The sequence below is a fragment of the Mya arenaria genome, chromosome 7, assembly GCF_026914265.1.
Source record: "Mya arenaria isolate MELC-2E11 chromosome 7, ASM2691426v1".
Taxonomy (NCBI): Eukaryota; Metazoa; Mollusca; class Bivalvia; order Myida; family Myidae; genus Mya; species Mya arenaria.
Genome location: NC_069128.1, coordinates 6,953,955 through 7,016,073, shown reverse-complemented (window position 1 = coordinate 7,016,073; position 62,119 = coordinate 6,953,955). Strand labels below are relative to the sequence as shown.

The 62,119-nt window shown below is 35.9% G+C and overlaps 3 protein-coding genes and 1 long non-coding RNA gene across 4 annotated transcripts; 3 read left to right on the top strand and 1 right to left on the bottom strand.

Moving 5' to 3' along the window:
• The first annotated feature begins 3,384 nt into the window (after positions 1-3,384).
• On the top strand, positions 3,385-16,134 carry LOC128239908 (uncharacterized). Its single transcript, XR_008261962.1, has 5 exons — positions 3,385-3,505; positions 9,411-9,521; positions 10,125-10,283; positions 12,043-12,126; positions 14,208-16,134. It is a non-coding gene; the product is annotated as an uncharacterized LOC128239908 (long non-coding RNA).
• Positions 16,135-19,331: 3,197 nt separating this feature from the next.
• Positions 19,332-24,658, bottom strand: LOC128240444 (uncharacterized). Its single transcript, XM_052957084.1, has 6 exons — positions 24,211-24,658; positions 22,777-22,909; positions 20,967-21,192; positions 20,008-20,223; positions 19,815-19,889; positions 19,332-19,439 (listed from the first exon to the last, which is right to left on the bottom strand). Exons 1-6 carry the CDS (start codon positions 24,317-24,319, stop codon positions 19,332-19,334), a joined length of 867 nt encoding a protein of 288 aa, XP_052813044.1. The 5' UTR covers positions 24,320-24,658.
• Positions 24,659-27,413: 2,755 nt separating this feature from the next.
• On the top strand, positions 27,414-34,107 carry LOC128241466 (uncharacterized). The gene is made up of 4 exons (XM_052958401.1): positions 27,414-27,668; positions 29,072-29,211; positions 29,435-29,506; positions 33,547-34,107. The coding sequence occupies exons 1-4, from the start codon at positions 27,583-27,585 to the stop codon at positions 34,023-34,025; spliced, it is 777 nt and encodes a 258-aa protein (XP_052814361.1). The 5' UTR covers positions 27,414-27,582; the 3' UTR covers positions 34,026-34,107.
• A 9,764-nt stretch (positions 34,108-43,871) lies between these two features.
• On the top strand, positions 43,872-48,382 carry LOC128240443 (uncharacterized). The gene is made up of 3 exons (XM_052957082.1): positions 43,872-43,891; positions 45,041-47,093; positions 47,270-48,382. Exons 1-3 carry the CDS (start codon positions 43,872-43,874, stop codon positions 48,380-48,382), a joined length of 3,186 nt encoding a protein of 1,061 aa, XP_052813042.1.
• Positions 48,383-62,119: the final 13,737 nt, after the last annotated feature.

Below are 62,119 nucleotides of genomic sequence, written 5' to 3'. Positions count from 1 at the left end.
CAAGCTCACCCCAAGATGGAAGTTATTGGGCGGTGCTAGGTGATAGCCCTGGATGTCCCCTACATGCCAGTACCCGGTCTTGGGGCGTCACATCGCCTCCTTCTGGTCGTAACAGCCACCCAAAGTAGGTCCATGTGCTTGTTTTACCCAAATAGGGGGTCCTGGACGTTGGGGGTCAATTTTGGTCAAGCTCACCCCAAGATGGAAGTTATTGGGCGGTGCTAGGTGATAGCCCTGGATGTCCCCTACATGCCAGTACCCGGTCTTGGGGCGTCACATCGCCTCCTTCTGGTCGTAACAGCCACCCAAAGTAGGTCCATGTGCTTGTTTTACCCAAATAGGGGGTCCTGGACGTTGGGGGTCAATTTTGGTCAAGCTCACCCCAAGATGGAAGTTATTGGGCGGTGCTAGGTGATAGCCCTGGATGTCCCCTACATGCCAGTACCCGGTCTTGGGGCGTCACATCGCCTCCTTCTGGTCGTAACAGCCACCCAAAGTAGGTCCATGTGCTTGTTTTACCCAAATAGGGGGTCCTGGACGTTGGGGGTCAATTTTGGTCAAGCTCACCCCAAGATGGAAGTTATTGGGCGGTGCTAGGTGATAGCCCTGGATGTCCCCTACATGCCAGTACCCGGTCTTGGGGCGTCACATCGCCTCCTTCTGGTCGTAACAGCCACCCAAAGTAGGTCCATGTGCTTGTTTTACCCAAATAGGGGGTCCTGGACGTTGGGGGTCAATTTTGGTCAAGCTCACCCCAAGATGGAAGTTATTGGGCGGTGCTAGGTGATAGCCCTGGATGTCCCCTACATGCCAGTACCCGGTCTTGGGGCGTCACATCGCCTCCTTCTGGTCGTAACAGCCACCCAAAGTAGGTCCATGTGCTTGTTTTACCCAAATAGGGGGTCCTGGACGTTGGGGGTCAATTTTGGTCAAGCTCACCCCAAGATGGAAGTTATTGGGCGGTGCTAGGTGATAGCCCTGGATGTCCCCTACATGCCAGTACCCGGTCTTGGGGCGTCACATCGCCTCCTTCTGGTCGTAACAGCCACCCAAAGTAGGTCCATGTGCTTGTTTTACCCAAATAGGGGGTCCTGGACGTTGGGGGTCAATTTTGGTCAAGCTCACCCCAAGATGGAAGTTATTGGGCGGTGCTAGGTGATAGCCCTGGATGTCCCCTACATGCCAGTACCCGGTCTTGGGGCGTCACATCGCCTCCTTCTGGTCGTAACAGCCACCCAAAGTAGGTCCATGTGCTTGTTTTACCCAAATAGGGGGTCCTGGACGTTGGGGGTCAATTTTGGTCAAGCTCACCCCAAGATGGAAGTTATTGGGCGGTGCTAGGTGATAGCCCTGGATGTCCCCTACATGCCAGTACCCGGTCTTGGGGCGTCACATCGCCTCCTTCTGGTCGTAACAGCCACCCAAAGTAGGTCCATGTGCTTGTTTTACCCAAATAGGGGGTCCTGGACGTTGGGGGTCAATTTTGGTCAAGCTCACCCCAAGATGGAAGTTATTGGGCGGTGCTAGGTGATAGCCCTGGATGTCCCCTACATGCCAGTACCCGGTCTTGGGGCGTCACATCGCCTCCTTCTGGTCGTAACAGCCACCCAAAGTAGGTCCATGTGCTTGTTTTACCCAAATAGGGGGTCCTGGACGTTGGGGGTCAATTTTGGTCAAGCTCACCCCAAGATGGAAGTTATTGGGCGGTGCTAGGTGATAGCCCTGGATGTCCCCTACATGCCAGTACCCGGTCTTGGGGCGTCACATCGCCTCCTTCTGGTCGTAACAGCCACCCAAAGTAGGTCCATGTGCTTGTTTTACCCAAATAGGGGGTCCTGGACGTTGGGGGTCAATTTTGGTCAAGCTCACCCCAAGATGGAAGTTATTGGGCGGTGCTAGGTGATAGCCCTGGATGTCCCCTACATGCCAGTACCCGGTCTTGGGGCGTCACATCGCCTCCTTCTGGTCGTAACAGCCACCCAAAGTAGGTCCATGTGCTTGTTTTACCCAAATAGGGGGTCCTGGACGTTGGGGGTCAATTTTGGTCAAGCTCACCCCAAGATGGAAGTTATTGGGCGGTGCTAGGTGATAGCCCTGGATGTCCCCTACATGCCAGTACCCGGTCTTGGGGCGTCACATCGCCTCCTTCTGGTCGTAACAGCCACCCAAAGTAGGTCCATGTGCTTGTTTTACCCAAATAGGGGGTCCTGGACGTTGGGGGTCAATTTTGGTCAAGCTCACCCCAAGATGGAAGTTATTGGGCGGTGCTAGGTGATAGCCCTGGATGTCCCCTACATGCCAGTACCCGGTCTTGGGGCGTCACATCGCCTCCTTCTGGTCGTAACAGCCACCCAAGTTCCGTGATGTTTGGTTTCAATTGGTTAGGCTGTGGTGGCCTGTACGTCAAAACAGAGATTGATCATGATTGTATGTTTATTTAATTGTTCATTAATATTCATTTAATATTACATTTATTGCATCATACAGAATGTCCAGTACTCGTTTAGTGGTTACAAATACATTTATACAGCGATCTATGTTATTGATATCAAACCAGACTTGTTGTCTTCTTTAATCGATATTCTTTCATCATTTTATTTATTGCATTAAACTGAATTACGTCCAATTATTCAGCGTTCACCAATAAATGTGTTTTATGTTTCCTTTTACTTCCACAATCTTGTGCATTTCAAGAATTTTCAGTGCAAAATTTATTACGGTTATGATTAAATTCCTTATTGGCTGCTGACTTAATGTATTTGGCAATTTTCTCTATTTCGTCGTATCTATTTCCGTAAGTCAACGCAAACACTTATTGGCTGCTAGCTATTGGCTGCTGGCTTGGCGTTAGCGAAATCAATCGAGTTTCTCCAAAATACAAGCAAAAATTACACCGGATGTTGATACTAGTGATTTAGTTTCGGATGAACAAAATCCGGATAAATCATTTGCTTTTCATCCAAAGGGTGGACGATTTATACTACTGTACAAAAGTCATAAAAATAAACGAAAAAAAACGTTGAATATGTATTTTAAACACTTGCCAAGTTACCATTCTCTTTCCGTAAGAGATGAACGCCATACTGCATAATTGCACGGAGATGGTACCACGGAGATACCCGAAAATTTCCGTTATATTCCGGAAAGTTAAATTTCTGTATACTTGAAAATTTGGATGCTGATGGTACACGAAATATCGAATTTCCTTATTTCTGTTTTTTATGGAATGAAACTTCGGGATAATATACAATAGGCTTTAAATAAAGTAAAACAAATAAAAAATGCTTAGTATATAGCTATTTTTGACCAAAATTATGATTTTTTCCCTGGTCGCCTTAATAGCTATTTTTATGGATACACAAACATATGGGAGATGGTTCGCATTGGTAATGCTATTTTTAGGCTATTTTCTATCATCACGTGGTACGGCGGGCAACCTTCACCTTACATCTCCAGCTATATGAGTGAAATGGCCGCTGCTGCTGTTGAATGTAGCTGAAATCTGGTACTGTTTACTCTATTTAGGAAGCGAATGGAAAAAATCTTCTCTCCTCTGTTTTCACGTTTTAGTTGTTATAAAATAACAAATAAAATGAATCAACATGACATCTGTTAAACGCGATTATTTTTCGAACATGTTCCTTAATATTACACATTTTCGCGACAACGTTTATGATTTTTTGTCAATATTTCATCCACAGTTAAAACAACGATGGGCGTTAATGTAAACTTTATGATATTTGAACTTCATAATGTTGGATTGTACTTGTTAAGGGACCTCTTATTCGCCCGTTCCAATTATTGCTCACCCTGCCATTTAATGTAGATATTCATTTGTTTCGAATCAAATCATCAAATTTTATTTTCAGTCGGTATGACGTAACAGAGAAAACATTAGCTATGAATAGCTATTGACCGACTACATATATATATATATATATATATATATATATATATATATATATATATATATATATATATATATACACAAGCATATAGTCATTCTTAAATGCCGTCCAGGCTTCTTTTTTTAATGATGGTTAGCCTGGAACGTCATTCATAACAAAATTCGTAAACATGTAAAAACTGTCTTTGAAATGAAATGGTCTTCATTTGTATTCTATTGCTTAAGACTGCCAATAAATATCTTAATTCTTGTCCAGGCTAACCATCATTAAAAAAAAGCCTGGACGGCATTTTAGAATGACTATACAAGCATATATCTATATAAAATATTTAAGTATTAAAGAGATTGTTTGATGCAAACACACATTAAAAACACTTCCAAAAAGGTAATATATAACGTGTTGCTGTAGGTCTTTAGCTAATATTCTGAGAGTCAAACAAGGTGTTCAAATGAAGTATAAAATTGGCAAGAAGCAGCTTGCCAGTGAAACCAGCCAATAGATACCCGACTGAATGATCAGCACCAACATAATATGGGGCTTATGCACCAGTCAATTGTAACTACGCCCCCCCCCCCTTCCAAGGTCCAGGGGTCTGCAGGGGAAATTGGCCGTGTTCTTACCTTCCAGGTGGCCAGGTGAATGTGGTGTCTTTGCACCAAAAATAGCAGGAAATGGGCCTTATGTGGGGTGCGGGGGCATTTGGCGGGGATTTTTCCAGCAGATTGATTCTGCAGGGTGGGGATTTTACCAGGGGGGGGGGGAGGGCGTGGTTACAATTGTCTAGTGCATTATCAGTTGCTCATTGATATCCACCATGACTTCTTACAATTCACTCTATTATCAACAGTAGTGCACTGCTTGGAGAGCAGAATCTGGTGGGAAGCAGTAGCCTGCATTGCCATTTTGGCTCTTTAGTTATATTTTTCCTACAGATTGTTATTGTTATTTCGTAAAATGTGTAATTTTGCATGAAATCTTAAACAAAATATTAAAAGAACCATTCCGAATTTGTGATGGGTGTTTCAACGCTTCAAATACACAAAAAACGTCATTTTGGTGTTTACGTAGAAAATGCCGGATACCTAATTGAATGCCCATTTTAGCGCCCCAATTTGGAGCCAGCTTTATTCATGAATATTAAAAATAAACAATCGTATCACATAGTGATGAAACAATTATCGAGTACAATGGATGAATCGTCGCTGACAATGCTACGTCGGCGACAATCGATAGTACTTGTCCAAAATCGATGTCGCTAATGTTACTTCCAGTAACTAGTCTACATATTATTTTTTTGTTGGCAAATGTCGAGTAAAGGTCTTTTTTTCTTTCCAGTAAATTCTCATTGAGTTCATTATAACAAGGCATGTCACTCTCTTTCACAAATGCCGTGAATGTAAACACTTTAATTCACTTAAAACCGTATAAACTCTCCCAAATTTCTAATTGTTTACATATTTCATAAAACCTTCTTCAATAACCTGTCTCTATGGTGTATTGGGTCCGGTCTTACCTGCAAATACCGGGGGCCCCGGCTTGATGCCTTCTGTTTTCGAAACCTTTTTTGGTATTGTTTGTAATTAACTAATTTACTTTTTTGTGAAAGTTTCATGAAATTAAGATATTCCAATAGAAATGTTGAATATTTTATGTTTGTTATACATGTGTATGTATTGATTTTAAATAAGAGTGTCACTGCTGTTTAACCAGTCAAAATACAGACATGTTCTGAAAACAAATACTAAAAACAACAACATCTGAATTGAAATTGACCTTTATAGTAGCAAACATTTCAACCCTCCAAATGTACTAATTGTTTAATGTAACCATACATATTTGATGTAATCAAAACAGGAAATATCATTACAAGCACATGGTATCAGGTTTACTCCCACCTCAGATAGGTATATCTAAAATTTTGGACATGCTGGAAATTCTTTTCTAGCACATCGGATAGACATTTCCGGTGAATTCAGCCGTGCTGGAAAACTCCATCTGGCATCCCCCCATGCCAGATGAGTCACGCGCTGTGACGTAATACTTTTAATTTCTTTTATTTTACATTTAATGTAACCATAATTATGAGATTTCAATAGATGAGTTCCATAACTATTAACTTTACAAAAACACACCTTCAAAACAAAACAAAATAACCCTTAAAAGACGTGATACTGAAGGAACTTCTTGACGTATGCAGTGAATAAATATTAATGCGCGTCATGAGGTCAGCTGACATCATCGCACATGCTGTTTGGTGAAATTTACTGCGCTTTTCTATGCATTTTTCAGAAAAAAAGTGTAATTCAAGGTATGCTAGAAAAAATATCTATCATGTGTGTCCGTTCCGGATCGAAAAATCCGACCCTCGGACACGCTGCGTAGCCGGTAACTCGGCAAGCCTCGTTACCTGGCAACGCAGGTGCCCTCAGGTTGGATTTTTCGATCCAGAACGAAAACACATGACAGATATTATAAATGTTGCCTATGGACAAAGATAAAACGGGCAAAGATAAAACAAAGACCCGTATCAAACTGAAATTGTAATCACACAATTACCTGCCTTGTTGTAGACCGTCATCTGTACCGTCATGGAAACCTTGTCCTGTGGCAATATTTAAAATCCTAATTAATTAATTTCTCGCTTCAAATAGCACCATTAAAAAGTGTTCATGCTCCATTCAAGAAATGATGCTGCACTTTCCTCAGAACTATTTAAAAAAACAATTTGACTATTTACATAATTTGAATCACTGCATGCATGTCCATGACAACCACGATTTATCACATATCTATATGCACATTATTTACACTTTGACTGAAGAGTTCCAGCGTAAAAAATACATTTTAACATTATTTTGTTAAACTGTGGTGGGAGAAGAAGCATCTTCCATAGCCGCTCGTGTAAGATAGGTTTGTCCCAGCCCTCGCGCATGGTGTTCTGCGAAAAAGAGGTTTACTGTTACACCCTATGCTTGGTTGGGGATGAACCTATCTTACACTTTCGGCCATGGAAGATACTTATAATCAGTAAAATATTCAGGCTATCTTGTTATAATTTTATATCACCCTTATGTTTAAAGTGTTAAATCCGAAGCATACATGTATATACAATTGGTTTTTAGTTTGATTATACATGCATACTTTAAGGGAATAAACAACTGGGTTTACAAGAAATGTTAGAAATTAAGATAAAAGATCTAATACAGTATAACTAAAGGTCAAAAATACATGCATGTTTAGATAAGAAAATATCAGATTTTTTCCATGTATTTGAATCTTGACATAAATGAAAGTATAAAACATAAATTGATTATAACGATGATCATTAGTAACAGTTTTGTTGCTTGCATAAAATTTAATTTAATTTGGATATTAATACATTTCAAAGAAACAATATATATAAAAATTATATTAAACAAGTAATGCTTCATAGAGGAAAGAAGAAAAAACAGTGGAATGCATTGAATTTTGACATTTTTTTCTAAAGAATTTTTTTTTTTGTTAAATTTCAAAAGGAATATTAACAAACTCTTTGTATACCTCAATTTTAAGTTTAAAATAGAGACTGAGACTGACTATCTATTGTAACAAAATTTTGATGTTATTGAGTAAGAAAATCATTTAACATTTACACATGAAATTAGTTTGTCCTAAAAATAATGTTCCATTCAATAAATAATAATGACGTAATTTCATGCTATTCTTGCTGTATTGTTATTTGTTATCTCATTCCTTGCTGTATTTATGAAATTGCAAAGTATAACTACTGTACTACAGTACCATATTCCTATCGACTGTTTCTGCATGCTTGTCAGAGGGCCCGTACTAAGGGGTAACTTGACATATTGCTATTGACGTGGTGTAATTTGGTAAACACATAAATAAGCAATTTCAGAAATAACGAAATTCAACCAGGTTGGGCCACATACAGTCAAATACAGTCATGTATCTTTTTCACAAGGCTACACTCAAACATTTCATATTCTCAGCGAGTGTGATATTTAAAAGACAGGGTCAGACTGGTTGTTAGAATCTGTAATTCATTCTGCTCTTTATATTTTAAAGAAATACAGTTTCTAGTACAAGTATAATAATTTACAGACTGATTGACTTTTAAAGCTTATAGATACTTTAAACAAGTTTATGACGTCATCCATTGTTCTTTTTGTACTCTATATGGGTTTTGAGACTGCATTCCATACTTTTTTTTTCTACTAACTGTCCAATATTTGAAAAATTGACTACCGGTATGCAATATTTGCGTAATGGACAGACAGTAGAAATAGTAGTATGGTCCGATTAACATACCGTAGAATCAAGACAATTGCATTTACACATTGTTTTCTTGTGAATGTTTACACATTGTTTTCTTGTGAATGCTATCAAAATCGTTTAAAACTATTTACTTGCAGTACCGTCCAAAAATGAGTCTAGAGGTATACAGAAGTAAGGTTTCAGAATTTATAGATATAAAAAGCAAATTTATCATGCAGGAGTAAACCGAAGGTGATAGTTGCTCCAGGAAATTAAGTGAGTTTATTGTTGTTAACATTACATAGATGTTGATTTTTAAATGGCCAGATTTAGGTGATAGACCAGTTATTTGCTTTATTGGATATGTTACTGAACAGAATAACATATTACCGCTGTAAACACGGGTGTACCATTTATCCATAACCTCAACAAATTAATTTTGAAATCTGACAGACTAGCAAATCCATGATTTAGTTCATCTGTTCTTGCTGTTGTAAGGTTGTAGGAATATTAATCAGGAAATACCTTTGTATGTAAAAGTGCTTTCATTTATTAATGCCTCAATCAGTCATCTAAAGGTTTGTTTTATGTATGTAATTTTCATTATTTTACCAGTAAAATACTTTGTGAAAATATATGTTGTTTCCCAATGAAAAGCATAATATATTATTACAATTTACTGATAGAGCACCCAACCCAAATGATTCGAAACCTCTATTTCCCTTACAGCAGGAGTAACATAATCGCACAATTTTAGTTTTGCTATAATTTGTGTTATGTTTGATGTGATAATGTCAAGAGTTTTTTTGACATAGAAAGGAAATTATAAACTTCATTTTATTTAGTAAAATTGAGATTAACTAAGACATTTCATAGTCACTTGATGAGAATGAAATTTCTGCTTTGGTTTCATATATGACCTGTAAAATATTTATTTTAGTAACATTTAACCTAAAAGTATTTATTTCATTCTTCAGATTTATCAAAGGAGCCATTCATATAAATCCTTCATGTAGTAAAAGTAACTAAAAATTAATGCAGTTTAACAATGTCAGACAATCTGAAAAAGATTTTTTACAGGTCATATGACACCAAAAGGAGTCGATGCCCATCAAGTGACTGTGATAAATTAGGCTTGATGAAATAAGCTGCCTAAGCCTGTTACTCTTAAAAATATTTGAGAAAATAGGGCCATCTGAGGCTGCAGATTATGTGCATAAAAACCCATATCCTATTGTATAATTTCAGTTACACACCACCTATGTAGAGGAGAATACAGTTAAGCTGTAGCTGATTGATCACAAGCTTTCCACTCTGCCAGCCATCTAGACAATGAGTACTAAGTGTCAAGTGAAATCGGTATGTGATGTCAATGACTATACAATTCTGATCATCGAAATTAGAGAATTTAAAAAAGCTTCCAGAATGGGGAAAAAACAGTTATTTAGCACGCAGGTTTCTCAAAAAAATAAGTGCTCATTGTGTCTTATTGATATCTGTACATGTACATCCAATAACACTAGTGCAACTAAACTACTGTTTTGTGAAATACAAAGCAAACGTTTGGTACAAGTAGTATCAATGTTAGACCTACAACATTACTTCTCCCTTTATCACTGACACAATTATTAACTTTTATTAGAGTCACTTATTATTATCAAACTTTATTATATCCCTTGCAGAGGCTCATAGAGATTCATAAGTGAAGTCAAGGTTTCACTGCTTCATTTGGATGCTTTGCTTTTTTTTAATTTTATCCTTCTCTAAATTATTAATCAATTGTCCGTGTTTACAATGCACAATTTCAAAAACATCATTTTTGTAATGTTGTTAACTTGTTACATAAGCATACAAATTGGAGCATTTTTCATAAACAATGTAATTAGCTGCCATTTTTTTAAAGTTTCATGCATATAAAGCTACTGCTAAAAATGTTTTGTTTTTGTCTTCTCATCTCCCTAGATCATCATCACACTTGATGAACATTTCCCATGTTTCCACGAGGCCAAGTGCATTGAAGTCTTAAGTGGTAACAAAACCCCAATAGAATGAACAGCATAAGAGTGATGTCAGTGTCTGAGCTGAAGCAACTGTAGACACACATTCTAGTGATAAAGAAAGGTTTGTCAAAGGATATGCATGCATCTTACACTCTGAAACTAGCAGATCCTGATCATATTGCCTTCAATGAAATATCTGATGGAAAAGAAACATTTGACAGGTCATGTGAAGGTATTTTATTGTAAGGGTATTATCATTTTCTAACGTCATATATGCCATAATTCTGGAAGGGTTCCTGGCAACTTTTGCTCTGAAAACAGGGGGAATTTTATTGTTTATCAATAATTAGTGTTATGGGAGCATTTAAAGGTGTGCTCTTATTTTAAAAAAACACTAATGAGATATATGCTGTTCAGAAATGTATCGTACAATATAGATATTTTGGGGTAATTCACAACCAACATGTATCGTATAACATATCTATTTTTAGCTCGACTATTCGAAGAATAAGGAGAGCTATACTACTCACCTTGGCGTCGGCGTTGGTGTCACACCTTGGTTAAGGTTTTGCGTGCTAGCACACAAAGGTTATATCTTAGCAACTACTTGAGGTATTGCATTGAGTCTTCATACAATGGTACTCAACCATAGAGCCTACTTAATTTACCAAGTTAGATAGCTCTAGTTTGCATTTAATGCAAATAATTGCCCTTTATTATTCGACATAGAAATTCTGGTTAAGGTTTTGCATGTAACCACATTTCAGTCAATATCTCAGCAAATATATAATGTATTGCATTGAAACTTTACTCACATGCTCACAACCATTTAACCTTCTTAGTTAATCAAGTAAGATAACTCTTTCTTTAAAATGATATAATTTTTTACCCTTTATTATGCGACTTAGAAATTCTGGTTAAGGTCTTGAATGCTAGCACACAAAGGATAATATCTCAGCAACTACTTGAGGTATTCCATTGAGACTTTATACAATGGTATTCAACCACCTTACCTACTTAAATAACCAAGTTAGATAACTGTGTTTTGCAAATAATGGCCCTTTATTATTAGACATTTATGTTAATATCTCAGCACATCATGTATTGCATTTAAATCTAATCTAACAGTGATCCATGCATGTTTCGCCAAAACTTTTTAATCCTTACACTGAAAAGCGGCGGAATAGTCGAGTGCGCTATGTCTGTGACATATATGTATTATATTCGATCTAACCACCAATTACATGTCTGTTTGTTAAACTTCAAAGTAATGTTTTAGGACTTAAGGTATAGGACTGTAACCTTAAAAATTAGCTGCTATTTTTCTAAAGATGTTTATGTCTTCAACATATTTTCAGGGGTTTTATAGTAATATTTTATTTCTCAGTAATAGCTTTGCAATAATCCTGTTCGAAATTATTTTTCATTTTATTTTTAGAGCAGCATGGGGGATTTTTATGCTTATAGTATGATTGATTTCAACTCCAAAATTTAACATATTGTCGTAGCCCTGTTGTTTTTTACCTCAGCCTTGGAAATTTAACATATTGTCGTAGCCCTGTTGTTTTTTACCTCAGCCTTGGGTAAAAAATTATTAAATATAATGCTGCTTACAATTGAACTTGAATTCAACAAAGCCATAATCATTCAAAGCTTTTAAACTTTAAAATTCTTTGTTCATTTGTTGTTTAAGTAGTATTGATATTAAACCCTTGCTGAAGTATGTCTTCACTTTTGCCTGCAAATATTGTTGAAGTATTTGGACATATACAACAATGACCAAAGCAGTTTCATATGATTCTGGTTTTAATTCAGTTGGGTTTTACCCTTTTGGCCTAGCATAAGCAGTACTGTTGTTTTATTCTTATTTCATGTTTCAGGTGATATCCGTTAAAGATCCATTGATGTTGATGAAGTACTTTTGATGGGTATTGGTCTGTTGTTACATTTGGATAAGTGGACAGGTATTCTTTTCAATTCTTGAAACTTGCTTATTTAGTCTAGCAGTGTGGTTTCATTGAGATAATGTAATTTGGAAAGTAGTCTTGAGGAATAATTATCCATTTTGTGACACTTCTCAGTCAGAGTTCATGCAGATTGTGATGTAGTTCACACTTTTGGTTCTTCTAAACTTTGCTTGCAGTATTGTGATGGTTCTCTCCTGAACATCCACTCTTTGTGCTACCTGGAATAGAAAATGAAATTGGATTATTTAATCTAAAGATATTTCAGCAAATCTTTACCTCTTATTGTTTATAACATGTACAGTGAGCTAAAATTTACCTTGAAATGGGAAATTCATGTCAGCACTATACGGTCTGCGATTTTTTTATAATGGACCCATTTAATGGTTTGGAATGGTGACTTAAAATTGGCTTTAAAATTTTATTTGTATAAGTAATTTGCAACGTAACCTACCTTGGTTTTAGCTTTTCTGCTTCAGAGTTCAATTAATAGCTAAAGGATTTCACAAAATTAGTTAGTAGATATTGATGTTGTTCTAAGATAACCACATCAAAAAGATTACAATGATTGAATTGAAAACAAAGAAATGGCAGCGATATTAAAACTGAGTACTGAATAAGTGTTGGAACAATGTTCGTGTATAAAGCCACATTAAATAAGGACAAACAGACTGGAAACAAGAGGCTGATAACAATGTCATATGAAATCAATTCTGAAACATTTTTGTCAATTTTTTGCCATTAGTAAATTAGCTAAAAGTAAGCAATCAGTGGGTGTTAAAATTCATGAGCAGTATATCAGTGAAGAAAGTATTGATTACATAATTGTCTGTTGTACACAAAATAATTAATATGAGTCCTGATCAAACTACTTTGCAGGCTATACTATTGTTGAAGGAAAACTATATCTTCATCATAAAGTTTTAAACGTTAGATGATTTAGTGCCAATCTAATCACAGTGCAATACTTATCAGTGTGTATACCACATGATAAATTACGTCATATATGCTACGTCCGAAGGCAACATTTTGTTTAAAATGAAGACTTAAAGCAAAGATAACTTTTCTTTTACTACACCAATTTAAATGAAACCAAGGGCAGTCTATGCCGCTTAAATAGCCCTGCCTTCCTTTTATTACTGAAGTTTGATAAGGTGTTTAGTTTCATCTAACACTTCGACAAACAGGTTTCCAAAATAATGTTTTGACAGTGCTCTGTCAGACGGCCGTATTGTGAAAAAGTTTGTCGGAAGTATTTTAACTAAACTCTCAATTGAACTCTGGTAAAAGACAGAAGGAGGTGCTCCTTAAACGGCGTAGACTGCGCTATGTTTCATTTAAATGGTGAATAAATATGAAAGTTATCTTTGTCTTTGTTTAAAGTCTTCATCTGAAGCAAAATATTGCCTTCCGGTGTAACATTTATGACACAGTTTATCATGTGGTATACACACACTGATTATGTAGATGATAGTGTCACATATAATATTGAACCAGTGAGCCTGATTTAAATTGTTTTATTATTGGTATAAGGTTTTTGGTGGTTTGTACAGATTCACCAATGATGTTTACCTGCTTAATGATGTGACATTGGCTTTCAAGGTTTATGAAGAACTACAATGAATTGTCACTCTTTATTCTTTTAAGTGTAAGATTACAGCAAATTTCGCATTGTGAACACCAAAAGCAACATATTTACTTGGTTCACTTGTGATATATAGGATTTGGCAGTTTATCTGTGAAATATATTGCCATCTCTCACTGAAACAAACAATTACCCTGTATTTATATCATTAACGGTTATGCCATCATGCATTAACACCATTTTAGTTTTTTAAACATAACTGTTGTTGAAAGTATGCAAACTAAACGTTTAACTTGTTAAATTTTATTGATTTTAAGCTTAAATTTAAAAAAAAAAAATTAAATGCTCACTTTTATTAATTTAAAGAAACTTCTTTCATGAACTCTGCATTGCATAAGCAGTCATGTAATATCCTCTTTGATATAACCTTACATAATGTTATTCACAATTTAACTGGACAATTTGTTTGAATAATTGCATTGTAATCCACCTTCAGTATGCCATGATGAGACAGTCATCCACCTGCAGTCTGCCATGAGATGGTCGTCCACCTGCAGTCTGCCATGAGATGACCATCCACCTGCAGTCTGCCACGAGATGGTTATTCACCTGCAGTATGCCATGAGATGGCTATCCACCTGCAGTCTTCCATGAGATGGCCATCCACCTGCAGTCTGCCATGATATGGTCATGCACATGCAGTCTGCCATGAGATGGACATCCACCTGCAGTCTGCCATGAGATGGGCATCCACCTGTATTCTTATCAGATGGTCAGCCACCTGTACTCTGCCATAAGATGCTCATCTACCTGCAGCCTTGTATGAGATGGTCATCAACCTGCAGACTGCCATGAGATGGTCATGCTAGCTCTTTGAAAATTAGCTATTGACTCATATCAGTTTACAAGTTACATAAAACCTGTTGGCATGTTTAGACATTCACTGGTCTTTAAAACTCATTCATACATTTGTATGGCAATAAGACGGCTGTATGGTACAGACTGACCTGGTCCATGGCCTTAGATGCATCAGAGACTTTTTTTGGAGACCTTGATGATTCCTTAGGCTTGTATTAATTCGATTTTGCTATACATTCTTTATGTTTTTAAATCATTGATTGAAATTTTAAGAAGTTTGATACAAGAAGCCTGTAAGATGGTACAGTTTATTTTGAAGTGATATGGTCATTGATTTTTCATTGGGAAGATACAAAAGTATGGGAGTAAACTGTCACTGGTTAAGATGCTTTCATGTATAATTTTCATATGTAACAGCTTTCTTAAGTACAACTGTTTGGAATAAGAAATCTGTGCTGGTCAACAAGTTAGTATTGTCTTGAATTAAATGTATATTTAAATAGGGTTTTTTTCTAGTCAAATTTTGCTATGGATCAAATAAGGCTACTACTTATATCCCCTCATATGCTGTTCAACTGTGAAGAAATCATAAACTTGTAATATGGATACAGATACAAATACAATTCTTATTTTTGCATTCAAAACAAATTATTACAAAACATTTTTTTGACGAAATTAACCAATTATGTTGATCAAGTTCATTAAGATAGCAATGGACATAATTCCCGTAAGAAATTAAACAATAATTACTAAGTATAAAACTCCAATATCATCTTTATTTTTGTCTTGTTTTTATCTGACTATTTCCAGAATTTTTTATTTGTTGTATCATGAACTTTTCATATTTACATTGGCATCATTTTAAAAGTTGTTTAATGGGTACAACATTTTACATATGAACCCATGAAATGTTGTATTGATAATGTATTAGACAGTATATAAGTTATACAATAATAAAATATGATATTAAGCAATATTTGAGTAGTTAAATTTATACCATAGTGCCACCATGTTTTCATACAGATTTTTATACTAGATTGTAAAAAAATCACATTCTTCAAATAATGTCATTGATAATTATATTCTTTTTATATACAACTAGCTTTATTACTTGATGTGACATCCTAAATGAATAGTATTTGATATGTGCATGTAATATAGCGACATTGTATGTATTTAGTCATTAGAATAATCATAGTTATGATATAAATAAAATATCAAATATATATGTGGTCATTCAATTTGATGTTTTCGAAAAAAGTCATACTAATGGATTTAATTTGTATGGTAAGGTACTTAACATTCTGTTTCTTGAATGTTTATCATTGAATGATTGTCGTTTGCAGACATTATGTTATGGAGGAAGATGAATCAGATAAATTGTAATGCTTTAGTTGAGTTCATGAAACGATGGAACAAAATTTATTTGTAAAACAGTTATGTTTATTATTTTGAGTTTGAATGTTCTCTTCCGAATCATACATTTGTATCTTATTTCATAATTATGTTATCACTAAAATATAATGGCCATGGGCTGTGTGTTTTGTGAATAAATTTTGAATCGATTTCATTAGTTGCCATACACCATATTTGCTTAGAATACAGCCAACATTTGCAGCCAATGAAATTGCAGATAGCATTAATTAGTAATTTCACCCTTTACAGGTGTTTAAAGGCCCGCCTTCTGCCACTCATCCAATACACAATGCGTTGACAATTTGTTAACCAGAGGTAGTATTCTTAGATGATATGAAGTAGTATTTTACTTCGCCCATTCTTAATAATTAAAATGTTACTTTATGTCACAGTTGCCCTTCTCAACTATTGCTCGTATGGACAAAAGAAACGAATAAAAACAATTAAAACTGACAAGTCAGCAGGGACATTCCATTTTATCAAGAACATTTGTTTACTCTATGGCGGATTTTACTATCGTGTTTTTTTTTTCCGGAATTTTTGAATTCCAAAATGTATGTGAATTTGTTATTCAAATTCCCAAAATACCTATTTTAGACATATTTCACCGTATTTTTTTAATAAACTGGATACAATTTAATATGCGAAATATTAGCTTCTAACTTGATGGACATATTTGTTTTTGCAGATAAAATCATTTATTAATATGTATTTTAATGAAGAGACAATAAGGTTGGAAAAAAATAAGACTCCGAACTTTATGCTAAAACTGTTGACTGCTACACATTTTATGAGGATATTCTATATTCATATTTAATGATAAACAATCCTCGATCAACACAAACAAAATAAAAATAAAAGTTCTTCCATGAATTATTGTAAATGAAATACGTAAATGATGGATAAGATTTTCAGCAGTTTAGCCAAACATAGATTTCATTTCATGACCTAAAGTCCGGATCGTGATATATAGGAGTTAAAAATGCGGTACCCTGAAATTACAAGAGCAGTATACAAAACTACATTTTTTCATACTTTCCAAAGCTGACACAATTACTCATATTTAAAGACAAATGGATTAATATTATTATTATTATGAAGAAAAATATAATTGAAACATAAAAAGGCTATTTTATGTGAAATCTACCGAGCTCTTGCTCTTTCAAGTTAGCATTGCAGAACTGACTGCGATATATCGAGCGATTCTTTTCGAGCAGGTTCGAACCCAGAAACAGAGGAGAGCCATTGCTCGACATGTCTAAATGTCCTCTGCAAGCATGTTATACTTCTGCATAATTCTTAATTAATTAATTACTAGAAAAAAATATTACCATGCAAGTCTGGCTTTTTCTGTCAATCATGACCTGGATTCGAACGCGTTGATGGACTAACTCAGCATGATCCGGGAATAAATCAAGATTGTTCAATACATCATTCTAAAGGTCTTGTAAAAACCCAACCACTTGCAACATATTTGGATTTTTTATCTGTTAAGGTGGCCGATCAAGGTAAAATTGATAGAATGGGACTTTCGAGATCTGCTGATCCGAGCAAATCCCATCATACAAAAACACGACAGTCACTTTCTATGGAAGCGACTGACACGTAGTCCACCTTAAATCACGAGTGTCTGTCCGTCCGCAACTTTTGAGACCAATATCGCCTTATTTGGATGATAAATAATTTAATAGTGAATAAATTTCAAATTAAGCCGAACTCAAGGCTTATGACAAGTGCATGCGCTTGGATGGTGGTGCAAAAGAAAAAAACCCCGAGCTCAAAACTTTTCAAAATTGGTCAGGGTCACGGATCGGGGCAAGATCAGAAAGAAAATGACCTTTAAACATGTTCATAGCGTATTCGCACTCCATTGACTGCTTATTTTCTAATGTCGCAGAGTCCGTTAAATTAAGTTGTCCCATGCATACTTTATATAAGGAACTAAACAACATTGCGGTTTAACGACGATTTAAGGTGAAGGTCACCGAGACCAACCGCCCTACCAAATTTCAAAAATATGTAATGTAATTTGATTTCCCCGTTCTGGAGCTGGGTAGAATACAACCGCAAACGTTAGCGACTTTGCACATGCCGCACAACCTGTCCCGACTTCGGCCGATAGTCAAAACTCTAAATAATTTAATCAAATGGCTTCTTTAAGTATTTACTTGTAGCAATAACATTTCAGTACAAATCATGTCTGTTTTATTGCCGTACCAGTGTTCGTTCATCTGAGCGTCTGAAAATACATTCGCGAAACGGCACTTTTTATATGTTCCGTCTTCCTCGCCATATTTTTTAAATTGACACTGTCATTCAAAATCAATAAAAAATATTTATTACTTATAACAAGATTGTAAATGTGTATTTAAAAGCAGAAAGCGCATAAAATATTAAATGATTGGTGAATACTTAAAGATTTACTGTGGTCTACTTTAGTCTTATAAGGTAGAAATACCGTGTCTTTATGCTTATTGCTTTCAAATTAAACTCGGTATCCTTCATAAACACATTGTTTTCGACATTTCTTCATCATTTTTGGAATATTAAAACAATATTATGAATTATGGTTAATCTTATTTGAGAGTAAGAGTGCATCTTTAAAGATGTCTTATTGCGGTTCGTTTTATTAAACAGTTTTAGTAGATTAGAATGTATATCTTCCTTTTATATTTACGTTGCCCATTAATATATACCATAATTTATTCAGCTGAACCCCGTTGACTCGAACTCCTCGTTGGCTCGAACTGGATGTAAAGGACCGATTTATTAATACTAAATGTAAGCATTCCCGCTTATCTCGATGTATTTTCGCCGTTTCCTGGGAGTTAAAGCCAACGAGGTTGGACTGGATGCGTTCTTTCATACAAACACACTTCCAGAGCTCATCATTTAATATTGTTTGTCTACAATTTTTGGTGAACCGGCGCATAGACCTTCGCCAAGACTATGTGATTATTTTTCATATTGTGAAAAGTTGACGACGACAACACACGTTATGCACAATATATATGTTTCTGGTATATTTTCTTATTAAAGGATGTAAATAGGAAAATACGTAGTTCAAAGTTGGTATTTATTTTTCAAATAGTAAAAATATACTCACAAAAAGAAATATAGTGACATCGAGAATACTGTCAATATATCCAACATTTATAATTCACAAACAACTTTCATAGTAATTGACATTTTCCAAAAAATTGCAAATCATACAAGTACAATGATATTTTGTTATATTTTGATAATGAACTTGTTTTCATTTTTGGCCTCCTCCATCCCCTTACAGCCAACCCTTTCCTCCTTTATAAAGTAATTAATACAGTGCCACACACAAGTCCCTTTACACTCACATGTGGTTTGACAGGACATATATCTTTTTTAACATTGTATCTGAATAAAACACCTTCATCTTCTTTCGGCCTTTTCTCTCTGGGGTTTCCCGTCTGTTTTGAACCTGGAAAAGAATTATTAAAAATACCATATAATATTGAAATTACAATTACACTTGTTCATACAGTACACATTTCTTACGCAGTTTTGTTAAAAGCTTTAAACTGTGGCATATACCAATTCATGGTTCTGCAACATTGAAAACCAAAACTGTCTAGCTTCAATGAGATGGAAGTCAATGATTGTACTCATAAGATTCTTATTATCAATAACTTAGTATAGTTTCAAATACCCCTGAGCATATATTAAATCATCTGATCAGCGATGAATGTTTTTCTTTTTTAAAGCTGCTTATGCATTTACATGTGTCTGATGTTCATCGAAAAATAATATATTAAATACCGATACATTGTGAAAATCATAGCGCAAGAAATTGAACCTTTTCCTTCTTTTCCGGAAGTTTAATGCGAATAGGCACGTTCTTCAGATCTTCTTCATGAATCTGTGCCATCATCTGAATCATAATCATATTGTATTGTACCTGAGCCACAACATGAAACCAACTTAAATCTACATCACAGAGGTAATATGTCAAATGCGTACAACAAATATAAAATATCAGTTTTATTAACCTGCTGCACTACAGTGGCATACGACCGCTGTTCCATAGTTTTTACTGGTGGTACGGTTGCATCCTCCTCCTCAGCTGCTGACGGCTCTATCTCTTGTAGTTCTGGCCACTCTTCTTCATCTACTTCATCATACAACCAATGGGAGTCAGCATGAAGATCTTGCAGGCACCGTCTTGCTCCATATCTGTTAAGATGCAGTCCATCCTTGGCCAGAACCTAGATTATTAACAATGTATAAACATGTAAAAAAGGAGATGCATCGGCAGAAAAGAGCTTTTATCCCAGTTGTAAATATTTACTCAACATGCCTTTAAGGCGGTATACTTCATATGATTAACATATTAGTAGGCCACGATTAATATTGAAACCTGTCTCATGCTACTTTATAAAAGAATTATTTAATTAATGAAATACATAGATATATATATATAATAAATTAAAGCAAAATAATATCTGAATGGATTAGAATACATGTACTAGCTATAATTTCAAATGCATTTACACATCACACATTTCTAAACTGGGTGATTGTCTGGTAAGTGCAGTGGTTAGCACACTCACTCCTTAGCAAGGCTACCTGGGTTGAATTCCTGGCCTGGGCACAAGTGAGTTTGGGATTTTTGGTTACCATGCCAGACAAGTGGCTTTTCTCTTGTAACCCCACAATACAAAAACTCACTTTTGCGCAAAATTGTGCCAATGAGAGTAACTTTACAATTAACTTTTTTCACAGTGGTTGTAAAATTAATAAAGTTTAAACCAAACTAGGTCAGAGTTAACCTGTTCTGGATTTAAGAAACTCGGAAAAAGGATAACTGACTGGCATCTGATTTGACATTCCACGGCAAGATCTACATAAACACATAATAAAAGGTCCAATCAGATAGCTATAAATTTTAAATTATTTAAAGTAATAAATTATTTTTTTGTTATTGGCGTTGGGGATTGGAGTATCTTACCTCTGTTGAGCAGTCATACTGAAAAAACCTCACATAGGGTATATGTAATGCAACATCTTGCAGTGCTTGGTTGGCGCGCATCACCCAATGTTGGCATGCTCTCAACATCTTCAAGGACAAGAAACCGCGTCCGCTAAAGTCTGGCGCCCTCGGCAAGATTGAGCACAGAACAATCTCTGCTCCAGGAGCTGTCTCTCTGAGAAAATCTACAACCTCTGAAGCATTCCTGAATCCAAAAATGGTCTGTTTCATTGGAAAAAAATCAGTATTTTATTACGATTCTTGATGAAGTGTCAAAACTTAGGTTTAATAAAAATGCTTTTATCTGTTCTATTCTTAGCTTCAAAATAAAAAAAGAAAGTACTGGCTGTGTTGAGTTTGAAAAATATGTATAATTGCTCTTTCTGTTCATTATCACTTGAAAGTAGTGATGTTGATGACAATGATGTAAACAAAATTCAATGTCAGCACACAATAAATAGAGAGTTGAAGACAAAATGATCTTTTTCAAAGAAAGATGGTCAGAAGTCTTCTGGGGAATGTGTTACTTATCATGCATTTGTTAAAATAGATTTTTTTTCCTGGATCAGACATCACGAAAGTTCAGAAAAAGTCTCGGTCATTCGAACCCACAGCCTCTGATATTTTGTCGGTCCGATAGAAAATTTGCTGGTCCTACAATTTTTGTTTGATAACTTGCTTTATCAAAGCCTTTGTTGCTAATTTTACAATTACAAGAAATAAAAATGTATTAAGATATTAACCAGTAAATCTTTATCACAAATAACTAATATTTCAGGTTGCCATATTTTGACAGACACTCGCACTTAATCGTAATGAAAATTCCGACTGGGCGATTTTTTGGCAATTTGTATTCTTTGGACCATACCAGTACGGTTTTCGTTATCAAATAGCATGTTCCAAAGGATTATGGATAAGATTATTGTTTGAAACATTTGGAACTATCATTTAAAGCATTCCAATGTTTATGACAAAAGTTTATCATTTTAGCGTTTCAAAACATCGCGCGATATATACACAGTAGTAAACATTATTTTGTAATGTATTGCAAAGGGAGGCAAATGCTGCATGGTGTTTGATTTAATGCGGTATGCATTCCGACTTTTACACTATCGGAAAACGACATCGGATTCGAAAACAAATGGTTATTTGATAATTTCATTAAAAAAAACGATTTTCTGTTAAACAAAATAAATTATTCTTACTTTAAATCCGTGTTTGATAATTGATAAAGATTAAATCTTCATTATTTTTTTTATTTACACCTCGCCGTGAATACTGTCGGTCAGACGGACTGACCCCATCACAAATTTAGTCGGACCGAGTCAAAATTTACCAGTCAAGAACGTCGGACAGACAGTTTTCCCGATGTCTGCTGGATTACCTGCAAGGCTAGTGCCTCAGTGAATCGTTCCTATTTGAAAGGCAGAAGGAGCCAATTGACTCAACTACCGTACCATGCATGCATTCAACCATGTCAACTCCATCAAGTAGTGAATAATTGCATGACTATTATCGATCATGTCATTGATAACATTTCCGGGGCTATAATCACGTTTGATGAGTATGGCCCTAGTGCGCAGGTATTACCAATTGGACAACGCAAACTGTTACTATATATAGTAACATATGTTTAAAGATAATATATGGTGTTGCAGAAACGCGTTTACATGTGTCAAATTAGAAAGTACTAAATTTAAAAATAGGAGTTTCAAAACTTATTACAGCAATTCACATATTCAATAATGAATATTTTATAAAATCCTTTTAAATCATCTAAACTATGCACCTGTAGAAATCCTCGATTGTACAAAATACATCATTGGAACCAAGGTGAAGGTATATACTCCTGAAATGCTGATGTTCCACCTCTTCCCGAACTCGGCAGCGGAAGTTCTTCCTGTCTTTTACGTAACGAGCACCTTCAAACAAGTGAAAAATACATAGATATTAATTTTAGCATAGATAGCAATTTGTTCTTGACATCATTCATAAAGTACTGTGAGCATTTCTAGTGATATTAAAAAGCATTGGCAGCTTTTTTATGCATAGCACTTACATTGGGCAATTTGCTTTTAGAATTTAATTGCCCGAAACCATTGTAACTTGCCGTTATATAATTAAGTTAAAAAAAAAATTGCTTCATGCCTCAAGTGTGGCAACTTGTGAACGTCACTGATCTCACGCTTACATATTTAATCTATTCTTAAAGATATGGTTCCTTTAACAAATGCAGTTCTATTTGATTGCACCACCATTTCATACAGGTGTCACAGTCTATTGGCTTGCTATGATGGCTGGAATTGTCTCTTCCTTTATTTAGCCTTTAAGCCCCTTAGTGCCAAGTGAATTCTGTGGTTTTGTTTTTTCGCGCTGAAAACTGGGGAATGGGCCTTCCATTTGGCAGAAATTTTACCAGCAGTTTGTTCCCACATGGTGGCAAATTTACTTGGAATTGACTGGACAGGTCAAAGTTCCTGCTATTCGATGGACTGGGGGGGGGGCATGGTTACAATTGACTGGTGCATTATATCTCTCCTTGGCACAACATTACCTTTAAGTGTGGTCTTGTGTTGTTAGGGAAACCATGAGTACCCGGGGGAAACCCACTTGAACGACCTGGTACAGTCAGGCAACAAGTTCACCAATGTTAACGACTTAGATAGTACTATTGTGTGTAACACTCTGTGGCCTAGATGTCCGCCTATGGAGCGGGAGGTTGTGGGTTTGATTCCTGGCCGCGTCATACCAGACGTTAAAAGTTGGTATAAGTAGTTCCCTTGCCTGGCACTCGGCAATTAAAGACATTGTAAGTGGTGTACTCAGTACTGGTTAAACCCAGGAAAGTTGTAGCCAGTGTATCGGTGCTTTACACCGAGCACGTAAAAGAACCAAAGGGTCCTTTCCAAAAAGCTAGGGTATCGCACACAGATTTCCTTGTATCCCGCCACTGTCTCTTCCGCGTGCTGTCCCTTCAGCAAAAACAAAGGACCCAATTGGAAATAAGTGCTTGCACTTTCACGGGTTATCCTTGACCACAAGGATACAAACATACATACATCTGGAACGGCTGCAGTTTTGTACTCAAAAACCTTTTTACAGTTACTATGATTGACATAATCAGTATAAGATCTGAAAGATATAGTACTCATGAATCAAAACACATTTATGTCGTAAAAATTTAGGTTTTTATCCAATTCAAAAATTGTATAATGAAACTTACCTGAGACGGCCAGGAATGAAATATTCACGTTGCCACTGCCAGACCGAGTGTTGCTCGAATCTCGGAGTCTGTAGACATTGGAGTCACCAGCCACCAAAACACCTTCCATGATAAGCTTAAAATAAACTAAACAGCAATTTTGCAAAGTGTACGGATATAATTTGATTTTAAAATCAACATAAAGCACGCGGAGAAATTCAAAAATCTAGATTCGATCGCGAAAATACAAGACTTTTAGTACTGAAGTTGACAGGCTTCAAAAAAGGAGCGCGTCACAAAACTTTTAATGCGTAACGAAGAATTAAATATTTATAAAGATCAATCGGCAATCGAAACGTTATGACAAGAACAAGCAGAGCGCTTTGAAAACAGTATTTTTGCAATGTTGAGAAAAATTTGGGGTTTTCCTCTGGAACATTCGAGAGAATGCACCGCATCCGTTTCTGATTACCTTGACCTTATCTAAATCATATGACCGATCATGTGATTTCTTTATTATAGTGCTATTTTTAGCATTACCAACGCGAACAAACGGCCTCTGCAAATATACACGCACAAAAGTTTAAGAATATTTTTTTTGATAATAAAAGATAATAAGATTTAAAACAATGAAATGATCTCGTAAATAAACATTCAAGCTTATCAACTTACTATCAATGGACATTTTTATTGACATTTGATACATCAAATCTGGACTGAAAATATTAAGGAGACCAATTTTTATCGCCTTAATCCAGCGGTCCCCATAATGCCTAGATTAATATATATATGGTCACCTTAATATCTGTAGTAGATATATATATATATATATATATATATATATATATATATATATATATATATATATATATATATATATATATATTTTTTTTTTATTTTGCTCAATAAAGTGAACTCTGTATCTTTTGACTTCTTTTCCCTGAAATAGCCTCCCTTGACTTCATTACACAAAACTACGTAATACATTCAAATTCATACGCGCATTTGAAAGATTGCGGTCAATTTGAACCATATTGAAACCGGAAAATAAAAAGGAATAATTAAATAGAAAGGTATATAATAAATGGAATATTACGATAAAATTCTCATTCTGCTGTCACGACGGATACGTGCTTACAGCACCAAAGTCGACGTGAAACAGGTCACCAGAAAACCGTCCTGTCATAATATCCCCTATGTTCAAGAACACTTCCGTGCAACTAAACGTACATTTGCATATATTCGTTATTTCGCAATATCTTTAATAGTTCGTTGGGTTAATGCCGAACGTTCGTAGTCTGATATAACGGACTCGTTGAGCCTGCTTGCACCCAGAAGATCACTTGGGACTCAATTGTTTGACCCTGATTGTTTGCGACAGTCTTTTTTATAAACGAACATTACGAGTTGAATAATTTGACGACCAGAAGGGATCTCATATTATCTATTACCCAATTGTGCTATAGTGCCGGAAGCAAAACAATATTTATTTAATGAACCCCTAAAGTATGACACTTAACACATATTTTCTATACAAATATATGTACATTTTTTATCTGAAATTTATTAATAATGTTATCTTATATAAAAAGTGATTCGCATGACTTTCGCTCAATTTGTTGGCACTGCCATTAATTTTGTTATCACTGCGATCATTTTGGTTGGCACAGCCATCGTGTTGGTTGGCAATGCTAGTAGTGTTCCATAAACCTACGGCTGATGAGCAAGAATAAAAGCGGAACGATTGTCGTTTGCAGAAGTCTGAGTAAGATTTATGGTACGTTTAATAAAGTAAAAAAGCTTCTTTTTAACTGAAATAATAACGATAGTAACATCAAGTTAGGTTTGACATAATAATCACTCAGTGAGAATAGAACTTAAAGAAATTATCATTTATTTGTATTTTACAAAAAAAATTATAAAAATAATTTGTATATTTTCCATTTATCGAACATGTATTGAAGATAACACGGGCAGATAACACAATTGAGCAAGTAGGGTGACTTGGGTGTGTTTTCTCGCTTCGATCGCCCTTACATAAAAAATATGAAATAACATCACGTGAATGGTTACTACATGTCAAGCTATTGAAAATATACCCGAGCGCTCCACGAGGGAAGTGGGTGAAGCAATAGTTACTACATGTCAAGCTATTGAAAAATACCCGAGTGCTTCACGAGGGTAGTGGGTAAATCAGTATTTAATTAATTTCGAGTTATTGAAATCCTACTCGAGCGCTTAACTCCGTCAGTAAGTGAAATAATAGTTACTACATGTCGAGTTATGAAATTTATACACGCGCACGTTTTGATGTAAGGAAGTTAAGTAATAGCTACTACATGTCGAGTTATTGAAATCATTCACGATCACTTCATGAGAATAGTAAGTTAACTAATGGTTTCCACGTGTCAAGTCATCGTAATTATACATAAGTGTTTCACAAGGGTTATGAGTTAAGTAATAGCTACTTTTTGTGGAATTATTGAAATTATACTCAAAAATTGTTGTGTTTTGTTTTGATTTCACACTTGCTCCACAAAATGGAATGGTTTAACCGTGCTATAACGATTGTTTGGATTAATTACATGTTACAATTGTACGCATAGTTATTGAACGTTGCCATTGACAACCTAGTGGAACACCTTAACACATCTACCCTTGCAATGATTATGGTAGAGGCTTAATCAGACAATTAATTAATATGTGGGCATATAACGGTCATAAAAGTAACAAAAGAATGGCATGTAACTTATTTTGACTTACCGATATTCTTGTGATTGTTTATATCATTCATTCTCCTAAACAATTGGGTCTTAATTAAATGCATTCAAAGCATAGCCAAACTACTAAATGCGCTCTGAATGACATTTATTAATATATCCAAACATGTTAGTGACTGTCTAATTTAATTTCTTTTTCTTCAAAGTTTGTATATATACATCTCTCTTGACATGTTTCGAAACCATTGTATGTCTAATTTAAACGTTATTGTATTCAGCACACAAACTTTAAATAAACAAGTTTCTAAAACAATTTTTTTACTTTAATTGTCATCGCTTGCCGGGCTAAAACTATTGATTAGATTAAAGGATATTTTGCATTCTTTTATAAATATTATAATGTTTCGTTTATTTAAAAATGCACCTTAGACGGAAAGAAAATACATAGTTAAGATCAGATATTTGAAACTTCCTGTTTCAATTGGCCTGTCGATGATTTAAATTCCTGTTCATTATTTAAAAAATCGTGTGGGCTTTCTTTGCTTTCATTTCTTTCACTGTTTGTATTTGATTTGGCGTTGAACACGGTTACAGTGTATAATTTGCCGTCGGGATTTTTTCTGTAGTTTTAATAACACTTAAATAATCCTCATTTGGAAATAACTCTGGTAAAATGTTTGTGTTAAGACACCAATTTATTCTACTGATTACTACGTTCAGAACGATAACAGCTCAAGACGAGCCGCCGTGCTTATCAAGGTTATTATTTTTTGTATCTTTTGTCGATTTAATTAACATTAGAAACGTACGTCTCGTCATGTATATGTAGGTTGGGAAACAAGTTATACGTTAAGTTAACGCCATATTATATATTGCCCTAAAATGTCTCGACAACTATTCAAAAAGATTGAGAGCGCATTTTTCCGTCCGCATGAAACCCTATCTAAAATACTTTTTCTGTTTACAGGATTCTTATGAAGATATAGTTTCAGGAATGTAACGGTTTCCCACCTATCTAAGGAAAATATGTAGAATCTTTAATGCGATATTTGGGTTCAGGGTGGTAAAAAAATATACTCAAGTGTAATGTATTTGAGAAAAAAATTGATAAAGCAAAGTTAACGTCATATTATCTGTACGTAATATTAATTGTCAGCAATCAGGTTTAAGGTTAGGCTCAGATGTTCAACAAGTCAATTTCCTATATATCAATCAAGATAATACTTTTGTGTCCCTAGTTCATTGGCATGCTGACCGCAGGACTTTTCTTTGTATTATAATGAATATAGTGTAATATAGAGCTTATCCAGATTCGGCTACTGGACTAGTCCCTGTTCTTTTTAATGTATGACTATGGCGTGTTTATTCCGATACGGCAGCTGGGCTCGCGCATGTAGTTTTCATTGTATAATTATGACTATTGCGTGCTTACCCAGATAGGCTTCTGGTCTGGTCCCTGAAGTTGTCATTGTATTATAATAACTATGAGGTTCTAATCCAGATACAACTACCAGGCTTGCCCCTGTCGTTGCAATTGTATTATAATGACTATGGCGTGCTAATCCACATAAGGCTACTCGGCCTGTCCCTGTAGTTGTCATTGTATTCTAATGACTATGGCGAGCTAATCCAGATACGGCTACCAGGCTTGCCCCCTGTGGTTGTCATTGTATTTTAATGACTATGGCGTGCTAATCCAGATACGACTACTAGGCTTGCCCCTGTAGTTGTTATTGTATTCTAATGACTATTGCGTGCTAATCCAGATACAGTTGATCGGCCTGTCCATGTAGTTGTCATTGTATTTTAATGACTATGGCGAGCTAATCCAGATACGGCTACCAGGCTTGCCCCTGTGGTTGTCATTGTATTTTAATGACTATGGGGTGCTAATCCAGATACGACTACAAGGCTTGCTCCTGTAGTTGTTATTGTATTCTTATGACTATTGCGTGCTAATCCAGATACAGTTGATCGGCCTGTCCATGTAGTTGTCATTGTATTTTAATGACTATGGCGAGCTAATCCAGATACGACCACCAGGCTTGCCCCTGTAGTTGTCATTGTATTTTAATGACTATGGCGAGCTATTCCAGATACGGCTAATCGGCCTGTCCCTGTAGTTGTTATTGTATTATTATGACTACGGCGTGCTAATCCAGATACGATTATGACATCAAGCTGATGAGACAAATTGTTAAGATAGAGGAAACGCAGGCGCACTTGCTGACACTTATTGAGGAGCAAACAGAAACCATCGAACGGAACCGGGAGGCTATAGCAAACCTTGAACATAAAGGAGGTATGGCAGTGTGTTTATTTGGTACATCATAGAATTAATCAAATGCTTAGAGACAAATGTAATTACATATGAATCAGACGTAATTACGACCGCCTCGCTTTGACCCTTCGAATGACTGATGTTGTATGAAAGTCTTTCAAATATGAATGTAATTTCAAAAGTTTTCAGAAATAAGTGCTATCTTATTTTATTTTATTTTTAAAAATGGTTGTATATACTCCAGGTACTTTACACACCACATATACTCGATGGGGAAGAATGTCGTGTTCTCCAACTGCGAAACTTGTTTACAATGGTGAGTATAAAGGGTGCATCATTGGTGGCAAGGCTTGCTTACAATGGTTACTAATTAGTGTGCTACCTCAGTGGCAAAACTTGTTAACAAATAAGTACTTGGAGTTCAAAATTACTAAAAACAAACTTGTTTAACAAGGTGATTACATAGAGCAGAACATTGGTGGAACAACTTGTTTACAATGGTTAGTGTTTAGGGTTGAGCATCGGTTGCAACGAATGATTACAATAGTTACAACTAAGGGTGCAGGATGGATGGCAAACTTGTTTACAGCGGTTGGTATATGATAAAACGCAATATTATCAAGTGAATGTGTGTTTTATAACCCCCGCCACCTTCTTCCGGAAGAACCAAACATTAATTGTTCGAAAAAAAAACGTAACATAGTTGACTACTGGGCCTATACATTATGTCTCTAAACAGAGTACTCGTTACATAGTTGACTACTTGGCCTATGCGTTATGTCTCTAAACAAAGTACTTGTAAATTTTTGACTACTTGGCCTATACATTATGTTTCTAAACATATTAATTGTTACATAGTTGACTACTAGGATTACACATAATGTCACTAAACAGAGTTTTCGTTACATTGTTGACAACTGGGCCTATAAAATATATCTTTTAACCGAGTACTCGTTACATTGTTGACATCTGGGCCTATACATTATGTCACTAAACAGAGTTTTTGTTACCTAGTTGACTACTGGACTTATACATTATGTCTCTAAACAGAGAACTCGCTACTTAGTTGACTACATGGCCTTTAGATTATGTCTCAAAATATAGTACTCATTACGTAGTTGACTACTGGGCCTAAACAGTATGTGTCTAAACATAGTACTCGTTATATTGTTGACTACTGGGCAAATACATTATGTCACTAAACAGATTACTCGTTACATAGTTGACTACTGGGCCTATACATTATGTCTCTAAACAGAGTAATTGTTTCATTTTTGACTACTGGTCCTTCATCATTATGTCAATAAACAGAGTACTCGTTAAAAAGTTGACTACTGGCCCATTGCATTATGTCACTAAACAGAGTACTCGTTACCTTGTTGACTACTGGGCCTTCCTATTATGTCTCTAAACAAAATACTCGTTACGTAGTTGGCTACTAGGCCTATACATTATGTCTCTAAACAAAATACTCGTTACGTAGTTGGCTACTAGGCCTATACATTCTGTCTCTAAACAAAGGACACGTTACATTGGTTACATAGTTGACTACTAGGTCTATACATTATGTCTCTAAACAAAGTACTTTTTACAAAGTTGACTTCTTGGCCTACATATTATGTTTCTCAGCAAAATACGCGTTACTTAGTTGACTACTAGGCCTATACATTATGTCTCTAAACATAGTACTCGTTACGTAGTTGGCTGCTAGGCCTATACATTATGTCTCTAAACAAAGTACCCGTTACATTGGTATCATAGTTGACAACTAGGTCTATACATTATATCTCTAAACAAAGTATTAGTTATATAGTTGACTACTAGGCCTATACATTATGTCTCTATACTGAGTACTCGTTATATTGTTGACTACTGGGCCTATAACTTATGACTCTAAACAAAGTGCTCGGTACATTGTACACTCCAGGGCCTAGACATTATGTCTCTAAATATAGTACTTGTTACATAGTTGACTACTAGGCCCATACATTATGTCTCCAAACATAGTACTCGTTACATTGTTGACTACTAGGCCCATACATTATGTCTCCAAACATAGTACTGGTTACATTGGTGACTACTAGGCCCATACATTATGTCTCCAAACATAGTACTCGTTACATTGTTGACTACTAGGCCCATACATTATGTCTCCAAACATAGTACTCGTTACATTGGTGACTACTAGGCCCATACATTATGTCTCCAAACATAGTACTCGTTACATTGTTGACTACTAGGCCCATACAGTATGTCTCCAAACATAGTACTCGTTACATTGTTGACTACTAGGCCCATACATTATGTCTCCAAACATAGTACTCGTTACATTGTTGACTACTAGGCCCATACATTATGTCTCCAAACATAGTACTGGTTACATTGTTGACTACTAGGCCCATACATTATGTCTCCAAACATAGTACTCGTTACATTGTTGACTACTAGGCCCATACATTATGTCTCTAAACATAGTACTCGTTACATTGTTGACTACTAGGCCCATACATTATGTCTCCAAACATAGTACTCGTTACATTGTTGACTACTAGGCCCATACAGTATGTCTCCAAACATAGTACTCGTTACATTGTTGACTACTAGGCCCATACATTATGTCTCCAAACATAGTACTCGTTACATTGTTGACTACTAGGTCCATACATTATGTCTCCAAACATAGTACTCGTTACATTGTTGACTACTAGGCCCATACATTATGTCTCCAAACATAGTACTCGTTACATTGTTGACTTCTAGGCCCATACATTATGTTTCCAAACATAGTACTCGTTACATTGTTGACTACTAGGTCCATACATTATGTCTCCAAACATAGTACTCGTTACATTGTTGACTACTAGGCCCATACATTATGTCTCCAAACATAGTACTCGTTACATTGTTGACTACTAGGTCCATACATTATGTCTCCAAACATAGTACTCGTTACATTGTTGACTACTAGGCCCTTACATTATGTCTCCAAACATAGTACTCGTTACATTGTTGACTTCAAGGCCCATACATTATGTCTCCAAACATAGTACTCGTTACATTGTTGACTTCAAGGCCCATACATTATGTCTCCAAACATAGTACTCGTTACATTGTTGACTTCAAGGCCCATACATTATGTCTCCAAACATAGTACTCGTTACATTGTTGACTTCAAGGCCCATACATTATGTCTCCAAACATAGTACTCGTTACATTGTTGACTTCTAGGCCCATACATTATGTCTCCAAACATAGTACTCGTTACATTGTTGACTACTAGGCCCATACATTATGTCTCCAAACATAGTACTCGTTACATTGTTGACTACTAGGCCCATACATTATGTCTCCAAACATAGTACTCGTTACATTGTTGACTACTAGGCCCATACATTATGTCTCTAAACATAGTACTCGTTACATTGTTGACTACTAGGCCCATACATTATGTCTCTAAACATAGTACTCGTTACATTGTTGACTACTAGGCCCATACATTATGTCTCCAAACATAGTACTCGTTACATTGTTGACTACTAGGCCCATACATTATGTCTCCAAACATAGTACTCGTTACATTGTTGACTTCAAGGCCCATACATTATGTTTCCAAACATAGTACTCGTTACATTGTTGACTACTAGGTCCATACATTATTCCCCAAACATAGTACTCGTTACATTGTTGACTTCAAGGCCCATACATTATGTCTCCAAACATAGTACTCGTTACATTGTTGACTTCAAGGCCCATACATTATGTCTCCAAACATAGTACTCGTTACATTGTTGACTTCAAGGCCCATACATTATGTCTCCAAACATAGTACTCGTTACATTGTTGACTTCAAGGCCCATATATTATGTCTCTAAACAAAGTACTCGTTACATTGTTGACTAGCTTGATTTTCCCTGTAAATTCGATTGTATTTTTCTTGCAAAAATGCCTACCACAAAAAGGCCACAAATATAAGCATTTTTACAATTTACTGGATAATGCAGAAGTTTCGGACAGCCTAACCTACTATCAAAAATCTGTCACTACTATATAGTTCATGATGCCGCATAAATGGTCATGCAAGCAGTTTACAAATAGATGATCAATCACAATCATTTGATACACGTTTTCAAATTGAAGATTAACAGGTGAAACAGTTGTCTCATTTTTTTGTGACGTACTAATGATTACGTGCATAGCATCTCTTGTAAACAATACACTATTAAGGATTCGAAAGAATCATTATTTCAAATGCATATTAGGTTGAAAATAAGAAGTTAATCAGGGATCTTGAATACTAACATAACTGTTAAATAAATAACGGAACTGGCAATGATTTCCTTACTTTTCTTCATACAGGATACGCAGCTGGAAAAAAATACAGCGATTCCGGAAGCGGAAGTGATACACAATGTCTTCCGAGAAATCCTCAGTGGTCTAATTACACCGACGGACTGGACGTTGCCAGAGCAAGAATATACGGTGCAGAGACTGAAATCACTGAACCAAACAATGTATTTCCTTATGCAGTTGATAAGCGAGATCTTCCCTGTGTGGTGTGCGAAGTGCCCAGGTCGACAGTGATGATGATCCCTGCAAGAAATGAATGCTTCGAAGGATGGACAAGGGAATACCATGGATATTTAATGGCGGATAAGAGTATACATTCCTCTCCTCATACCCACGTCTGTATGGATTTTGAGCCAGAGTTCATTCCATATGGTGCCGCAAACAGCGATGAACACCTGTTTTATTTGGTAGAGGCGGTTTGTGGGTCGCTTCCCTGTCCTCCATATGTAAACGGCAGGGAATTGGCGTGCACAGTGTGTTCAAAATAACGCGACCGTAGTTAATGTGAGTGTATCCAACTTGGTTAATGTATTATTGATGAAAACTCAAGAATAAATCTTCATCTTAAAATGACTGTTTTCATTGGCATTGTTTTGCACTCATGCCATTTGTTCTTATTTATTATGCTTATTCTACAATAATATTTTGTTTACATTGCTAAATGCTGATTTGCCCATTAATTTGAGTTATTACTTATACTTGATTGTTTAGAAGAGAGGTTATTATACACGATGTGTACGTAAATTTGTGGATATGTTTTGCTCACATGACCCAGCTTAAACTGTCTACCAAAATAACAGAAAAAAACGATGCAAGTTTTCTCCACCTCTAGATATTGGGCAAAATGATTCAAATAATTTACCCGCGTGATGCCTTTTGCAGTCCATGAGTTTTTAATGACTTGTAAATGGTTTGAATTAATCACTTACTTCACAAAACACGAACGTGTCTGAGTTAGAAAACAATTTGCATTGCATAGCGTTAGGAAAAGACGGGTATGTTTACATTAAATGCTTAAACTAGTTGATTGTGTTTAAAGCATAGCACCAAGTTTATAATTCCGCAACACCTTTTGAATGAATTTTTAAAACTTAATTAAAGGTATTAAATACTGCGCTTGTATCTTAATTACTCAATCGCAGCATCATAGTTGACGTATTCAAACGTCTGTGCCGTTCGAAGGAAGAGTAATAAAACCCGATACTTCTGTTCCGTCCATTCAGGTTACTGTACGTGCACTTATTGTACCACAGCCACCTCTATAGTGTGGGGCACAGTTGTCAGACCACTTGTCAGCGTCCCTATCCGATGTCGTAGAGAAGGTAGGAATCGGAAACTGTAAATATATTGAGTTACCTGATTTAATATCAGTATCATATAAATAATAGAAAGAGGTTTGAGTATTAATTAACAATATAATGATTAGTAGATATTTCAAGGTAAAATTTGCGCTATAAAAACCAGGCAGTCTCCGAAACATTATACCATTTCTATGTAGGTGGAATAATATATGCATTTATTAGACGAATTAAAGGGTACATCATTACTATGATCATATCCAGAGGTATTTCATCTAACTGTCTACCACATCCTCCTAGCAACTTTAACGATTAACGTACTTCCTGCGGATTTGATCCTCCTATCAACGTTGAAGTTGTATCGGTCTGGTGGAGAAATGTACAACCCGGAGTACTCGTCGAATCCAGTATTTCCCTTTGTTGAACCATTGTCAAATCCAAAAGTCAGTATGAATAACTGCGAACTTTTTTATTAGGAGTCTTCTATCATTGGTTTTCATACATTTACGCAAAAAATGGCCTTTTCCAAGACAAACATTAAAGAAAAAATGTCTAAACGCTCGTTCGGTGAGAATGCAGCTTTAAACAGGGACTATTAGATACATATTGTTTCAGAGTCTGTAAAGAGTCAAAGTTTTTGCTTTACCTTATTTTAAATTTAATAAACCTGTTCAATCCAGTCTGCATTTCTTTAACCTTATTATGGATTTAGAACAAAACTGACTTGACCATTGAATTTGAAAGCGAATGATGTTCTCAGCGTCCATCTTAAAAACTTTGACTGGGAAGATATTATTTCTTAAAACTAAACAAGGACAGTCAGAAAAACCTGACATACGCCCCGTTTTGGGAAAATGCTAATTGATAACATGATAGTATTGAATAATATGATATATGATATCAGAGAACAAATATCATAGACTGTTGCGGCTTAATATAAGACAGCGATATAAAATCCATTTATTACCGTTAAATTCCAAGTTATCTTGATCTTAGAGTTAAGAACACATATTGTATGCATAACACGACATTCCATGGTGCCCAATAACTTTGTGAACAGATTCAATCCAGAAAATCAGCTGACAGAAGGACGGACGAAGTAAGAGACAGAGTTGTGGTGTGTTTGTTATTCTAAGTTTAGCATTAACATAGTGAAGAATATTCAATCCAATAATGTGTTCAGTTCCAGAATATGTAGTTTAGAATATATTGGTCGTTTATTCCCAGTTAATACATTGACACACATACCTTGAATAAATTGTCCATACTACAACGTATACCTTTTCTCAATAGTCATTAGGCCACAACAAGTACATTATTTGTTCGTCGGAATTGCTGCAACCTAAAAATCGAAAACGATTTTTTTTATTTATTTTAGCGCCCACACATATGAATTGAATATGCGAAATTAGTTTGTTCACTTATTAATTTTCCACTATTTCCTGAATTTCTTTTTCATAGAATTTCAAACTGCAAAGACAACTTGGCTATTCTATTTAAGGTATGTTTATGCTTTACATTCTTCGCGAGCAATCTTTCTGAGAGTATCTGTCCCCGTGTCCGGACAAAGTCCGGTCCAATTCATATCTGATATTTGTTTGTCATTGTTTTTAAAACTTTTTCTGTGTATTAACATTTACCATCGTCTTTCATGTCAAAGTAACAAGGACTTCAAGTGGTTCAAATTAAGATCCGACCCAATATTTCGAAAAAGCTGATGAATTACTCCTACTGCTCTTAGAATGTTTATTGGGATAGTAAGCTAGATAAGTATGGAATGAATACAATAATTGTTCTTGGGCTTCGAAACAATGCAGGTTAATGTAAGGAAAGCTGTCTTTAAAGTACATCTATGTTTAAATTGCTGTGGGAATGAAATTGAATAGTAACGCATTGGATCGAATTATCAAAATCATGATGGTTATTAGTATTATTACTACTGCTATTATTATTATTATTATTATTATTATTATTATTATTATTATTTTTTTATATTTTATTATTATTATTAGCAGTAGTAGTAGTAGAAGTAGTAGTAGTAGTAGTAGTTGTAGTAGTAGTAGTAGTTGTAGTTGTAGTTGTGGTGGTGATGGTATTAGTAGTTGTAGTAGTAGTAGTAGTAGTAGTAGTAGTAGTAGTAGTAGTAGTAGTAGTAGTAGTAGTAGTAGTAGTAGTAGTAGTAGTAGTAGTAGTAGTAGTAGTAGTAGTAGTAGTAGTAGTAGTAGTAGTAGTAGTAGTAGTAGTAGTAGTAGTAGTAGTAGTAGTAGTAGTAGTAGTAGCAGTAGCAGTAGCTGTAGCAGTAGCAGTAGCAGTAGCAGTAGCAGTAGCAGTAGCAGTAGCAGTAGCAGTAGAAGTAGTAGTAGTAGTAGTAGTAGTAGTAGTAGTAGTAGTAGTAGTAGTAGTAGTAGTAGTAGTAGTAGTAGTAGTAGTAGTAGTAGTAGTAGTAGTAGTAGTAGTAGTAGTAGTAGTGGTATCACTGGTATCAGTAGTAGTAGTAGTAGTAGTAGTAGTAGTAGTAGTAGTAGTAGTAGTAGTAGTAGTAGTAGTAGTAGTAGTAGTAGTAGTAGTAGTAGTAGTAGTAGTAGTGGTATCAGTGGTATCAGTAGTAGTAGTAGTAGTAGTAGTAGTAGTAGTAGTAGTGGTATCACTGGTATCAGTAGTAGTAGTAGTAGTAGTAGTAGTAGTAGTAGTAGTAGTAGTAGTAGTAGTAGTAGTAGTAGTAGTAGTAGTAGTAGTAGTAGTAGTAGTGGTATCAGTGGTATCAGTAGTAGTAGTAGTAGTAGTAGTAGTAGTAGTAGTAGTAGTAGTAGTAGTAGTAGTAGTAGTAGTAGTAGTAGTAGTAGTAGTAGTAGTGGTATCAGTGGTATCAGTAGTAGTAGTAGTAGTACATGTAGAACATCGTTTCATGGTTGTTTTACATGTCAAGTATAGCCTACATCTTGAAACAGGCAATTCTAGTAATCTGGTCAAAAGAAGTTCTTCTCATATCCATCTTATGCTCAACTAGTCTTTTATATCCTTTAATGTACATCGTTTGTACAACGAACCTTTAATATCTGCTCATGTCCGTCTTAAGCTCAACAAGGCTTTAATATATTCTCAAGTTCATCATATGCCCAACACATCCTTAATTTCTTCTCATGTTCATCTCATGCCCAACAAATCTTTTATATCTTATTATGGTCATCTTACTGTATATTTGGTATGTTTTAAACCTACAAATTAATGTAAATAAATATGTAAACAACTTTGATTTGCTATTTCTGAAGGTAAAGAAACAACACGCGTTGGTGGTTTAAGAAATAAAGTCGCAATTATGTTGGCATTTTCCAGTCATTAACTATAGTCAAGCATACGTCACACAATGTTTTGAAACATGTTGCTGATTAGCTTTGCCAGGTTCATTAATCAAATGTAACAATACTCTGACAATGTGTGTTTTACATTGCCGTAGCTATCAAGCTGTATAAAATATACCGTCTTTTCTTGGAGAAATTGTCATGGAAACGATATGCTTGGATTTATTCGTATAGTCAAGTACCTCTTGAACAAGTGTTCACATAATTATACAGTTATGTTTAAGTACTGACAAGCAAAAAATGTGAAATTTCGAAGAAAAAACGTCCACTACTTATGTGAGGGAGGGACCATCTATAATAGCAGAAACCCTTAATTGTAAGTTACAACAATAAACATATATAAATGCTCAATAGTATATTCCAATGTAAGGGTTTAAAATTTAAAAATTATTTTTTTTATAATATTCTTACCTAAATTCTGGAGACCGGAAAATTTCCTTGCATTGCTGTTAGATTTAAATTGCAGTAATTGTTGCTGCTGTAAATGATATCCAGCTGCTCGTATTGTTGTTATATATATATGATGTGCATGCATTAATATTTGCGTGTGTAGGGTTGTTTGTCTTTTATTTTCCGGATTGATCATGCCATTTATCCGTGAAGTAGCTTTACTGGAAGGTATGAAGACTATTTCTGCTCATCAGAGACGGTCGGCTTCTGGGCGTAGGCGATCTTTAATTTATTGTCAACATTAAAAAAAAATGTGAGTGCTGGCCTAACAGATTATATTTTAACAAATAAGCATGCTGTTCATTTGATGTATTTGTAATGTTTCTTGAAAACCAATTTTCGCCAACTAACGCCATTATGTGTTTAGTTTTTGTATTTAGTTTTTGTAGCAGACGCCTAATAGCACATATATTACAGTAAACATGTTCTGTTCATAGCAAGTAACTTGATAAAAATCAAAATAAATAGGTTGTATTTACAATGGTTGCCACAAGGAGAGCAACTATAATTATAGTTTGATTAAGGAACAAGGGTGAAAAATCTGAAAATAAGTATTTTCCTTTTTAAATGGTGGATTTTCAAAAAGTTTTATCACTTTTTCAAAATAGTGACGCATCAATTTTATTTCACTGATAAATCTCTATAAGCCTCCGGGGAGTATAAAAAGGCCGTAATTGCATCATTATTCTTTGTAACATGTGTTATGGCACAAAACGGCGTCCTCAATGAGTAAAGGCTTGATATCAAATTTAATTCGCTTTCCATATACGTATTGAGTAAATCTAAGACAACCAAACAATATTGTAAGCATTTATTTTTCAATGTTAGCCAAACGCACTTGGTTCTGCGTGTGTGTCTTTGACGCATAACCTTGTTGCTGACCTTCTCGCAGGCACACTGTGCGAATGCCTTTGAACTAGAATCTAATTGACTTTCTTCCTCCGACCCATAACATGTTCACGGCATGTTCTGAAACTTGGTATGGGCTTGCCCGGCCAGATTTTATACATATTGAGAGTACACGGTCTGAATATACTGGAACACAATGATAGATCTTTATTTAGAAAAGTTGATTTATGATTATAATGGTGACTAAAACAATATTTGACAATATGGATTCAACAATACATACAAAATTCTGACGACCCATACTTAGCAAAGGCATGTTCTAAAACCTGGTCAGGCAAGGCCTGATTTTATACAGTTTGAAAGTAAAAAGTCTGAATATATTACATGTTTGAAATACTTACATAAATAGATTATATCAGTCTAGAGGAGTATATGTGGACTTATTAACCACTTCCTCCTTTATGTTTAAAACTTTCCGTGCACGGTGGAAGTTTTTCTTTACTACAACGAACCAAAGTTGATATATTTGTACGTGATATGGACCCGGTGTATGCTTTGTGTAAAACACCTTACCAAGAAAATTATTATCCAGAGCTGTCTTTCGCCATTTGGAGAATGAGGCCGAGGCCATGAGAAAGGGGAAATCGTTGCTATTTTTGTTAAAAGGGAAATTTTGAAAGTTGACAGGAAGAAACATTATTTCTTTATATAACAAGGATATTGCATCCCTTGAATATGCGTTAAAGCACTTATACATGTTTTACTCCAGCTTAAGTGGGAAACTTAAACAAAACAAGTATGTCGGCGCAGACAAAAGTGCCTCCTTGAGTTTTTCACAATATTCCTGAAGTTTAATACAGTGGTTTTATAAGGAAGAACTTGAGTACAAGTGTTATGGGAAATCACAAAACAGATATTTGTAAACTAAATCAACTAACATTTTTCATATTAACTCGGTAAACAATATCACTTCGTAATTGAATCTTTATCTCACTTTTTAACGTTAAACACTAATGCCACAAATACATTCAACAAATCGTAATTTAAGGTTTTTCATGGCCTACTGACACAATACAGACACTAACAAGATAAACAATTTGCAATTTATGTTAAGGACAAAGTACACCAATTCGGAAGTGCCTACTCATTGTTTCATGCCTTTTCCTTTTAACTGACATACGACACTAAATCAAATCATAATGATACCGTTTCAGACCATTGGCTACCTACCATATTCGTAGGTGTAAACCTGAATGGTTTGTGCTCGAAAAACTGGCTGAGCATTCTTGATCTTCTTGACCTACTTTCTATTGTTTACCTTTTCACCGCATAGTTTGTCCTTATATAACGGATATTGGCCCTTTTTCTAATACACAGTGGTTACGTTAACCATTTGCGTTTTTTTAGGATAAACGTTATTTTTTTTAAAGTTTAGTTCACACATTGACATTTTCCCCAATTTTTGTTTGGGCTTTTGAAGCACCGAAAATCAGTGTTATATTGTATGCAAATCATTCGGAGCTCCTCGGCATTTTTATCGAAAACAACCTCGGATGTATGCCGTACATCAGTAAAAGTAGTTCGTAAACTTTTGAATTATATCCTTTAATTAAATGTAGTGTTTTAGAGATGTATTTATTGACCAAAATTTAAATTGTTTGCCAGTAAAGTGTACTATTGCAAACATCATTTACATTTCCAAGAGTTACGTCTTAAAGTGAAACTGCTAAATTATATTACTACGCGATCTACTTGCAGCGGACTTAAACGTACCCCTTTTTGAGTATGTACACCGTCAAATACATCCGAGTTTGTTTACGAAAAAAATGACCGAGGAGTTCCGAATGCATGCAAATTAGTCAATAGGAAATTTATTTAGTGGTATCTGACTTTAATACATTTATTCTTTGAAATTGTTTACAATAAAGGCGTTTCTTTAAAGTTTTTAAGGCTCAGTTCTAAGGATATGATTAACCGTATCAGGGTTGTTGCCCTCAAAACTTATCATTTTGATTAGGGCTACCCTTGTCAGTGTTTATTTACAGCTCTGTTATAATAATCTTCGGCCAGCCACGTAGTAATAAATACTGGCATCTCATTGTTATCAAATTCCTAACACATGTTCCTGAGAAAAGACTTTTAGCAAGAAATATCAAGCTATACTTTTATTTACGTTTGTCTTTGCCGTTCAGAACATATCATTTCAATAAGTACACTTTTAATTTCAAGTTGAATAATTAATGTGTTGAATTTCAGTTCACTATTTTAAAAGGTAAGAATAAACTTTTTGTGATATCTATTAAATGATCATTAATAAATAAAATAATAATTACAATGTTTCTGTGACCATAGCATAAAAATCAGGTGCACTGGTTTATGATAATTCCTGTATTAATGTACAGCTTATAGGTATATATAAATGACTAAACCGTGTTATCAATTCATATAAACCGTACCTTGGTGTTGATGTAGCTGTAGGTTTGAGTTTTCGTCAAACACCCTTCTGTTGCGTGTCGTCTTGCTTCCGCTTCCTCATTTTCCAAACCCTTTAATACCAGCTCCTCATGGTATATATTGAAGGGATTCTTGACATCTGATATACTTGTAAATTAGTTTTTCCCATCAGTTTATCATTTCACGCAGCCATTTCCTCATAAAAGCTGGCAAACGTGCCTCATGTTGTTATTCTTTTTAATGAAGGACTATCAGACATTGTACATTATGATAGATGTTTAATTGTTGGATCTGGTGTAATCTTCTTAATTCGTTAACAGGAGGAATGCCATAAAATGTAGATAAGAAGTAATTCCCGCCAATAATCATCGCTATTTTCGTCCCTAAAGCAGTTATCATAAAAATTAATTTCAGTGACAAAATTTCAGTGCTGTTGTATATAAACATTTCCGAGCGTCTGGCATATTCCATGATATAAACAATTTTGAACATTTTTTTTTCATCACAAGGCCAACAAATCGCTACTGCAAACATATGCAGCATCTATGTCAAGTATTTAGACTCATAGAATATTGATTTTCGTTCAGCAACTGTTTGTTTTACTTAAGCCAGTCTATTTCTTTTTCTCCTGTTATTTGCCGAACATGTTTTATAATACTTCAACTTGTGTAGGCCAATGTGGTGATACAACTGCTAGAACTTGGTTTGTTTATATACTGTTTAGATGCAAGCATCTGCACCTTTCACTAGAACATTTGAAATATGTAATGTACCAAAGATAACCCTAATTCATGTACATTCAGCTCACATGCCTCAATATTGGTATATACAAGAAACGTCTGGGATAACACAGTAAATAACACAGCATGATCACATGCAAAGTGGTAATAGCAAATGATAATGGCAATTGTTTGATTCGTTTTAATTCCCCGGAGATTTTTTGGACTGAAAATCCCTTTTCTCAAAATAAAGTGTTTGGAAGGCAATTTCCCTGGATTGATAGGTTCTTTACTTTGGCACGAACATTTTTCTTTGCTTATATTTGAGTACGTTCAAACTGTCTGTACGATCAAAGCAGATAAGCTCATATGCTATGAACCCACAAATCTATCATCCCAATTTAAACTTGTGAATTCTTGTGAACTCATTCCATTAACAATCGGATTTAAAAACCGTGAAGAAATAAGGAAACACATCACTGTCTAAGATAAAATGTGAATAATAATACATACAAAGCTATAAGCTATAAATGTTTGAATTACTTAATTTATTAGACATGTTACGTTTTGATATAACTGTTATTGTAATCCGTTCTTGAGACACAGCTCTAATTTTACTACTAACTATACAATACAAATATAAATATGGACGAGTACACCAAGATGATCTAAGCTAAGAAAAACAAATACGACGAGCCATTAATATTTTTTTGATTTAGGTTATGAGGCATACAGTTTAAAATAAAACGTTGTTTACATTGCCTTTTAACGGTCAGCGATACAGTTTAAAGTTAATCGTTGTTTACATTGCCTTTTAACGGTCAGCGATACAGTTTAAAGTTAATCGTTGTTTACATTGCCTATTAACGGTCAGCGATACAGTTTAAAGTCAATCGTTGTTTACATTGCCTATTAACGGTCAGCGATACAGTTTAAAGTTAATCGTTGTTTACATTGCCTATTAACGGTCAGCGATACAGTTTAAAGTAAAACGTTGTGCTCAATGCCTATGAACGGTCAGCTAAACAGTTTTAGCATAATTGTCATTGTTACCGCCTTTGAACGGTCAGCTATATAGATTTAATTTAACGGCGTATGTTACCGCCTATGAATGGTCAGCTAAACAGTTTTAGCATAACTGTCTTTGTTAACGCCTTTGAACGGACAGCTATACAGTGTAAAGTTAACTGTCTCTTTTACCGCCTATGAAAGATCAGCGATACAGGTAAAGGTTTACTGGCTTTGTTCCGGCCTACGAACGGTCAGCGATACAGTTTACAGTTTTAGGCTGGTAACAGCGCCATTGAACGGTCAGCGATACAGTTTAAAGTTTAATATTGTGGTCACCGCCTATAAACGGTCAGCGATACAGTTTACAGTTTTAGGCTGGTAACAGCGCCATTGAACGGTCAGCGATACAGTTTAAAGTTTAATATTGTGGTCACCGCCTATAAACGGTCAGCGATACAGTTTAAAGTAAAATGTTGGGGTCAAGGCCTATGATTGGTCAGCGATTCAGTTAAAGGTTTAATGATGTTTATCAGCATCTGAAAGGTTATGGCGATATCAGCTAACCCAAACAAATCGTGGGATAACACCAATAAAAACCGTTTGCACGTTTGTTGCGATTATCAGCTAAGACAAAGTACCCTATTTTGTACCGATCGTACACACTAAAATATGTTATGCCATACATATCATTGATGTTTTATAGCAGCTAGATAATGTGTTTGATAATTATATATAAATATATAGTTACTCTCTGACTACACACTTATAGTTCAAGTACTCTTAGTACACGAATTGTATTGTACGAATTTTGCTTAATTATTGTAAGTGAAATAGCAAAGTTTAACACAGCAATTTGACCCAATGTGAACGCGAATTACTAATTTCCAGCATGCGTTACAAATGTTAAATTTGTTATAGCTCAATATAATGTTTATACAAAAGAAAGACTCAGAGCACAAATATTAAAGTTTATTTAATACTTTTAATTTCAGCAAGTAATTTGACAGTACATAGAACACATCCTTAAATGCGCCTAGAGGGTTTTGATTTCTACTTTAGGTTGATGAAGGGGACAAAACTCCTACTCACATGTTGGAATTGCATTCGTTATTGAAGGGACAGTGCTCTCCAACTTTAAGTAAAACTATGACAATATTACATCCGTATACTCAGGTTTACATTGTATGATTAAATTAACCAATACAAATGTACACTTGCATAAAGATTACAAATATATAAATTAAAATTTATGAAGCTTAGAACTTGGTTTACGAACTAACTTATCCTTTATATTAGACATATATTAATATTTATCAATTTAGATTAAATAGTAATTCTGATTAAGTTGATGCACAATAACCAGATCTTTTAATGACAAACGGAAAACCACAGTCACACAACACACGGAACACCACAGTCACACCACACACGGACAGCCACAGTCATACCACATACGGACAACCACAGTCACACCACACACGGAACACCACAGTCATATCAAACACGGAACACCACAGTCACACCACACACGGAACACCACAGTCATACCACACACGGAAAACCACAGTCACACCACACACGGAACACCACAGTCACACCACACACGGACAACCACATTCATACCACACAGGGACAACCACAGTCACACCACACACGGAACACCACAGTCATACCACACACGGAACACCACAGTCACACCACACACGGAACACCACAGTCATACCACACACGGAAAACCACAGTCACACCACACACGGAACACCACAGTCACACCACACACGGACAACCACAGTCATACCACATACGGACAACCTCAGTCATACCACTCACGGAACAACATAGTCAGACCACACACGAAACACCACAGTCATACCGCATACGGAACAGCAGAGTCATACCACACACGGAACACCACAGTTACACCACACACGGAACACCACAGTCATACCACTCACGGAACAACACAGTCAGACCACACACGAAACACCACAGTCATACCGCATGCGGAACACCAGAGTCATACTGCATACGGAACACCACAGTCACATCACACACGGAACACAACAGTCACACCACACACGGAACACCACAGTCATACCGCATACGGAACACCACAGTCATACCGCATACGGAACACCACAGTCACACCACACACGGAACACCACAGTCACACCACACACGGAACACCACAGTCATACCACATACGGATCACCACAGTCAGACCACACGAGAAACACCACAGTCACACCACACAAGGGACACCACAGTCATACCACATAAGGAACACCAAAGTCACACCACACCCGGAACACAACAGTCACACCACACACGGAACACCACAGTCATACCAAACACGGAAAACCACAGTCACACCACATCCGGAACACCACAGTCACACCACACACGGAACACCACAGTCATACCACATACGGACAACCACAGTCACACCACACACGGAAAACCACAGTCACACCACACACGGAACACCACAGTCACACCACACACGTACAACCACAGTCGTACCATATACGGACAACCACAGTCATACCACTCACGGAACAACACAGTCAGACCACACACGAAACACCAGAGTCATACCGCATACGGAACACCACAGTCACACCACACACGGACAACCACAGTCATACCACATACGGACAACCTCAGTCATACCACTCACGGAACAACATAGTCAGACCACACACGAAACACCACAGTCATACCGCATACGGAACAGCAGAGTCATACCACACACGGAACACCACAGTTACACCACACACGGAACACCACAGTCATACCACTCACGGAACAACACAGTCAGACAACACACGAAACACCACAGTCATACCGCATGCGGAACACCAGAGTCATACTGCATACGGAACACCACAGTCACATCACACACGGAACACAACAGTCACACCACACACGGAACACCACAGTCATACCGCATACGGAACACCACAGTCATACCGCATACGGAACACCACAGTCACACCACACACGGAACACCACAGTCACACCACACACGGAACACCACAGTCATACCACATACGGATCACCACAGTCAGACCACACGAGAAACACCACAGTCACACCACACAAGGGACACCACAGTCATACCACATAAGGAACACCAAAGTCACACCACACCCGGAACACAACAGTCACACCACACACGGAACACCACAGTCATACCAAACACGGAAAACCACAGTCACACCACATCCGGAACACCACAGTCACACCACACACGGAACACCACAGTCATACCACATACGGACAACCACAGTCACACCACACACGGAAAACCACAGTCACACCACACACGGAACACCACAGTCACACCACACACGTACAACCACAGTCGTACCATATACGGACAACCACAGTCATACCACTCACGGAACAACACAGTCAGACCACACACGAAACACCAGAGTCATACCGCATACGGAACACCAGAGTCATACCGCATACGGAACACCACAGTCACATCACACACGGAACACCACAGTCACACCACACACGGAACACCACAGTCATACCGCATACGGAACACCACAGTCATACCGCATACGGAACACCACAGTCACACCACAGACGGAACACCACAGTCACACCACACACGGAACACCATAGTTATACCACATACGGATCACCACAGTCAGACCACACGAGAAACACCACAGTCACACCACACAAGGGACACCACAGTCATACCACATACGGAACATCAAAGTCACTTCACACCCGGAACACAACAGTTACACCGCACACGGAACACCACAGTCGTACCACACACGGAAAACCACAGTCACACCACATCCCGAACACCACAGTCACACCACACACGGAACACCACAGTCATACCACAAATGGACAACCACAGTCATACCACACACGGAACAACACAGTCAGAACACACACGAAACACCACAGTCATACCGCATACGGAACACCACAGTCACACCACACACGGACAACCACAGTCGTACCATATACGGACAACCACAGTCATACCATTCACGGAACAACACAGTCATACCACACACGGAACATCACAGTCATACCGCATACGGAACACCACAGTCATACCGCATACGGAACACCACAGTCACACCACACACGGAACACCACAGTCATACCAAACACGGAACACCATAGTCATACCACATACGGATCACCACAGTCAGACCACACGAGAAACACCACAGTCACACCACACAAGGGACACCACAGTCATACCACATACGGAACATCAAAGTCACACCACACCCGGAACACAACAGTTACACCGCACACGGAACACCACAGTCGTACCACACACGGAAAACCACAGTCACACCACATCCCGAACACCACAGTCACACCACACACGGAACACCACAGTCATACCACATACGGACAACCACAGTCATACCACACACGGAACAACACAGTCAGAACACACACGAAACACCACAGTCATACCGCATACGGAACACCACAGTCATACCGCATACGGAACACCACAGTCACACCACACACGGAACACCACAGTCACACCACATACGGAACACCACCGTCATACCACATAAGGATCACCACAGTCAGACCACACGAGAAACACCACAGTCACACCACACAAGGAACACCACAGTCAGAACAGACACGAAACACCACAGTCATACCGCATACGAAACACCACAGTCAGACCACATAGGAAGAACCACAGTCATACCACAGTCATACCACGATTAGGAAGCACCACAGTCATACCACACACGGATCACCACAGTCACACCACACACGGAACACCACAGTCACACCACAGTCACTTAAGAATAAATGCAAACTTTTCACGGAACCAAGAAGTGTGAATTTATAAAAAAAAATACCGACGTACACTGCTAGAGAATATGTATTGATGAACTCCTGGTTTTAATTACGGAAAGTATAATGACGAGGTAAGAATGCATTTTTGAGTGAAACAATATTAAGTTGCAAGGTTGTAATAAGTCAAAGTAACATTGTAGACTGTCTTGCTTTGCGCAAACATTTCCTTGGATGTTTATTACAATATATACATTATATATGTTTGAGTCAGGTATTTCGAGACCCATGATATAAACGTTTCAAACAAAACAATGCATGTCATAAAAGTAATATATTTTTATATATTATTATTTATTATTTAATATATTGTTTTTTTACAGCACGCTAGACGCTAAATTTATTATGCATTCACTATACACTATTTTTGGTTTGTTTTTTAAAACAGTTTACGTCCACAGACCTCAATCTTATCCCAACAATCGTGATTAAAGTAAAAACGTAAAAGCTAAATCTAATCAAAGTATGCATTAGCGAGGAAACTTAATAAATAAACAAATAATAATAAACTAATAGGTAGACCCCAAGTACTTCAATGATTAGCGATCCCAACTCTAAGCGCACAATACACATATTTCTTTAAGGGCCATCCACAATATGAAAGTACGTGGAAAATACCAAGAATTAAAACGTTTCAAATGTCAGTTTTATTGTGTTTCGAGGTATAACATTTGTCAAGAGCAAACATATATCCTTCACAACATGTTTTGGTTTAATAAGGAGTTGAGGAAACCTAACGCAGAAAACATGTGAACAGAGATTGGTTGACATTCCGTATGCTTTTTTGGGAAAATGTCTTCAAACAATTTAAATAAAGTGTGTGTATCAAAATGTTCCCGATAATCAAGCCAACGATGGCTTGTGGCCTCTGGATTGATATTCTTTAAAATGGAATATATATTGAATAATATATGGTAAAAAAGTAACTGAAATTACTATCTGGTTACCAAAATGCAACTATCGGTCTAAAATTGAAGTAATCACTGTCAAGCCACAAGTTATTGTATAGTGTTAAAATTGTTAGAATCTTGTTAACAAAAATATAAATGCCTCAAAATGGGTCAAGATTTGAATAAATATAATTTGGTGAAATAAGCTTAGCTCTTAGACAACTACAGATTTATGAAAGGACACAAGCACGTTGTGTGATTAAAATCAAATCATAAACAAAAGTAAGAGTATCTATGGTCAAAAACTGTACGAGGGTGTTAAGTACTTACTTCATATTTCTCTTCAACCAATGTGTTTATAAAAAAATCGTTTTGTACTCAAAATGAAATCCAACAAGACCATTACAATAATATGTTTAAATTGTTCAGTTATTTATACTTGTTAAACTCAAAAAATAATCGACTGACAGTTGTACACAGAGCATCGCAATAGCAGTATGTATAACATTAAAGCTGAGGTATAAACCACTGAATGAATGCGTTGCGGTTTTTCAGCGTCCATTGAATCTATAAAGTATCGATTGTCTATATTACCCATCTACTTGAACGGGTTTAAAACAAATTTCTTGTTGAATTTTATTTATAAAAAGTTAAGCTCCATTTCCGCATAAGATTGTACTGTTAGTAAACTTAAAACACAAAGCTAAACTTAACACTTCTTATCATGAATTTGAATAGCTAGCAGCACTCGGACGTTCATGACTGGGTTATAGACACTCCCAGTGATTAATAACTCCAAAATTACTTCCTCCGAATTTTCTCCGTCTCGGAAATTATTGCTGAAGAAATTCCATAACACACCCAGAAGTGCTAATTATTTCCATTTTAATGGAAACATAAGACTGTTATAATGCCCTATAGACAAATTGTTGAAAAGCAATGTTTCGTTACTGCAAGAACAAACAATCAAAAGAAATTACACGACTGGAATTGTCCAAGTGTTTAGAACATGGAATTGAATACCAAAATTGTATCTGCCTTTTAATGTTTACCAGTCAATGAGGAAACACGTCGATTTTTGTTGAAATCAATCAAGAGAAAAGAGTTCAATCCTTCATCAAAGTATGTGGTAATATTTGAAAATGGATAACATCACTCTTGTCACAAATTAAACCCAAAGGGAATGGGTCACATATTTAATTTAATAACATGGTATTTTTGTATGAAGAAATAAGAACTGTTATAAAATTAGGTGAATATTTGGCGCGCGCCCCTCAAATAAAGTTTAATTGCTTTATCAATATCGAAGAATAAGTACACCGCATTGCACCATTTCAGGCCAAACTTTTGTTGGGGGCGGACGCTTAAACCACACTTCCAACAGATGACTGGTAAATACAAATGACCCGTTTATCACTAGTATATAGAGTGCCCGTAAAAAATAATAATATTTTATTATAAGCTGGTTTCATCAAATTACTATTAGGTATGCCTTTTATTGAAATATAACATGTCAAAATCAATTCATAAAGCTTTATATGTTAGTTTAAATGAGTCACAATGAAGTAAACGAACAAAATATAACATCTACAGATTGTTACTTGCTGATCCAAACAATTGTATCCGTATTAGTACAGTAATTCCAAAAATAACATAATTGGTTTTTGATCCGTCCGTCTAAACGTAGTAAATAGTGTTTTTGTACTTATTCATGGGTTCAAAGGCAAAACACCATTAAAGAACGAAAGTGACATAAAGGTATAGGCGTCCGCCTCTCACACTACAGGTCTTGTCCGCGGAACGTTCTCTTGGTCTTAATGGAAGGACGGAGTACTACTTTATCCCAAGAGTGATTCCTATCAACCTTCATTTGCCTTTACAATCTTAAATTAATAAGAACGATGAAACGAATGTTAATTCATGGACAAGTCCAGTAGTAAAAAAACAACCCAAATTGTTCTCTGTGTACCAGTACCACACATATACTACATACATTACCGATACATGATGGGATTACTGCCTTGAAACAGTGCAGTGAAACACGACTTCTCTTAACACAAGTCCACTGGGGGCGCATACCACTAGCAGACACTCTAACAAATCCCATGTTTAAAGGCATACTGCTAAGATTTAACAGAGACAGAACCAGGCGCACACAACGTACACTCAACACAAACATATCAAATGTGAAAGAAGGTTAATTTCGTCAATGAATATCTGGATCACTGCATAGCAACGGTCAGAGAAACTGGGGTCCGCTAAATCCATACATGGAAATTATGTAGGAAGCAGCATCGTTTGGATTGGGACTGATTGGCAGTAATGTTATTGTATTACAAGGAAATTAACCGTTTATTGAGTTTGTAAGATGCAGCAATGTCTAGATCTGATAAATACCCCTTTTGTGAAACTTGCTTAGCTCTAAAACACCTAGATGTGTATGACATAACACATGTATTATGCGTGTTCAATATTGAACCTTTAAATACATTAAATTTGATTCCTTTAAAGCGATTGCGTTTAGGTATTTTACTGCCATTGTTGCATTGTGAAAATGCATTAAGAGGTAAAACAAATAACACGTCCATATCACATAAACCAGACAAACCTAAGAATAATCAGAAACAAACAAAGACGTATCTGCTTTCTCAATTTCTATTGATACTACTAGATTAGCTATCAGTGAAATTTGCAGTGGTATACAAAACATGTCGAGTCTATATTTGTTATATGATATCCGACAATAAACAAGTATTGATCTAGCTTCACTTGAATACTCTTTCAGATAATACTTAACCATATGAATTTCACTAGGCATCAACATTAACTTTTGCGAACGAAATGCTTAGTATTGCCTATTGATTAACAATATATAAAATAGATGACCGAACAAGCTATGGCAGCTTTTATATTTAGGCTGTTCGCCGCAGGCCTATAGACATTAGTACGGCAAATCAAAATCAGGTTTCGTGGGAACTTCTTTTTGACATGACATGTGTAAATAATAATGCGCTGGGGTAACACAATCACACGCAAGGTGCTATGTGGTTAAAAATAGTGCGAATTAATATACCCTTTTATTTAAATACGTTCAAAACATTGCTACATTAATGGGAAGCAAGCTGAAAATATTTGGTGTTGAACCGAGGGGGAAGAAATAATTGAAGATATTTACGCATAAAACGAAAATGTACGAGTACTGACTAAAACACTCTGCTAATATTTACTTAAAAAAATCTTATACATATAACTCCCTTTTATATGACATTAACACAGTATTGGTCACCAGGCATAAATAATATTACACAAGTGTACATCGAGTGTTTTAATCGCAACTTTGTATTTTTTCTTCTTTAAATTAATTGTTTTCTAACTATCTGATCACCGCCTATTGATCGAAAATGAACCTATTGACATATAAAATGGCTACGAATCGATCCATTTTAACAATCCTCTGATCGAAATTCTAGATACGTATTGCTTGTTTCAATTGTTCATTCATTGATGTAGTCTATTTTCAGCAAATGTAACTTTTTGTCCTTGTAGGTTGTGATAATCAGACGATCATTGCTCTCATCGTAAGCAATCCTTGAGCATTTATACATGTTTGAAATATAATTCACGCCTAAAGGTGTTCCGTCTGGTTTCAAAATGTGAACCTCCCCTGTAAAACCGACTATATAGATAAATCCATATTTATCGTGTGTTGCAGAATTGGGCTGGTCACATTCGTACGAGAACTTCTCATTTCCATCAAGGTCAAATCCATGTACGACTCCTTCTGATTCACAGCATTGAATAACGAGCAGTGACCCAGTCTGACCGACAACAACATGCAGTGAATATCCATCGCCAATTGTCTTGTTAATACTTTTTATCGACTTAAAGGTGTCGTCATCGTGCAGCTGTAGTTTGCTTAGTTTCCACTTAGAGTCTCGACCTTGCATTGAAACTAGGACATCCCCATTAGGTAAGGATTGAATACTCTTTGGGCGCCATGGTGTAGTAACATATGATTCTACTGTTAACACAGCGTCCTCCTTCATATTAACTACCGAAAGTTTGTTAGTCATTTTTTGGCAAATTAGAATGGAACCGTTATCTCGTATTGTCATATTGCCAGGGGAAGTATCCATATCACATTCAGAAACGAACGAAAAATCATTTTCCGTAAGAACAAGTCGATTGGGATATGCTTCGGAGAATATCAGTTGTCCATTCTTCAGAACGAGAACATCCGAAATCCAACCGTATTTTTTATTTGTAAACATCAGTGTTGTACAGATTTTTCGCCTGAAAGTAGGTGTAATGGTACACTTGTAAGAATTAATGTTCTTGCAATATCTTGTTTTGGTAGATGCTTCTACTTTGACAACTTCCTCTTTTACATCTGCTTTCATGTTATGTCTATTGTGTGTATGTGTCTCTTTAAGATGTTCTGTCTCTAATTCAACTACTTTTGTTTCCGGCTTCTTTACCGTAGGCTTTGGCTTCTCTACATCTCTACTGGTTTCATGTTGTTCAACCTTAGATTGAGAAAGCTTCTGATGTTTAACCTCGTCATTAGTCTGACTATTTCTTTTTGCAACTTGAACAGTTTGAAGAGTTTTAGGGTTTACTTCTCTGTCCATCGAAACCAGTTTAAGAACACTTTCAGTTGTTGCTTCAAAAATTGGATAGGGTGAAAGTGTCTTTTGTTGGTTTTCAAAAGCAATATTTAAGCCACCAAAATCTTTATCTGGGTTTTATGCATCATTATTTTGTATATATAGCTTCGCTGTTATGCACTGAACGTGATTTTCACATGTATCTGTTTTCTTTTTATCATTGTTTCTTAATATTTTCAAAACAGTGGAAAACAAGCAGACACGTTTATCGTCAGACTCAGTCATATCTGTTAACTCTTCTGCTGTTAGTTTATTTCCTTCAATACTGGCTTTTATTTGATCTTTAAATTCATTAAGACGTTTTGCTTGATTGTCAATGGCTTGGTCAAATGTCTTCAGACAAGCTTTCTCGTGGTTATCAATGAATTTTAGAGCTTTCTGTCTAACTATTTCAAACGTTTGTACTATTTGAACACGTTGATTTTCTGATTCTTTTCTGGCTTCTTCTATTTCACCAATCAAAGCTCCATTGTGCATAATCACTGCTTCAAGATCGCTTAATACAGTCTTGTGTATTTGACTTCTCTGTATAATTTTACTTGCATCTTCTAAATCGACAATGTGGTCACAATGCCTGTGGTTCATGTCTCTTATAATACACAGATGGCAAATAGATTCCTCGTGATTGAGACAGTAGAATTCAACGTTTTTACTGTCATGTGTTGAGCAAAATTTATAACAATCATCTTCGTTATACGGAGGCGTTCTCCTATAGATCGTTTTACCCGAAACTTGGTTTTCAACAAGAATGCTGAAGTACTTTCATTGTTTGTGACATTAATTACTGATGGTTTGCACGAAACTACCCGTAATTTGCCCATCCATTCAGAAATGCATGTTCTTGAATCTGGACCTTGAAATTGCGTCGTGCATTTCGGACATGTTAGAATAAGTTTCTTCTGGTTGCGCTTTTTGATATGTTTCTTAAAGCTGGCGATGATGTGTTTGATAAGACAATACTCGCACAAAGCATGGTGACATCCTGGTAAAACTCTGGCATCATTCCAATCGCTGACACACAAGAAGCATGGCATTGTCTGACATTACAATTGGAACAAAACCTTAAATTAATTGCAAACAGTACATAGTTGCTTTTGTACAATGCGATATGTTATCTTATTAAAAGATTTTAATAATTTGTCACCTGTAAATAATATACTGAAAAATCCTTATTCTCATAAACTCTTACAACTCTAACGTTGCAACTATATTCTGCAAAATATCAAAGATAATATTTGTATCCCATTAAAACAGAATTTAACACTGGCAACTGTATTCCCACGTATATTTAAGAGCTCACAATTATGCGTTCTTCGGTAGCTCTCTTTAAACCTAATTGAATTACGTCGATAACCCGACTGCACTGATAAGATCATTTAAATGAACGTCTTTATTATGATATTGTCGAACATAGCTTTATAGGCCATGCAAAAACAAATTCTTAGATAAGCGTCATCTGACTAATAGGCTTTAACGTTTGCAATTATGAAGCTTATAATTTTATAATGGTGAAGCACATTCAGTACAATACAGCCGAAAACCGTTGGTTCGAACTCGCTTGGTTCGAATTCTTTGTTGGCTTGAACTGGATGTAAAGCATAGATTTCTTTTTCGAGGCTCGAGGGATTTTCGCCGGTCCCTGGGAGTTCGAGCCAACGAGGTTGGACTGTATAATGAACCATAAACTATTTAAAACACGCATATGTGCATTGTCCTTAGGGTCTTACATTCACCTAAACATAATTTAAGAAAACGAAATGGACTATTTTTCTTAATTTGTCAGTTTTTAAAAACAGTTAACTACAATAATCATACATTTCTTATATTGAATTTTGCTGATATACCCTCGCACGGCATAACCTATGCCACCAAAACATAGGGCAGCGTGAAGTAAATTTAGATGCGGGGTAGCCCCTATTCGAGTGGAAACGGGCCGATATGAAAAACTTTAATGATCGTCTTTGTCCTTTTTGCAACTATTGAAGCAGAAATTCATGTGTTTTTCTATTGTAGGTTGTATAATAATATACGAATGCCATTATTAGGAAAAGCGAACACAATCAATCCAGTATTTAAGGTATATTTAAGCTGTCTTATAGTTTAGCAAATAACATGTTGTCAAGTGCCAAAACCTGCAACGATATTCTTAACTATAGGATGTATTATTAGTCGGCGCCCTTCCTATATTTGATATTACTTTAGAAATATTCTAACTAAGGGACTAGTTCATAAATTGCAGAACAATGATTTCAATAGTTTCCACGTTGCATGATAAAAAATGAAGTTTAGTATGTTTTATAAAACTTTACACTTTAATTGAAAATGAAACCTTAAATTATAATATCCCTTCTTATCATTTTGATTTTAAGTACCAACTCAATCATAACAACTCGGCCATCTCCGAGATAGATACAGGCCGAGGTGTCCCGATTGATATCAACTTCCGCCCAAATAGTTGAAGGTTACACGGTACTATTACAATATCCTCTATGTTTGTAAACTTTTTCCTACGCAGTAATCCCCCTTGACGACAGCAAAAATGCCGAGTTTTGAAAAAAATAACATAGCGCTTAATTGTTTGCTTTGAAAATGTCATTCGAAAAGATGAACTCCAGATAATTCCCTCTTGATGTATAATACTTTTATCTCTGTTCTATATACACAAATACTTAAAATGTGTTACACAAACTTATACAAAATATAAAGCAAGGAATTCACATAAAATGCTGATACAAATAAAAGGTGAATCTCATACTATTGAGATCTATGTATTAGATCATCGACTATATTTCTTCCGAGAAAAACGTATGTATATTGTTGGTATAAATTAGTTTTAACCGGAGGATTAGCTTGAAAAAGCAACAACAACACACAACAGAATATCTATAATTTCGGTCTTAAGCTATTGTAACAATATTATTAACCATAATGTCCTTCGAGCATATGCACCCCCAACATAAAAGAAAAAATATTATCATTGAAATAATTACCATTTTTGGTTATCAGCATGCATGTTTTTCCTCTGTTTTATTGCGCCGACTTGATGCTATGCATCAACTTTTTTCTTGTTTGTGTAAGTAATGCTGTTTTTATTTTGAACATAAATTATTGTGGTATTTTATGTATCTATAGCTAAAAAAATGCTTATCATTTCATCTACGGTCTGACCGGGGTGATAATCGATTTTTTACACCCATTTCTTAAGTATGCACGATTGTGCGCGTTAACGTTTTCAGTATTTTATTTTGTTTGATTTAACTAAGTTTTAAAACAAGATTAGCATTGGTTTCTAGTTTCTTACGTGTAAATAGATATATGGTATCCAATATGTGTGCAATACTATGTTTTGTGTGTATGTATCGATTTTAGATCTATTTATTTATTTCAGATTTATTTTTTGTGTGCTTTAGTCTCTTATAACTCATACACTGAGTGGCAATATATGTTTTAACGTATATTTATTATGTGATGTATATATGTTGTATTGATGAGACGTTAATAAACTATCAATGATGCCAACAACTTCATTTGCTATGCCTATTAGCTCTTCAACCTTCTTTTCCAAGATGGTAACAATAGAATCAAGATTTGAAACTCTCTGAGTTAATGTACCAACATCTCTTTCAATTGTGTCCAATCTCTGAAACGATAAAAAAACAAACCTATAAGATACAAGTATGGAACTGTACGTTTACACTGCTTAATCTTCATATTTTACTATTTAAGCGAGATGATAGCGCTTGGGCATGTGTTCATAGTATTCGAAATTCTTAACAAGCTTTACATCTAATAACCCTTTTTCAAAAGTTATTTTACCCGAAAATATTTTGCCGAAAAATCCTTTAAAAAGCATTTTGGCAGCATTTCAAATGAAATGGCAGAGACAATTTCTTTAAAAAAATGCATTTTGATTTCTTTGTGAGAAAGAGTATCTGTTAACTCTTAAAGATTTAAAAATCACGGAGAGGTGTTTATAGGTTCATGACCTGCAGATTGTAAACCAATGCTCACGGCAGTGTTTATTTTCCTGTATTCGATGGAAATATAGTAAGTTAACTTTTTTGTCTGCTCCGGTGCTTGTTTAGTTCAACATAATTAAGAAATGTCGCAAACTCAAACGATATATTTCAACATAGTTATAAGTAGAGTTAACCGTTACATGGCAGAGAAAAGCTAGCGTCTTCGGTCAATATCACGTGATAGGTCAATAAAATTATTATTATTATTATTAGAAGAAGAAGAACTAAAAGTAAAAGGTTACACTAGGCCCAATGCAGATATATTTAAGTGTTTATTCGAAATAAGGCTCAACAATTACAACTATATGACCTATTTGACTGTCTTTGAGAAAAATCCATACATACCTTTTTATGATTGTTTGATCAATATTTTGAATTCATTTTTAGAGTAAGAAAAGTACTAGAGTTTTACAGGGTTTATTCGTGTAACACAATTATTTATACATCAGTGAAGCAGTACCAGTAATGCACCACCCAATTGAATTTAAGATAGACAAGAATACATTCCATTCGTTTCACTTTGTACACATGATTTAGACAATGAACTCAGTGACAATGGACAATAATACTTCATGAGTTGGGATTCAATTTTATAAGTGTTGCTTTTTTGTGACACCTAACATACATACATCATCAACATACCTAGTTATTTTTATATATATAGCATGTTTGCACTTTGCTGCTTGTGGAGTTTTGTGCTGTTCTTCCATGCTCTTGTTTGTGATTTTATGTTCTATGTCTTTGGCGTTTACCCAGTGCCATAAAACTGGGTTTATGTTTAAACTGTTTGCTACTGTGCTTGTTTATGTAGCATTTCGCATAATTATTGGGGACATGGTGTGGGTTTTGCATTTGAAGAAAACTGTTACAGTAACAGGTTGTAATTTCCCGCCCTCAAACATAATTCTAGCGAATACAAATACTGTTACATCAATGAAGAACTTAAAAGAGCACAATATTAGTTGATTTTTTTTTTTAATTGTAATGTATTCTTAACCACTCCACATGTTTGCCTAAAATGTTATAATTATGGGATTTACTTTTATATTATTTTTATGCATAGTCACCGATAGTCGCTTATGTGTTAATCCGATCTTGTCGTTGTTCAGTTTTATTTCGTCCCGTCAAGACGTCCAGTATTTGACTGAAAAAATGGCGGCACAAGAAAATGGCGCTCGACCGTAGACATAGGCTTCACGTAAAGTCCAAGAGGATATCGATACTCTAGTGGAGGAGAACAAGGAAATACAAGAGTAGCTTGTGTACTTGACGCCGAAGAAGGAGACCTCTTACGACTCCCAGGATTTATAAATACATTATATTATGTTTAACTCATTTGATTTGAATATATTTCTTTTTATTTGTATTATCTGTGTACCAAAATTAGTGTTTCATTTTTTTCATATGGATAAGAAACTTACGCTAAAATCCAAATAAATCATTTTCAGTTCTGTTTAGTTCTGTTCAATACCAGGATTTAAGTATCACCTCTTTCTTTTCTAACAAGAAATCACGCATTGCCTATTGAAGATGGAATAATAGCGTTATAGATAAAAGAAAAAAGTGTGCGTTCCAACGAAACTGAGGATGAATGTCACTACACAGGAACCCTGGTCGTTCGAACTCATAGGGACCGGCGAAAATTACTCGAGTCTCGAGGTGTTCGAGCCAAGCGGGAATGCTTACATTCAGTATAAATAAGTCGGTACTTTACATTCAGTTCGACCAAACGTAAAAACAAATGGAGCCATGTGAGCTCGAGTTAACGGGGTTCGACTGTACATGAAATACCGTTGGAAATACCGTTGCTTATTAATATGCATATGTACATTATATGTCTTTCTCGATAACTTGTTGTGTTTTCGTTGTTCTCCTTTGTTGTTTTTGCTTCATTGAATTATATGACATGTTATCCATTGCAGATATAGTGTGAAAACTTTATTTGTATGTATTGTCAACTTATGTTTCCTGTGTTTAGCGGAAAAATGAAACTGTTAATCCTTTTCAACCAATGAGTAGTTTTAAACAATGAATGAATATCGATCAAACAAACAAGTTACATAAACTATTGAAAAGCCAAACCAATCAGGAGGCGCTATTGAATAACAACACTTAAGTCTAGTGCTGTACGGATTCTTCCACAAGCAACTCGAAGTAATACTACACGACGGATCAACCGACTAACATAATATTCCCTATTTATAATCAGTAATATTACAGTAGATTTTCTTATCTAGTCATATCATTTTTAAGTTGCAACCAAAATTAAATGATTTCTAATTATTTTATTTTTTTCCTTCAGCCATATTCCAAAAAGTATATTTGTATCTAAATGTAAACAATAAATGTTTACATAAAATACCGTTTTAACGATTTAATCAGCCAAACCAAACACAGTATGTTTTATTGAAACCGATCATACAAAATAATGTGTAGCTATAGCTAATCATGCTTTGTTTTAAGGAGATTTAAAGATTTTCTGTTACAGGTTTGTTACAGGTAGGTTACAGGTATATTGCAGGTACGTTTTAGGTATGTTGCAGTTACGTTGTAGGTTTGTTGGAATTACGTACCTGCAACGTACCTAAAACCTACCTACATCGTATCTGCAACATACCTGCAACGTACCTGCAACGTACCTATAACCTACCTACATCGTTTCTGCAACATACCTGCAACGTACCTACAACCTACCCCTACATCGTATCTGCAACGTTCCTGCAACGTACCTGCAACGTACCTACAACCTACCTACATCGTATCTGCAACATACCTGCAACGTACCTGCAACGTACCTATAACCTACCTACATCGTATCTGCAACATACCTGCAACGTACCTACAACCTACCTACATCGTATCTCCAACGTTCCTGCAACGTATATGCAAGTTCCTTCAGCGTACCTGCAACATACGTACAATGTACCTGCAATCTACCTGCACCCTACCTATAACATACTTGCACCGTACCTGTACCGTTCCTGCAACATACCTGCAACCTACCTAATCGTATCTGCAACGTTCCTGCAACATACCTACAACGTAACTGCAACATACCTAAAACGTACCTGCAATATACCTGTAACCTACCTGTAACAAACCTGCACCGTACCTGCACCGTACCTGCAACACCCCTGCAACGTACCTGTAACCTACCAGCAATGTACCTGTAACGTACCTGCATCGTACCAGCATCGTAAATGCAACGTAGTTGAAACGTACCTGCAACATACCTGTAACATACCTGCAGCGTACATGCAACGTATCTGCAACACACATGCAACGTACCTGCAACATACATGCTACGAACCTTTAGCTTACCTGCGTTATACCTGCAATGTACTTCAGTCGACACTATTTATATTTTAAGGATGCACTCTTTCTCCAAAATAAGACGTACAACAATTCATAATTCATAATGTTGTTTTAACACTCCAAAAAGGATGAACAAATGTCGAAAATAATAGTTCTTATGAAGGAGTTGAATTTAAAAGAACTACGCATAAAATACGGTATTTCTACCTTTTGAGTCTTAAGTAGACAACAGTTAATCTTTTAGCATTGACCAATCATTTAATATTTTTGCGATTTCTGCGATTGAATACACGTTTACAATCTTGTTATCAGTAATAATTATTTTCATAAATGAAGTATTTAGTAAGTAGTTAAAGGTTTATCAGTCAATATTTGTGTTTGTTATACATGTGTATGTATTGATTTTGAATAATAGTGTCACTTTAAAGATAGTTTGGATCTTCTTAATTGAACAAATTCAATGTTTAAGGTTTGTTCACTGTTGAAGCACGGATATAAAACGGTTTTGGAAAACAGTGCATGTACACGTACCCTTTTTCGTACTAATCGGTGAAACAAAATGCTTTATTTACTGCTGAGGTTTACGGCCCATATAGAATTTGGCTTCCGTAGTTGCATTTTATAATAACCGTTACGTAACTTTCAGAATGGCGAGTTGAATTCATTAAATGACGTC

Bases quoted from the DNA above. Each gene is read 5' to 3' on its own strand.
- LOC128240444 (XM_052957084.1), bottom strand. From the start codon at position 24,319: ATGGAAGGTGTTTTGGTGGCTGGTGACTCCAATGTCTACAGACTCCGA. The intron at 19,890-20,007 runs GTTAATAAAACT...ATTATGATTCAG, and splicing joins ATGCCACTGTAGTGCAGCAG to ATGATGGCACAGATTCATGA. The intron at 19,440-19,814 runs GTTCAATTTCTT...ATTCTTTTCCAG, and splicing joins TTCCGGAAAAGAAGGAAAAG to GTTCAAAACAGACGGGAAAC.
- LOC128241466 (XM_052958401.1), top strand. From the start codon at position 27,583: ATGTTTGTGTTAAGACACCAATTTATTCTACTGATTACTACGTTCAGA. The intron at 29,212-29,434 runs GTATGGCAGTGT...TATATACTCCAG, and splicing joins AAACCTTGAACATAAAGGAG to GTACTTTACACACCACATAT. The intron at 29,507-33,546 runs GTGAGTATAAAG...TTCTTCATACAG, and splicing joins TGCGAAACTTGTTTACAATG to GATACGCAGCTGGAAAAAAA.
- LOC128240443 (XM_052957082.1), top strand. From the start codon at position 43,872: ATGAAAGATCAGCGATACAG. The intron at 43,892-45,040 runs GTAAAGGTTTAC...CACAATAACCAG, and splicing joins ATGAAAGATCAGCGATACAG to ATCTTTTAATGACAAACGGA. The intron at 47,094-47,269 runs GTCAGACCACAC...GGAACACCACAG, and splicing joins ACCACTCACGGAACAACACA to TCACACCACAGACGGAACAC.